Source organism: Nycticebus coucang, chromosome 11, assembly GCF_027406575.1.
Source record: "Nycticebus coucang isolate mNycCou1 chromosome 11, mNycCou1.pri, whole genome shotgun sequence".
In the NCBI taxonomy this organism is placed as follows: Eukaryota; Metazoa; Chordata; class Mammalia; order Primates; family Lorisidae; genus Nycticebus; species Nycticebus coucang.
The window spans coordinates 918180-990268 of NC_069790.1; the positions used below are offsets into that span (position 1 = coordinate 918180).

The following is a 72089-nucleotide window of genomic DNA, read 5'->3' on the forward strand; positions in this document are numbered from 1 at the left end:
TAGACCACCAGGCCAGAGGGAAGGGTGGACTGGGCTTTCAAAGTGGCAGGGAAAATATTTTTTCGACCTTCATGCCAGACAAGAGAATGCCCAGGCTCACAGCACGGACTCTCTGGAGAAGGAGTCACAGCTTCCAGCAACTTGCTCCCATTGGGTGAGAGAAGAGGACCTCAGTTCACTGCTTACTAGTAGAGATCTCACAGCAAGCAACTCGTTTGGGAGAGGAGATAGACACTGTCCTCTTTGGGGTGGGTTATGTGCCTAAAGTGTGTTTCCTTGGAGTCACATCTTGCCTCAGCAGAAAAGACATGCAATTATCAATCTCTTCTCTCAGGTCGGCTCCCACCCTTCAGCTTTGTTGGGTTCTTTCTGGCCATTATCTCTCCTCTGGATGGGAGCTTCTGTTGAAAGCTGGCTTCTGTTGGCTATCATCCCCCACTCCCCTTTGCTCTTGTTGAATGTAAAAATTGGAGTTAGGGAAAGTAGCCAACCTGAGGTTTTAGCAAAACACAAGGCACATCGAAACAAAGCAAACAAACAAAAAAATCAGACACACAAACACACAATCAAAACCAAAAATAAAAACAAAAACAGAAAAAAACTCAAATAGCCTGATGTAAGCAATCTCAGCAACCATAAGAGAAAACAGAGGGCTTGGCGATTGTAGCCCAGTGGCCAGGAAACCAGCACGAATCAACTCAACCCAACTCAACACACACCAGAGCTGGCAGGCACCAACCTGGCCCAGGGCCTGCCAAACAACAATGACAACCACAACCACAACCACAGCTGGGTACTGTAACCACAGCTGGGTACTGTGGTGGGCACCAGCAGCCCCAGCCACCTGGGAGGCTGAGGCAAGAGAACCACTCAGCCCAGGAGAGTTAGAGGTTGCCGTGAGCTGCAATGCCACAGCATTCCACCAAGGTCAACATAGTGAGAGTCTGTCTAAAAAAAAATTAACAGTAACTCCTACAAGAAAGAAAAAAGGAAAAAAGCAAAAAGAATGGACAAAGAGAGAAAAAGAGACAACAAATAATAAACATATGACTATATATATATATATATATATATAGGCCAAAGAGACTGACTTCAGTAGGAATATATTTATGTTGCAATATACTTTCTGGACACCAGGTGGCGCCACGAGTGGCACCAGGTCTTAGACTTGTCTTCTTGCTTAAATTGTTCTTGCTGTTGCCTGATTACCTGTTTGGCATCTAGACCCTGCCGAACTGCTGATTCTACCAATCTCAAAAAATGTTCACAGGCAGGTTTCTCAAATTCTTCCTGCAACAGTTCCCATGAAGTACGGGATATCCTGGGTCAGTTCCGAGTGCAGGATAACTGCCTGTGGCTGAGACTCAAGTTGCTGGGCCTGGTCTGTGTGGAAAGGTGCCTGCAGAAACTGCCAGAAACTGCATCTCCCAAGTTCCAAAATAATGGCCTCTTCCTATCTGGGATCAGTCTGAGTGTCTCTCCTGCCCCCTAACCGTGGTGGTGCCTCATCAGACAGCACCCCACTCTGGCCACCTAATTCCGTAGGGAGTCCACACTTCAACAATCTTTCCACACCGTACCCAGTTTCCACACAAACTGGGAACTGCAATCCTCCGTGGTGGGGCTGGTTGCCACCACTGCTGCCCATAGCTGCTGCAGCTGCAGGGCAGAACCTTTCCTGGTGGTCTCCGCAGCCCCGGATTACACTCCAAGTCCCGCAATCCACCACCTCTCTGCACACCCCAGACTGTCACTCCACACCAATATTCCACACCGGGAATGACCCTGACCATTCATTCTCACCTGCTGTCCCAGGAGAGCTGAGCTAAGCGTCCTTTCTGTCCACCATCATGCTCCACCTTAGAAAATGCTTTTTCTATATCTTTTATTGTATTACAATTTCTAGCCCTAAAAACGTCCTGCTGTACTTTTTAGCCGATGATTATATTACCTCCAAATTGTAATGATTATAATCTTCTTTCCAGCTTTTATTTCTTATTTCTGTTTTTGGTACTAGTTAGATGATCAGATCGATATTAAATATTAAACAACAATAGCAGGGATTCTACTTAGGTTTCTCAGATTAATAAAAGTGTTTATAGTCATTAAATGCTAACAGTGTGGTTTGTTGCTAGTTTAAGGTAGATTTCTATTTGCATTACTGAGGAAGTATTTTTCAAATTCAAGGTTACAAAGAGCTTTTTCTGGTTGTTTTTAAAAAATTTCCAACATCATCAGATACCACTTGACATCTATAGTCACTATTTTATAGCTCTTTTACAGTCTTATAATATTTCACCTTACCTTAAATTAATACACATTGTAATAATACATATTATCTTAAATTAACACTTGTACTCAGTGACTAGGCCTTCCCCACACATTCATGGGCCAGAGAACTTGTGACCAGAGGACTGTCACCCATGACCAGTGTTTTCAACTCTTTTTTATCTAAGGGCATACTTGAACCGATAGTTAAACTTCCAAGGCACACTTAAATTATGTTGATTTTTAAAAAAAAAAAAAAAAGTAAAAAAAAGAATATACTTACTGTGCTTTGGCATTGTTTTGAAAATAATTTAATTAATGATCTTTAAAAATCCATTCACGGCACACCAGTGTGAGACCCTAGCACCCACAAGAAGCCGGCCTGATAAAGCAATTGGCAGAGCCTAGTGGAGGCTCAGCTGTACCCTAATTGGCATCAACACTCATCTCAAAAATAGGATTTGAATCAACATCTGATACGGGGGATGGTTTTTCCAAAGCTTGAACACAGGAACCAAGGATCAAGTCAGAGCAGCTCCTCATAATCTCACATGTAATTTCTCACTCACAGAATTCCTACCTTCTGCCATCTTCAGTCTCTGTAGCTTTGGTTTCCCAGGAAGGTGAGAAAACTTGTTCCACTGATGTGGAGGCTGAGATTGCTGCCTGCCGTTTTGAGCTTCCGTGTCTCTGAATCCAGTGTAGATTATCAGGACGTGAACTTATATTCTGGTGTGACTTCTAGTGTTGCACATTTTCTTATAAGTCTTAAAAATTTCTTTGCTTGCTTCTACTTCTATTAAGGATCTATTAATATTACCCAGAGTTTTGCCTATTTTATTATTACTTGTTCAAACAACTTTCTCTTTCTTTTCTTTTTTGAGACAAGGTCTCTCACTCTGTCGTCCAGGCTAGAGGGTGGTGACATGATCAAAACTCACTGCAGCCTTGAACTCCTGGCCTCAAGCAATCCGTCCGCCTTGATTTCCTACAGCACTGGGATTACAGGCAGAAGCCACTGCACCCGGCCTGTACAACTTTCCCTTATATTCACTCTTTAAAGATTTTCCATTATGTAGTTCATTATTTTTATCCTATCTTCATTACTTCTTCTTATTCTGTCATTTATTTAAATGGTAATTTCTCCTTCTCATAGAAAATATAATGCATACAATTTCTTTCTTGTTTGATAATAAAATATTTAAAACCCCCCATTTTTCTCATATTCGGATTTGCATGTACGAAGCATCCATCTTTGTTTTAGTTCATTCAGGCCACCAAAATAAGAATACCATAGACTGGGTGACTTGCACACAAACATTTGTGTCATACAGTTGTGGAGGCTGGGTCAGACCAAATTAAGGTGGGGGCAGATTTGGTGACAGCCACCTCCTGGTTCATAAACATTGTCTTCTTGCTGTGTCTGCAGGTGGTGAAAAGAGAACCAGGAGCTGTTTGGGGTGCCTTTTATAAGGGTGCTAATGCCGTTCTTGGGGCTGTACCTTCCTGACATAATCACTTCCCAAACGCCCCACCTCCAGATAACATCACATCAGGGTTAGGATTTCAGTATTTGAATCCTTGGAGGTGGGGACACAGACATTGCACCCATGACAGTCTAGCTGTAATTGCCTTCTTTTATTTTTAGTGAGAGTGAATATTGTCATGTGTGTTGGAGAGTTATATTTCTTCTTTTAAAAAATTATGATTATTTGGGGAATTTTTAAGTAACCAAGATTTTTTTCTCTGCTTATTGAATTAAGGTTTTCATTTTACATTTAAAATGTAAGGATACTAATTTTGGAGTATCATGCATGTGGAAGTATTTTTTTCCCTTGGTTTATCTTTAGATTTTGAAACTTTACCTACTTAAAATTTAAATTTTATATTGTTATTTACTCTGTTCTTATTTAGGTTTTATTTAATTTCCCCCCCCAAAATGTCCTTCAACTATTTCAATATAGTTTACAGAACAATTCTTTCCTCCCCCAGTGATGGGAGCCCCAGCACTGCCAGGTCTCTGCTACCGGATATATGCACCAAATGTGCAAATTTGTATCTATACAATGTGATTGTTGAGAATTCGCTGTTAAATATTTCAAGTCACACTTACATGTCCTCTAAACATCTTAGAAGAAGGCCATTTTCTGGTTTCAAAGTCATTCCGAAATCAGGTTTAAACTTTTCCTCCATGGACAACTAACTCCTGGTGACACAGTCTGGGGGACTGAGGAGATATCGTGGCAGGAATGGGGAGGGTGGGACGGTGACCTTTTTGTGCAAATTACTGTCCCTCAAAATCATCTTAGATGCTTTCCTGCTTCTACTTGAGGATGGCTGTTGCAGTGCACTGGACTTTCTAGGTCACAGAGAGGCCCAGGCTATTGTGTGACCACCTGGCGTCCTGGCTTTATTTCGTCTCCCCTCCACTGTGGTGTCACACATCTTAAAAGTGGGTGAGTTACTTTCCACAGAAGGCAGGCCTTTCCTACACATATCTAGTGATCTCAAAGTGTTTTTTTTCTCCTGAAAGATTTCTAACAGGCCTCAGAGAAACCCCTGAAATTAACAAGGGGTTGACCTCGGTTGGGTTGGTTGGCAGAGCTGCTTCCTGCAGGGCCTGGCTGGAGAAAGGCCTTCTTTCCTCTGGTGCAGGAAACCCTGACAAATCCAGGGTGCTCAGGGCCTGACCCAGACCAGCACAGCTGATGGAGACCAGTGTGGTTTCCAGAATCCAAACAGACCCATGAAACAAGAGCCTCTACTTCGGAGTATGGCTCATTCCTTCCCTATAAAAGGGATTCTCTAGTAGGTTTCAGATACTGATGTAATTTTGCTCATTCTAAATTTTTTAAAAAATAAAATATGTGCTTCTGTATTTCCTTATTCCTTTCCTTATTCCTTTAATTGGCATTATGGCTTTAAGATTTATCCATACTATTGTGGATGGCCCTAGTTTATTTATTTTCTTTGCTATCCTATCTTAGCTTTTGTGAATATACCATTTGTTTATTTGCTCCACTATTAATGATCAGTTATGTTCTTTCTAATCACCGATTATCAAAATGCTCTTAAGAACGTTTTTGTATGGAAGATAGCTGTGTGACAATGCTCACCGTTTTAGTCCTCATTTCTGATCATAAGGGGACACTATCCAACGTGTCATAATAAAGAACAATGTTTGCTACAAATTTTTTTAAAATAGCCTTTACTGGGGTAAAGAAAGATATTCCTAGTTTTCTAATTCCTTCTTCCCCCAGTTTACTAATCATGAATGAGTACTGAATTTTATCAGATGTCTTTCTTTCACCTAATGAGATCTGCATATGTATTCTCTTTTAATCTTCTGTGTTCTTTTGCAGGACTGCTGTGCCTCACCTGCCTCAAAACTGAGTACATCCAGGCACATTTCCAGCTGCCACCATCTGCAGCTGTCTCCGGCAGGCTGTCTGGGAAGCTGAGAAAGCTGTTCATGCCAGTGCAGGGCAGGCTTGAAGCACTGGGGAATCAGCCCTTAGCCTTCCCTCTTCCCCTCCAGGGTCAACAAGCCTCCACCAATGACCAAAAGGAGCTGGTTTTAAATATTCAGCTTCTCCTTTGGCGGAGGAGAGCTCTGAAGCACGCGTTTCACACTATTTACAGAGCTCCCACCCAGGAGGAACCACACAGTTCCTTACAGTGGTAGCTAGTCTGGTAACATTCTGTCTTATTTTCTTGTGTGTGTCTTACTTTCTCTTTTCTACTGTGGCTCTTGAACTTCCCAAATAAATTAATTAGACTCATATTCTTGTTGTTTCTCTATTTCCAGGGAAATCCGGTCTAAACTGCTGTGAATTTCATTGTTGGTTTTTCCAACTTTGCCTTCCTGGAATAAACCATATTTATCCCATATGACATGTTATATGTCACTGGGCTTGCTTTGCTGTGATTCTTCAGATGATTTGCACTTATACATGAGTTAAATTAACCTGTATTTGCCCTTTCTTTCACACTGTCATTGTCAGACTTTTTAGCAAGGTAAATTCTTGCCTCATAAAATGAATTGGAGAGTGTGCCATATTTTTCTACTCGCTGTAATAGTTTATATAAAACTGAAATTATTAATACCTTGAATGTTTAAAGAAATATTTGAAGTTATAGGTGGCCTCACATGTTTTAAAGAGTTCATCTTCCGTCCCGTGGAGTACACACACATACCCACCTCATTCAGGACCCCGAGGTGCTGTTTCCTCCTTGTCTCCAGATCTTACCAATAGGACATCCTAGGGGCTGGTGAGACCGACTAAATTTTGGCTCAGACGTGAAGAAATGAAACTTGGAGGTGAGTTGATCAAAGAATATTTTCATCCCTTTAAGGTGGAAAAATCCCTAAAACACCTTTTTAAAATTCTAATTGCAATCAAGTAGAAAAATCACCATATTATTAACTACAGGACAGGTGCTGGAATCTCTGCTAATTTGCTCCAGTAAGTAACTCACATCTGGACCAGCAGCCACCTAATTATGGTTATGATTATCCAAACTGAAGACTCAGCTGCCTCTGTGCTGTCTAAGGAAGAGCTGAATGGCGCTCGGTGGCTCTGAGTGCCTCACTATCGCTGCCTTTCCTCCAGGGACAAACCCTTACTTCTTACTATTTTGCTATAGAAGAGAAACTCCAAGACTTTGTATTACAGCTGCTGCCTTACAGGACAGAGAACCAATGTGGAGTTTCTTCTATCTCTAAACATATACCTTTCAACTATGTTTCTTGGAGCTGGAGAAATAATTATAGATGGGCATAGTGGTCTCACTGGGTCTTTGGACTCTGATGAGTCACCTACCCACTAAGTCTGACCAGGGCACCCAGGGACCCCAGGATAAAATATTAGGTCTGAGCCAGTCTGACAACACATCTGTGACTATTTCTCTTTCTCTGGCCCTCTCCCAAGGTCCTCCCTTTTAATATTCTGGGAGTAATATTCCCAGAATACAGATGAAATATGATTGTTGGGACCAGTGAAGTTGGGACAATCTTCATTTTCAGTGAAGATGTTCTAGATCCAAGAACCAACTCTGGTAGTGGGTTTGGCTGGGGAGTGTGCCTTTGTTGTGATGGCTCAAAACTCTACTTTCAGAAAATGGAGGAATTCTTTTAGATGGTTATACAACTCTAGTTGTGTCTTCAAGAAGGTTGTTTCTCTATTTCCTTTCTAGAGTCAGCCATTCAACCTGGGCCAGATCAGTGATTCAACACCACTGTTTCAGGATCTTCCTCTGTTTCTCTGGGTCCTGGGGATATGTGGAACCAGACACACGGCTGGCCTGCCAGGGCTCCAAGGAACTCGTCAGAGATTTCAGGAGGGATGCATCTGCCGGGGGACCTCATCATCTGTCACTAGGGGCCGGGGAGACCTCAAAACAGGAAGGGAGTTCAGGTGGTAATAAGCCAGACAAGAAATACACAAACCTAAAACAAAACAAGACTACACACATAAAAGACAGCCCCAGTTCCTACAGGAGTTGCAGCCACTTTTAGGAGAGAACAAATTTTGCAGTTCTTTTTTTTTTTTCTCCAGATCATCTCTGACTTCATGGTTTTTAATAACATAAAAGTTTAGCAGTCAAGTTACTGCTTTATATTATATAGTCTCATTTAATTATGTTTGCCATTTGTTTTGTGGTTTGGAGTAAATATGCTTATGGTTTTTATTTCAAAATTGTGGGTTGCAGAATCAACTTAATGTTTTGTGACAAGCAAGAACAAAAAGAAAGAAATAGAACAAAATAGAAAATGTTAGAATGCATTACATGCACAAAATAAAGGCAGTATTGTTTTGTATACTTTTGTTTCTTTTCATATACAGTGAAATACAACGAAATACTCAGCTGTTCTTTAGATTTAACTGAGTCTTGTAGACCGTTTGTATTATGCCTATTTATTTTTAACCTCACCTTTGATTCCTCAATTGGGGCATCTAGACAAGCACGGTTTTCAAGAAGAGTGCAAACGCTATTTTTCTCTGAGCCTTATCTACCTCAAAATGATTTTTTTAAAATAATGAAAACATAACTATATATAAAATGATCTTATCGCAGTATTTTCCCCCTGAAAACACTGTACTCTTTTTTTTTTTTTCCTTTTTTTTGAGACAGAGGCTATGTTGCCCTAGGTAGAGTGCTGTGGTGTCACAGCTCACAGCAACCTCCAACTCTTGGGCTTAAGTGATTCTCTTGCCTCAGCCTCCCAAGTAGCTCAGACTTCAGGCACCTTGGCTATTTTTGTTGTTGTTGTTGTAGTTGTCATTGGTGTTTAACAGGCTGGCTGGGTTCGAACCCACCAGTCCCGGTGTATGTGGCCAGCGCCCTAACCACTGAGCTGCAGGGCCCAAGCCCACACCATACTCTTTAATCCTTTGTCTTCTGATATATTTGTATAGTGGAGAACTCTAAGATCATTGTGATTTTTATGGTAACTGCGTGTGCTTGCATGAGTGTGTGTGTGTGCTCCCCCCACCCTGTCACTTTCTATACATTTTTTAACTACAGTGCTTTGCCAACAAGTATCTAGGAGTGAGTCTCTTTACTTTCCATCTTCCTGGTCTTTCAATTTATATATTCTTGCTTTTAATTTAAATTGCATTTGTAATTACTGTAACATGTTCGGTGCCTTGCTCAGAGCAGTCCTAATTATCTTCCCATCTTTCCTTTTGCTCGTCAGTGTCATTAATTGTAAATTAGCATGAACACGCCGAGTTAAAGTTGTTCATGGCTCCTGTCTCCATGTCAGTACAAAGGTATCAGGTAACTACTGGGAAGACTGACTGTTGCTCCCAAATGAATCTTACTAACAAGTTAGTTAAGCTGCACCATGAGAGATTGGGTTCTGGAAAGAGCCTGGGTCCTAATCTTGGAGTAAGAATTTTTTACAGTGTTAATTTTTATGTTATGTTTAGGAAATTTTTATTTATCCCTAAAGTCCCGAAGATAGTCTCTTACATTTTCTTCTTACCTTTACCGTTTAGGTTGATGTTCCATTTTCATTTATTTTTTATGTGTGGTGAGATACAGAGATCTGGTTCATTTTTCCCCATACAGAGGTCCAGTGGATACAGCACCACTTATTTCAAAGAATATACTTTCTTCCAATGAATTGCCGAGGTGCCTTTTATGTATTTATGCCTTTTTGGAAATTTGGTGATTTTTGTGCGAGCGTTTGTTCCTTAACTCTGTTCCACTGGCCTATTTTTCTATTCTTGAATCATTATGTTAATCACTGTATCTTTTTAATAAAGTTTGGTATTTTTTGTTCTTCTTTAGCTTTTTTTTTTTTGACTTTTCAAGGATCTCTACATTTCCATATAGATTTTAGAATAGTTTGTCAATTTCCTTAAGTGCATCCACTGGAATATTATTTGGGGTTGCATCAGATCTATGGATGAATTTGGAAAGAACTGAAATTTTAATAATACTAAGTTATATCATTTTAAAAAAAGAGGAGTTCACAGTAGGATTTTCACACCCTCTCTGCTCTGTTCTCTCTCCTTGGCAGAGGCTCACCAGAGGTTCACCTCTCTCTCTGCTCTCCCTTCCCCGTGTGCCTGCGTACTCTTTCTCATCTGTGAACAGGTCTTGATGGACCAGACTTCGGGAGCTTTGCACAAACTGTCCCCTTAGAAGGCTTCTCTCAGGAAGGCTCTGCTCTCAGATCCTTTCATCGTGGGCTTCTAGTCATTAAGATTTGCTTCAATGTCACTTTCTCAGAGCAGCCTCCTCTGACCTCCTTATCATACTCCTTTATATTGGATTTTCCTCTAGAACTCATCAGTGTCTTATATTTTCTTGCTGTTGAAAGTTTACTGTCTCTCCCTAGATACAGGGAAGGGCCTTATCTACTACATTGCTGAAACCCTGAACTCATAACACTTCCTGAATGAGTCTCTGAATTAATGAACAGGTCAAAAAATAATGTTATTTTGGCTTAATATTTAAAATTATGTGCACATATACATTTTTTAGCTTCACAGTCTTTATTTCAAGATATAATCCTCCAGAGTTTATGTATTATCATGGACAGAATACATTTCTTCCTGCAATTATTTTTAAATATTAGTATTTTGTTTTTTATGTTGGATCAATACCAGGACCACTTATATGAATGGTATCTATGTATACCCATTGAAAAATTATATCAGTAACTATTCTGAAAAAGTCATTGAATATCATCCCGTATCTATTATCCCATGATGTTTATTAAAAATTCCAAAAAAATTATGAACTTAAAAATGGATTTTCTTTGCCAAATGTACATCATATACTTATATATATGCATGTGTGTGTTAGTGTAGTTTTCTAAACTTGTGTTGAACTTTAAGGCAAACCAATTCATAATTATAATAATCAGGTCCTCTTAGTTGCTCAAAATTATCTGAGCATTCTTCTTTTAGGCCAGCAAATCTTCATATTGAATCTCTTTCAGAATCAATGAATATAAATAACCATACACATATGCAAAAAATACACGTGATTTCAGTGAGTTAATGGACTCCACCACGCTTATTCTCTAACCATTCATAGTTTCTGTTTTAGATAATTTTTGTTATCTTATTTTATATTCAAGTGTTTCATTTGTAATCTGTAAGTCTTTAAGAAAGAACAAAAGTATTGTATTTGAATTCAAATAAGGAATTTCACCTTTTCACGATTCTCTCTTGTGATAGACATTATATAACCTTGTTAGTAAGGAACATTGAGAATGTCAGATAACATGTTTTCCAATATTTATTCATTTTCATAATCGGTATTACTTACAAAGTTATCATCCTGGGGAGACACAATGTAAGGGGGAAACCACTAAAAGGTTTCCTTAATGTGTCACAGTTTTTGTTCCAATATTGAAGGTTCCATATTCACTTTTTGAGTTTGGAGCAAATAATGTGCCATTTTCTTTCTCAAAGCAGCCAGCAAGTTGGAATTTTGGTGGCACAGTGACAAATAAATCTTCATTATTTGGGACACTGACTAGTGAGAGTTCTTCCAAGACCAGTGTAAAGGACTTTATTATGAGCATGATAGACATCCTTGATATAGGTCCAAGTCTGCCCTGCTTTACGACTGACCAATCTAATGACCTGAACTTTGGCTAAAAGCACATTACATGGTAGATTTTCTCAGCTTCACAGAATGTGAAATAGTATACTCAATTATGCTTTAATGTATGTCATCTTTAAGGCTCAGATAGACTTAATAGATGGCATTTATCTAGCATTGTTTTATGCATTTTTAAGTACTAAATGCTGAAAGAAAATAAATTTCTAGGTTAATAAAATAGTGCAATCAAAACCTTTATTTATTTTTCTCATTAGATTGAAATAATAAACCAAATGAACAAGAAAAGGCAATAAAATATTTAGCATGAAACATTACTTTTCATAAGATAACGCCAAGAATACCATGAAAATATGCACGTTGCTTATAACTGAATTGCAGAAAATCACTGTGTTTACCTTTGAAAAGCAGAGGTACTCAGAGCCTTCGAGCTTCACTTTAGAACCTGAGGCTGGGAGCTGTTGGTCCCACACAGATCATCTTCTGGATTTGTAATAAAAGAAAATGGAAGACTCTCTCTGGAAGGAAAACTCAGGTCACTTCTTGCTCAGCCGTATCTAGTCCAAGCGTACATGCAACCCATCAATAGTTGTGCCTGACTTTCTTGGCCAGAGTAGAAAACAGGTTCTAAATAAAATAATCTGCATTATCATAAAGCTAAAGACAAGAATGGAAACTAGTGAAAACCGAACCCGTTAATCTTCTTTAGTCAGGGATCTGCAGTCATCGTTTGCATATTGTATTTAGCCGACAACCAGAATTTAGTTATTAATTAGGCTATATTAAAATATAATTAGCAGCAAATAACAAAATGACAAAGCTATGAAAATTCATAAAGGTCAAAGGAAGCAGCATTTTTAGCCACAGTAAGAAGCGTTCTTCCATAAATTGAGGGAGTCACGGTGACTGCCACACCTTCCCGACATTCACCTCCAAGGCAAATTTTCAAGACTCAATGTTCCTTTTTATCGATAGTAATAATAGCAATAACGCAGAGACAGCTGTGAAGACCAGGGAGTGTGCACTCTTCAGAATCAGAAGACCCTCCAACCTCAGCAAACACCATGTATAAAAGAACCTCACAATTCCAACATGGCATAGACACAGCAAAATTAATCCATTTATCAAAGACGGATACAATTTTGAATATGCATTTTCCAGAAGGAAGCAGAGGACAGCAGAGACCATTTGCAGCTGACAAACTGTGGAACTGAAACAACGCATGGCGAAATTTACACGATATTTGTTATAAACGAAAAACAAATGCTTCATCAAAAAAAGTTAGGTTGGTGACCCAACAGATAGATATCCATAAGTATATATTTATATATATAATGATAAAAATCAGCTTGCATGAGGGTCATAGTACATCTACTTTGAAGTTATAGCACACATACTATAAGCAATTTACAGAATTTGTCATGATTGCATATACAGGAATCGCGAAATGAATTAAAATACACTGAAATATAGAACACGCAGAACATTGTCTACAAACTTCCCAGGATTGATAGGGATTGGCCATGATCAGCACTTGCCACCAGCAAACAAGAACTGTAATCAAGAGAAAAGAAGAAAAATCCAAGAATAAAGGAGAAAATAAAAAAATTCTTTCTTTCATTATTCCTTATTTAAAATAACGTCTTCCCCGTTGACCTGCAGTGTTGATGATTTTGTTCTTGCTACCAAAAGGGGGTTTTGTTTGATGACAGTTTATGTTCTGGAGCTTTTTGATCTTGGTTTGCTGCCTGCAGATAACGGGTCCTTTGTAGGAAATCAGTGGTATCCACAGCAAGTATTTATTATACCGATGACATCCAGGCCAACCCCTGAGCAGTCAATGAGATGATGGTTTTAGTCTCCAATGAAAGAAAAGGAAAAAAAAAAAATAGATCTTGTTGTTAGAAAATGTCCTATCACTGCACACTAATTCTCTTGAAATAAAAGATCAGTGATTTGCCAAAGAAAATATTATCAACAAAGCATGTGATAGCCTCTTCTCTTATGCGTCCGGAAGCAGGCGCTCCTGTGTAGGTAATTAGAGTACAGTGGGTGCAGGGTGGTGCTTGGAGTTTAGGGTCAACTTTGCTGTCCGCTCCGTAGATTTTACAGGCCATTTGCTCTTTGCTTTAAGAAGAGAAAGTGATATTGGAAAAAAGTCAGCACTTTAGATTAAAGCAAAGCACCCTTCACAAAGCCACAAACAAGAAGCAGGACAGAAAGTCCATGGCTTGTAGCTATCCTCGCACCTGCGGAAGAAGTTATAAGATATTCGCTCATCTTGAAGATTTCCAATGCTCCTTATTAGGCTGTTTTAAACACATACATATATATATTTAATTAGCTCGCCAGCTTTGCTCTGATGCTCATGAATGTCTTGGCATGCACTGCAAATAACAACACATACAAAGGATTTCAGTCCCAGGAAGGTGGTTGTGTTTGTTTTGTCTGTTTTCAAACAATGCCATCCCATGGCTGGGAACACTGAGAGAGCAAATCCAAATACTTTGCCTCAAGTGATTCCTTGAGGATCATTGCCTATCTCATCTGGTGTTCCCATATTGGTACCTAAAAACACACCCCGTTTTACTGTTGCATAAGCATAAAATCACAGGAGCTTAAACAAGCAAACAAAAACCCAACCCCCCCAAAAACAAAACAACAACAACAACAAAAAAACCCAAAAACTGAGAGCAGCCGGCTTCTCAAAAATGGGGAAAACGTGCTATAGGTGAATGCATTTGGACATTTACTTTTAAAGTGAGCTCTTTCTTAAAGTACTATCTTGGGTAGATTTAAAAAAAAATAAAGTAAGATCTTTCTTATTGTTTTATCCTTGAATCTAGGAAAAGTTAGTGCTATCAAGAATGGAAATTCTTGAAAGAGCACCAACATGATCTCAAGGAAGAAATTAAATCATATGTTTGCATTTTTCTCTTCATATGTTTTATGCAGTAAGCTTTTGGCTACAAATTACATATTAAACACTTTTAAATTAGTAAAAAATATAAAAATGTGATGAGGCTTAAAGCACCTTCTTTTTTGTTAATGGGAGGAAGGGTAAAAGAGTTTAGATGGGCTGAGTGCGGACATGCCATGTTTCGAATATTTCAGCTAAGTCACGTTCAGGTCCACATTGGCAAAGATAAAAATCGTGTCTGAATCCCTTGTTCTCAAAAAGCCAGTGTACATATAGCATAAATACTCAGGGCTTCTATCAGAAGACACACATTCTTGTTTTTCTGTTAGGTCACTTTAGTGTTGTCACCCATTTGCCTTCTTGGTAGGTAGACAGTGTATGTAATATAATATCTCCTCACAGAACCCTAATCACTGTGCACCAGAGGTTAGTGATGGATCTCTGGAGAGTGTTCCTTTATTCAAGCCGGGTGACAACTTTTAAAAAATGCAAAAGTGATAGTTCAGTCCATGTGTAGTTCTAAGTACAGAGAAGTGAGGAGAATACATACCATCTATTTAGAACAACTAGCATCAGGGCTTTCCAAAATTAAACATGTATTCTTGTTATCTTTTCATGAGAGAATCTTTGATAGGGATTCATTCAATGGGCGGGGGGGGGGAGAAGAAAGAAAAAGAAATTATTAAATTGATCCCTAAATAGCCAGTGATGCCTGATTTGACACAAAATATGTCTGGTATTGAACAAACTTTTAGTAATGGTCAAAGCAATAAAACTTGGTAAAATGATTTGCTCTCTAAAATGTATTTTGTGAAATAATGGTTTACTTTTCAGCCCAGGCATTGTAGATGAGCTCAAATTTGCTGAAACTGTGCTGTGTCTTAAGTGTCCCTCTTCCCAGTTAGTCAGTCTTTCATGGGAAACACCTGACCCGTCTTCATCCCTTTAAGACGTTAATGGAGCAGCCACTGCTTTTTGACCCAACGTTTCCTATCATAATATTCCAGCATGTGCAAGTTAAAGCATAATTTACGTGGATAATATAACTGAAAAGATACCCAATAATAGTGTAAAGGACACTTTGAAGCTACTCAAATTTTGAACTGCCTTCAGATATGCAATATGTTGTTGCAACACAGTACAATTTCCCTTCAGATTATAATCATCCATTCACTCTATGTGTGTGCATTCACAAGCATATTTTTAATTAAATGGAAGTTATTTCTATTAGGACAATTATAATTTGTATCCTATATATTAGGTTCTGAAGCACATCTGTGTTGCCGTCAGGTCACTGATTGTGTTTCTCTGTTTTTTATTGATGTCACGAATGAAGAAAGATTCAGTCGTTCATCTCCGAAGCTCCATAGACTTTTAGACAGTGAAATCAGAGAATCTAAAATGGTGTAATTTGCCCTCTGTAATTTTAATGAATAATCATCATAGCCATTTCCATTCTGATGTATACTACTTTCATAGTATCACTATTGTTTATCAGACCTGCTATGATTTATTCTACTGACAAATTAAGAAAAAAATCTTTCCTGTGACAAACTTTGGCCCCTCATCAGACTCTGTGTTGGTTTTTACACATAGAAACAATTTACTTTTGGGCCATACATAGGGTCAGGATTGCTGTCAGGATTCCCTGAGTTCTAATTTCCTTGTCTGCCTTTCACTTCTGAGATTTTAGAAAAGATACTTATTTCTTTTCTCTTTTCTAAAACGAGCATCATAACTGTTCATATAAGTGAATTACCGTTTTATCCATATTAGCATTCCAGGAATGGGGTTGCAATAGGATCACCTGCCTTGTTTTATCTGCTTTCTTTTGCTCTGTGTTGAGACCAAGCAGGACAAACTGTCATCCCCTAACAGAACGCTGTCCTGCCCCTGCTGTCTGTCCATCTGCTCCGGCTGGCTGGAGGTCAGCTCCCTTGCTCTCAACTTAGCAGCACTTTGTTTTTGCTTCTCCACGGCCTTTCCTGGCCTGCCTTGCCCTACATTCGCTATATTCACACCCCATCTCGCCGATTTCCCTCTTCACTCATTGAGAGCAAGGACTGACATTTTTAACTGATGTTTTGAACTGCCATCAGCTATGCAATATGATGTTGCAACAGTTTTTTTTTTTTAGTACTTTCAGTGTCAAAAACAAGGCCTTGAGAATTTTAAAACTTTGCCTCCAATATAAAATGCCCCGTGAGGAAGAAAGGGAGAGGCTATTGTCTACATGATGTTAAGAAAATGTACAGGCCGTGCGTCTAATAGGCCCTGGGTGCAGTTTGGAGACGTCGGCCACATGCACTCTGATGAAGCCTTTCATGGATTTTATGCTTAAAGCTTTTCCCAAGGCTCTGTCTGGTGTAGTTCCCCAAGTCTTCGTGGCTGAGGAGGCATCTTCTCCATTTTGTAAATGGCGGAGTCTAAGAAGTCTTCTCTGAAGTCTACGCAGCTCGCGAGAACGGACCTTCCACGCCTCGACTCCCTGTCCCCGCAATGGCCAGTGTCGCTGGTGGCACACGGACAATCCAGCGTTTCTCAAGAGAGTGACAAACGAAAGTCTGACCAAAGAGAAGATATTATCTTCACTATCGTTATGATTTCAGAGTAGAACAGAAATTCCTTTAATTTTTTTTTTTTTAAAGCAAGATTAAAATCAATCAAAGTGCTGTCTCCCAGAGACTGTCCTCGGCAGTCTCAGCCATCAGGTGAGAAGCTCGGGGCTTGAGGCAGCATCTGCGCCAGCGTCTGCGCTGCTGTTCCTTCCTGTGTGACGTGGCCGTGCGTCCCTGGCTACGTGACAGCCGCCCCGCCCACCTAGTCCCCATGCAGCTGCGCAGTGTGGGGCCAGGCAGCGTGCGCAGGAGGCCAGGGCGCCAGTCTTAATGACTCCGCCCAACCCTGGTCTTAGTGACTCCGCCCAACCCTGAGTAGCAAACGTGCAGATCAGGAAGACGTAACACGCACGCGAAGCGACTCCTAGATTACACCGGCAACGCAGGAAAGTGGGGCTACGGAAACCAAGAAGCAGGAGTACAGTCACCACGGAGCCCAGATCTGCAGCTCTCTGAAATCCCGCATCTGTTAAATCAGTCTGTGAGGCCATTACTGGAATGTCTGCTCATCTTTACAGAGAAAATGCACCAGATATAAACATATTTCAGGGAAAAAGGAAAAACTAGTTTGATATAAAACTTGACTTTTTCTCAACTCTGCATCCATAAATATTGGATATAAAAACATTATAGGTCTCTTGGTTTTACTAAACATTAATAAATTTTCTGTGCTCATGAATGAGACAGTTGTCTTATGATACAACATTTTGAACTTTTCATGTAAACTTTTATGGTTTAAAGATTCCTCTGAACTCTAGACGTGACTCCACCTTTCTGTAGACATATCTCTCTTTTTGTCAATACTACCCTTTCCAAGCTTTTTGATTCAGATTGGAGAGTGTGGGACCCAGAAGGCTTAAGCTGATTGGTCCAAGTCCCGTCTTTATTTATATATACATATATATTATTAAATCATGGCTGTGTACATTAATGCAATCATGGGGCACCATATACTGGTTTTATACACCATTTGACACATTTTCATCACACTAGTTAACATAGCCTTCCTGGCATTTTCTTAGTGATTGTGTTAAGACATTTATATTCTACATTTACTAAGTTTCACGTGTACCCTTGTAAGATGCACCACAGTGTAATCCTACCAATCATTCTCCCTCTGCCCACCTCCCCCTCCCTCTCCTCCCTTTCCCCCTCCCCCCTATTCTTAGGTTATAACTTTCACATGAAAGCTATAAATTAGTTTCATAGTAGGGCTGAGTACATTGGATACTTTTTCTTCCTTTCTTGAGATACTTTACTGAAAAGAATATGTTCCAGCTCCATCCATGTAAACATGAAAGAGGTAAAGTCTCCATCTGCCATCTGCCATTCAATCCTATAATTCCTGTACTAGGCCCAGAAGACCAAAAATCACATCATAACAAAGATATTTGTACCAGAATGTTTATTGCAGCCCAATTCATAATTGCTAAGTGGTAAAAAAAGCCCAAGTGCCCATTGATCCACAAATGGATTACTAAATTGTGGTATTTGTACACCATGGAATATTATGCAGCCTGAAAGAAAGATGGAGACTTTACCAAGCCCCATCTTTCCTTGGTAACAGGGAGGGAGTGAAATCAGAGCTCTTGGCTATGAGGAAAGGTGACCCAAAGAGGGGGCGCAGCTATTTACTTCAATGTACTAAGTGGAAAGTTGAGACAACTACCTAATTTCTCCGACATAAATTTTACTAGTTCTTCAAATAGTCCCCTTCTCCAGGTTTTGAGTAATTTCTTGTGGATTAGCTTCCTATGTGAATTCAACTTTTAGTGGGTTGAAATGCAGGCACAAGCAGCACTCAGGCCTCATAGAGCGAGGCTTGACTCTTCATGGGCCTTTCTCTTTGTCTTCTTTTTTGAGTAGTTCTAGTGGAATCAAGAGGAGCAAGAAAAAAAGAAAGAAAACAATTTCTCTCCCACTGTGGCTCTCTGATAAAAGATTTCAGAATTTTTACCTGAAAGTAAAAGTGAATGGTAGGAAAGCTCAGTGCAAGACAAAACTAAAACTGGACATTCTCCAACTGTAAAAGTTGCAAGAGTCAGGTGACTCTTTCCGTGTGAAGAAGTCCAGTTTATTAAGAATTGAGTGTTCATTACAGCTCTTCAAACAGACATCCACATAACTTTCTTTTATTACAGATGCCTGCTTTCAGAGCTGAAAACAGCTGTGTGGGAAAATCTCAGCTAGCTTTTAATGCATTTTTATTCAAGTTTGCACATACCAAATCACTATTTAAAGGGCAAAGTCAGATAATAGAATGATTTTATCCTATAATTTTTTGAGACGAATATCTTTTCATTAGCATTCTTATAGGTCCAGTGCCAATTTCTTCCAGAAATATATTTTTTAAAAGAAATGTCTCATTTTGACCTAATACATAAATCGCCTATTTCATGCACCCTAGCATGTTTAAATTGCTTTTCTTGCTTTCCTTTAGTCAGCAAATTTACAGCTCTATTCTAGTCATGAGGCCTCTCACTATAGCTGGGGGAAAAGTGCACTTGCTATGAATGAGGTCTACCTGACAAGGCACTGGTGTGTTGCCCCATTCACCAATGTTCCAGGCTCTCCTCCTGCTTATAACTGGTCCCTGCAGCCTTCAGGAATTTCTATCTTGTGCAGCTACTGAAGAATGGACACCAGATAATGCTGCCTCCCTCCTGATAAGGCCACGGTGCATCTTAAAACATCACTTTTCATTGTAACTTGTCTATCCTGGTAAGAACTGGTCTTGTATACATGTAGTGATGATTATGGCTGAAGCACGTTTTCTAACACATTATTTCTTTACCCCTGACCACAATCCCATGGGTTACATAACCCTATTATCGATAGAGAACTAAAGGGGAAAGCGGTTTTGTAACTTGTTCAAGTTGAGGTAACCAGTCAGTGTGCAGTTCCGTTTGACTCTAGAACTAAGATGTTACAAATGAATTTGCATCATAATTTCATCTGGCCATTCTTCATACCTGAAAAGTCCCAAGGCCGCCTATTAAAAATATATGGAATTAAGAGAGGTTTTGAGAACAATGAAACCTGGTAGGAAAACAAATAGAATGTTTTCAAAAAATGAAATTTAATATCACCTACATTTAGTAACCACTTCAATGCATACATGGGAATGATAGATAATTAGTGCTCCATTTACTGGTTATATATATGTATATATAAGTGATGCTAAAGTGTTTGAAAGTATTTACTCACAGAGTTTAATGAGCTTCCTGCTTGGATGCTTTCATTATTAATTAGCAAACTCTGTTTTCATAAGTAGGTATCCATCAATCCAGACTTTATTTGAATGATCACAAATTCCATATTAGGAATTCCACACAAGATTCTGTTGCATGGATAATGTAATGATGAACTTCACTAAAGGCGTCTGGAAGTGCTTTCAAGTTGAGAAATGCAAAGTGGAAATTTGGAGGACAGCTGGCATAGATGTGGGATGGCTTCCTTTTAGGGACACACCTCCGGCTCTTGGCTGAGAGCATCCAGAACAGATTGCTCTGAATTGTGAAACTGATACAAAGTGCATCCCACCTGGCCTTATTCACTGCTAAGTGAAGAGCCCTGAGAAATGTATCTTAATTACTCCTGAGTTGAGAAAGTAGGAGACTGCTTGACTGAGTATTTGAGCAACTGCTTACCAACTGGTCAAACAGAATATCTCGTCTCACCCACTCATCACATGTCCACAAGGGCAATGCCATCAGAGAAAAGTTTCTCATCAAAGAAGGAAACAGTCTTATACTTTTAAAGAAATGGCAAGTGAGGGAAAAAAATAGAAGGAAGAGAAAGGGACCAAGGGAAACACAGCTGCAAATATGTGATTTCAGTTTCTAGATATTTTCTCAATATAAATTAAAGATATCATCATGATGCATAAGTACAGTAATTTGCCTAGATTAAAAAATATTTTTTATTATTCAGCCACGTTTGATTTTGAAAAGGAAATTATTTCAGGACCTAATGCCAATAGAAGGTACAAAGGCGTCAATTATATGGCCTCAGAAAACATACTTGTTTTAACATAAAAAAAACTTAAGATTTTTACCCATATATTTCCAACTTTGAGCCAATGGTGTTACTTTTTTCTTAATCTAACTATTTAAAATTTTTCTCAATTAGGATGGTATATAAATTATCTTCATAATAGAAATTCCTTCTTAGCTATTGGAATTAAATTATTGGAAATGTTTGAAGAAAGATTTTTTAAATTCATATTTTATTTATTAAGACATAAGAATAAAAGTATAGGAGTAAGCCTTGGCCAGGGGACTGTTCACTAAACTTCCTGCCCACAATTTATCATTAAGTATCATTTTAAAGAAATTAATATCATTGTTGGTCATGAACATGCAGTGAAGGATGGTACTGTGGGGAAAAGAGCTATACTTTTGTCAGGCTCCTGCGGATTTCCTGAAAGCAGGTCAGATACCAAATTGCATGATTACAGCTACCCCCTTCCCACACTCCTGTAAATCCTCACGACCCTGACAAGGGAATAGCCATCCTGGGCTAGGGACAGCTAGCATGGTCACAGCAACCCCCTCCCGCCTTTTTGAAATGCTTTAGGGCCAGTGTTCTCGGGAAGCATCAGGATCTCCTATCCTGGTCCTGGCTGACTCTAGAAGTAAGGCCTTGCTCCAAGATTAACACTTTTGCAGAAGGTAGTAATTCTAATATCAGTCTCTGACACAGCATCATTCACTCTGCAGGAAAGATGACTTACCTCACCTCTCGTGACCCCTTCCCACATTCCAACTACACTAATAAAAGTTCCTTGAGACTGTATGAGTGGGGCCGACTTTTGGTCAGACTCTATTCTGCTCCTTTAAAATAAAGCCTCTCCTTCATCCCTGGACGGGCCTCCTCTCCTTCTTGTGGACTCTGGCCGGACTCTGTCCCTAAACCTCTCAGGTACAAGTGATATTTTCTAATCTTCTCTGATTTAGGTGGTCTGAGGTTGTATTGACCAAATGACATAAAAACTTATTTATAGGATGGGGCCTTGGTGTGTGTCACACTTTATGGGGGCAAGACATGATTGCAAGAGGGACTTTACCTAACAATTGTAATCAGTGTAACCTGGCTTATTGTACCCTCAATGAATCCCCCCCCCAAAAAAAACCCAAAAACTTATTTATAGTCTTAGTAGTGACATTAGCCTTATAAATGTTTTGCACTACACATAAACCAAAACATAATTTTCTATCCCTGATAATTTAGTTAACTCTAATTACATGCACAGTGCTAGGGGTTGCTATAACACTAAAAATATCAAGACAAAATTCATATCTTCAAAACCCTCATCATATTTTCAGACAGTCTGAAATAGTGACTTTCTAAATTTTAAAGATTTTTTTTTTTTTTGTATTTGGTTCATATGATTCTCCTGCTTGATTCCTAAACATAGTATTTTTTCAAATTAACTATTTATGATGCTAGAAGTGAGGGGGATGCCTTCATAGCATGCACATTCATTTAATGAGACAAATTAAAAATAAAATATTTTATAAATGGCTAAAGAAGATGTTGCTCAGGATATAGCCACAACTGAAGACCTCCATTATAGAGCAAATAAAAAAAAAAAAAATTAACCTCATAACACACCCCCTCACTTCACAGTGGTTTATATTTCAAAATTTGAAATATTTGACTGTATTATTTAATCTTCACTAAAATGTTGGTGTCTGTGAAGATAACATAATTTAATTTAATTTCATCCTTTTAATTTTTTATAGTTTTTAGCTTCATAGAATGAGAAATCCTGACTTCTAGCTTTTGGTATGTTACTAATTTCACAAAGAGTGTCAACTACACTGGGGCTGTTTCATACCTATAGTATTCTGTATTCATGTGAAAATGCTCTCTTTGAGTCTGTTTTGAAGCAGTCACATAAAGTAAAATGTAGTTCTTATCTATAAATCTTCCTGTGTGTTGATGTCTCTAGATACTCCCCAAAACAAGGTGTTACTCATCACTTGATCTCCTAGGAATTGGGGCTGTGTGAGTCAGATCACAGAGAGGAAAATGATTGCATAGTATTTCATTTGTGGACTTTATAGGTATTTGATTTATTTAATCAGTATACTTTCATGAAGATCACATCTATTTGCTTAGAAAAACAAAAAGAATAATGGATGGTCAGATTTTCCACCCAGCCCCAGGAAATAAGATACCATGTTCTTAATTTTAATGCTACTATCAATTATGGCTTTCTTAACAGTATACACATATACATGTGTGTATATTTTTAAAATTTTGTCATAAGCTCCACAATTACACAGTATTATTTTGTTTTTCAATCATTTTTTATATTTGCTAATTTATTTTCTCTCTCATGCCTTTATCATTTTTTAATCCAGAAAATTTAACATTTTCGTTTTTTCCTTGTAACAAAGTAATACGTTGTCATTGTACAAATTTTATAAATCTAATCAAAATAAATAAAAAAGTAGGCCAGCCATGGTGTGGCTCATGCCTGTTAGCCCAGTACTTGGGAGGCCCAGGCCGGGGAATTGCTTGAGCTCAGGAGTTTGAGACCAGCCTGAGCAAGAGAGAGACACTGTCTCTAAAAGTAGCTGAGTATTGTGGTGGGCACCTGTAGTTCCCGCTAAAAGTAGCTGAGTATTGTGGTGGGCACCTGTAGTTCCCGCTAAAAGTAGCTGAGTATTGTGGTGGGCACTTGTAGTTCCCGCTACTCAGGAGGCTGAGGTAAGAGGATCACTTGACCCCAGGAGTTCGAGGTTACTGTGAGCTATGATGACACCATGGCACTCTATCCAGGGGCCACAAAGTGAGATTGTCTCATAAAAAATAAAAATAAAATAATAAATAAATAAGTAAATAATCAAATATCATGCCTTATCCTGTCTTCTGCTGTACATTTTCATACATTTTTCTTGTTATTTTTCTATGCACATAGCTCAGACTGATTTAAAGTTTTGTATGTTATGTATTTTCACTAAAGATTACACATCAAGCCCTTTCTAATGTCACTGAAAATTCTTTCAAGAAGCTGCTTAATAGTCACTGTAAGTGTTAACACATTCATTGGGGGACTTCCCTCTTCTGGATCCTTTGAGTATTTCCAGTGATAAGAAACATTCTGTGATAAACATTCCTGTTCATGCCTCACTACTGATCTCCTTAGAATTTTCTCCCAGAAATATAATTTCAGAGCCATGCCTGTAGTACCATCTTAAGCCCTATGACTAATCTTTTCTGGAGGCAACTACCAATTCTCCGTGTGAGCGACAACGCAGCAGAATTACTGATTCACTGTAACCTTGGTAATACTTGTTGATTTAAAAAAAACTTTCACAACATTATATCTAACAAGTTTTTTAAACTGACAAGTGATTTTGATTGAGACTGCATCAAATTTATAAATACTTCCAAAAACCTTGACATATTTATAGTTCTGACTCTGGCCATCCAAAAATGTAGCATGTTTATACATTTATTCAAACATACAGGCTCTCAATAAAGTGTTCTAGTAGTTAGTAGTCTTTATATTCTTGGTACTTATTTGTTATTTTTTAAGACTATATATTTTAGATCTTTTTCTTGTTGCTACTATTGATGATTCTATTTTATGCCTCCAATATATTTTATTTTTATATTGCAGTTATGTAAAAGATTGATTTAAGTTAATACCTGTATCTTGCTTTTATTCATACTACACAATCACTTTTGATACCTCTAAGTGATCTGTAGCAGGTTACGCAATCATAGCATTTGTTAATACTGACTTTTTATTTTCCTAAATATGAGACACAAATATATCCTTGTCTGTTGCTTCACTATTTAGTTACATTCGTTCAAATTAAACAAATGCTTATAACTATTTACAGTAAAATGTTATCTTTTTTCTTTTACATTTTAGCATTTTTTAAAAATTAAATCTTTTACATTTTAGTATTTTTTCAAAATTAAATCATAGCATTTATGGGGTACAATGTATTGGTTTTAAATACAGTTTGAAATACTTGCAACAAACTGGTTAATATAGCCTTTCATTTATAAATTATTTTGTAACTTTATTTATTGATTGATTGATTGATTGAGTTTTGAGACAGAGTCTCAAGCTGTCACCCTGGGTAGAGTGCCGTGGCATCACAGCTCATAGCAACCTCAAACTCTTAGGCTTAAGTGATTCTCTTGCCTCAGCCTCCCACATACCTGGGACTACAGGTACCTGCCACAGTGCCCTGCTATTTTTTTGTTGCAGTTGTCATTGTTGCTTTAGCTAGCCTGGGCCGGGTTTGAATCCGCCAGTCTTGGTGTATGTGGCTGGCACCCTACCTACCCACTGAACTACGGATGCCACCTGTAACTTTAAACCTTTGAAGACTCACGCCTCTGATTTTATGCTAATCTTCCCATATTTAACTTTCCTTTCTGTTTAGCTCTTTAATCAGAGTTCATTTGTATACATATTGTCAATTGTGGTACTATGTTTCCTTTGGCAAAGAAATTCTTGGTTAATATTCTTTTTTTAATTCATCAGACAAGATACTATTTTATATAATTTTAGAACTTCCCAGGATTATTTTATTTTCTTTAATTTTTATTCATATTTATGTTTCTTTATTATCCTCTTAAATCATGGTTACTTAACAACATATTTTTACATCTGGTAGGTAAAAAGGAAGAAAATTAGCCATTGCTGAGCTTACTCATGCTGAGTTTACGGGATGTTTAAAATCCATTATCTCACTGAATGCTGAAAATGGTTAAGCGTTACCATACGAGTGTTATCAATAAGGACTTTGAGGTTCAGAGAGATTTTGTGAGCCCCTCATTCAAATAACAAGCTACATGGTGAGTCTGGGAATCAAATCTGTGTTTATCCAGCACCACACACTAGGACATTTTCATCATTAGTTTCCATTCCCATTTTATTTCTCTCTCTTTTTAAGACTTTAAAAAAATATTCTCACTTGTTTATGTTTTCAGATGTATTGTTAATTACTTCATGATTTTAAAAATTCAGAAAATAATTTTTAAAAGCTTGAATTTAATTAAGATAACAGCCACATTATAGAATTGTGGCTTGTCAATATTCTTTATTCAGGTCACAGTTTAAATTCTTGAAAATCCTTTGGAATTGTATTGTGTTTTACAATAGAGATCTAATAACAACCTGGGGCGTGACAGCTGGTAGCTAATATGTTATGGTTATGTAGATAGCAACTTATCATCAATTAATGACATTGTGACAAAAGAGGAAAGCTCTGGAATTATAAATCATAAGACTAAGCCAGGAATGAAGACCCTGTTTTCCTTCTTTAATTCATCACTTCCACACACCCAACAAGGAAAATACTTGCCCAGGAGAACCAGGTGCTATAGACCAGAGGTTTCCAAACATTTTGGCACAGGGACCAGACCACAGATGAGGGGTGGGGAATGGTAGAGCAATTAGATTCCAGTAAAGAGTGCAACCTAGACCCCTCCCATGCTCAGTTTATAGCAGGTTCATGCTCCTATGAGAACCTAATGCTTCTGCTGATGTGGCAGGAGACCAGGCCCAGGTGGTGATGCCAGCTATGGAGATTGGCTATAAATAGAGATGAAGCCTTTCTTGTGTTTGCTTGGTCTTACCTCCTGCTTTGTGGCTGCATTTCAAACAGCTCTGGGCTTGGGGACCACATGTATGGTCCATTTGCTCTCATCATTTCATTGCTGATGATAATAATCATATATAAGCCCAAGCCATCATAGTTTTTTTTATTACAATAACTAATTACCATGTATTGAGGTCTTATGAAGACCTAAAAGTATATGTATATTATTTTCCTAAAAGTATATGTATATTATTTTATTTAATCCTCAAAACCTTGTGAAGATTTTACTGTGCTTTCTGTTTCAGGAATGAGAACAGCTGCACACAGCCACCAGCAACAGAGCTGAAATGTGTACCTGTTGTCCCCCACCAGTGCCAAGCACTGTTGCCTCTGCTGGGGACTACGCAGAGCCAGAGGCAGGTCTGTTCACGCCCTCCACAACCCAGATGAATGTTCCTGTGTCAGGCTGTCAGTGCTGGAGGTGGTCCTTGGAAGAAGGAGACTTGGTCCTTCCTTTCTCTTTTAGGATGTGTGTTACTTTGACCAACAGAGGGAGGTCCAGCATCTCCCAACCCTGTGGCCATCTGTCCAAGAAGCTGCTCCTATGGCAACTTCCTGAAATCACAAGGACCAAGGAATCCTAGAGACAAAAGCTTAGAACACTGGCAAATTCTGCTTCTGGTCTCCTCAATTACAGAGGACCTGGTAGTCCCAAGTGGACCGTCACATGGCCAGTGGTGACTTAAGAAGCTACCTAGCCCACAATTGGGCCTTGGTTTTATAGGCCCAAATTGTTACTGAGTTTTCATGAGTAAAGTTAAATGTGGTTTACAGGAGAATTTAATCATCATAGACTCTTAATCTACATAATTCTGGTTTAAACATTGCTGCAGTAGATTCCTTGGCCTGATTATCCAAATCATTGCCTCAAATCTATTTTTCATCTTATTCACACTTGATGTACATAGTAGCCATTTAACTGATAGAATTACAATGATCAAATTAATTTAACCTGTGTAAGCAGCCAACTTGGATCATTTAAACCAAAATCAACATTAAGGTCTGAATTATATGACTGACTAGCTCAAACAATTTCCTTGTATATTAAATCAAGCAAACAAGCTTCTACACCCTCAGCTCCTCATCTCCCTCCTCCTAACAGCTATGAAATTCTGTTTCAAGATCACTCCTGCCGGCCGAGGCCACTGTTGCAGAGCTGCCACAGCCATCATAGCAGAGTGACTTCCGTGGCTGTGGCTTCCGACGGCCATGGCCTATAAATGCTCAGGTTCACCTGAGGGCGAAAATGCAACCATCACACTTGGGAGTCCAGAGAGTCAGCATTCCTGCTGAGTGGCTGTGGACTCCACACGTGGAAACACCTTTCACCACACCCAGTTTTCTTATAAATACCAGCTGCTGAGCTCAGGGGTGAAGTGAACAGCTTCAAAAAAAGTCCATCTTCACCCTAGAAAATCTGACAGCAGAAGAACAGAGTCTCTAACGAAGTGTTTACTCGCATGACCCACACAGACACACATCTCCCAGGAAATGATACAAATTTATTTTTCTCACCCAGAAGTAAAGTTTTTAAAGCTAATGATTCTTACAATTTCTGGAACATAAAAATACTTATTTCTGGTTCTAGGGACATGCTGACTCAGTGGGTGCGGGGTAGAGTCCTGGTATCTGAACCTTTAGGAAGCCTCTGGTGAGTCTGATGTAGATTGGCTGCACTAGTCAGTTTCAGAAACACCCTTTGAAAGTCTTGATCAGCTCTGATATAGTAGCAAAATTATCTATTAATGAAAACATAATCATACAAACAAGAAAATGAAAACATGAGCTCTCTTTGTTCGAGAAGATACTTAGAAGAATGCAAGTTATAGTATTTGTAGCCACAAAGCCCTAGGTGGGTGTCAGCCAATCTGACTTGCTTGAGACTGAGAGGGTGCAGTCCCAGGATGTGGTACTTTGAGTAGCTCGAGGAGGAAATGAGGAAGGGACAAGGTCCAGTAAGGGCTCCAAAGTAGGTGTGAGCAAATGGCTGAGGAGAACAGATGAGAAAACAGCCAGTTCTGAGGAAGAGATTAGGAAAGAGCATTAAAGAACTTGTGTTTGAGTAGGAATTTAGCAAACTGGGAAAGACCCAGACAAAGAAAATATCATTTACAAAGTCACAGAGGTAAGAAAGTATCTGAAAACATTCAGGATCCCAAGAAAGAAGACTGTGTGTGAGAATTAGTAACCCTGGGGACACAAGGCAGGAGATGAACCTGCAAAAATCGGTGGTGGTGCTCCAGAAATCATAATCACTTAATGATTCACAATCTATTGTGATATGTTCCTTGTATTAGAATTGAAACAGAGGAATTATTAGAAACTGTTGGAATAGATGAGACAAGTGATGAGAGTTTATGTTGAGAATGAAACTAGGATTGGTGGAGCAGAAAAATGCAGTTTTCCTGGGTGTTTTAGGGAGACGATTATTAGGACGATTCTATGTAACACCGGACAGAGAAGGAGGTATGAACATTTCAAGTTTTCCTTAAGACCTGTGATTGTGATGCTGTTATTAAAAGAATTCGGGAATACAGGAGCAGAAACATTTCTTTTTGGTCAGAAAGCTAAGATAATAACTTTGGTTTTGAATCGTCGAGCATTAGGTGCCTGATAGGGGTATCTTTTGTTGTGGACCAAATCTCTCTGCAACCCAGTGTCTTAAAACTACAGTGGATTATTATCTCTCACCCAGCTGTTCTCTGAATGCAGCTGGGCACTGCTGGCTCAGCCTCCTTCAAGCTGTGATGAGATGGCAGCTGGAGCTTGGTGTAATGGAGGCAGGGTCCTGTAGGTCCTTGATCACATGTCTAGGGCCTTGGCTGGGGCTTTACTCATAAGGTGATCTGAAGGTCTATGTATAGCTTACAGAGTAGCTGGCTTTTAAGAGCTCAGAGCAGAGGCTTCCAATCCCTTTAAAGGCTGTGTCTGGAGTTGACAAAGCATCACTTCTTCATACTTTTTGGTGAAAGTGCTCACAGGCCCGCTTGAGCTCAAGGGGAAGGGACACAGGCCCTGCATATCAGTGAGTGGAATGTGGACCAGGGTCCAGTCATCTTAATCCTCCATAGTGCTTGTGGGACCTCTGTGTGGTTTGGGGGAAAAGAGTGAGAAATAAGAAACAGAAAGGTGAATGGACAGTTTTTCAAGGGTGAGGGTTCAAGACCATAGGAATGGAAAAGGGAAGGTCAGGGAGTGGAGAAAGGGAGAAGAACTACATTTAAGAGAGAATTTGGGTGGGGAAGCCAACAAACAAGAGGAGCGGGTGCTCAGAGCCAGTGAACGGGAAGCAGCCAGTGAAGGCAGGAAGGGTGAGGCCGGGCATCAAGAAGGCCTGGTGGGAGGACAGAGGCTGCCCAGGAGCTGGGGTGGAGGAGATGGGGACTGTGGAGACAGAAAGAAGAGACACCAGGGGCTATAAGACAGCATTTGGAATGCAACAGGCCAAGAGGGTGGAGAGAGAGACTTGGGCTTGGGGAGGAGAAGCCCAGCACACAGGGCCCCCAGGGTGGCAGGAGCCAGTGGGCACGCCACCTTCTGAGAGGTCACCCAGCAGCGTGCTGTTCAGAGTTCTGCTCGCCTGTTTGTAAAGGTGGCGAGGAGGGATCAGTAGACAAGAAGAAAGGCTGAGAGAACAAAGGAAGGACAGCTGACATTGACTAGGAAGGAGGTGCCTGGCTTCTGAAAGGACTGGAGACCCTTGTTTCTAGGGAGAAACAAGCAGAGAGTGGCTTAGCACGTTAGGGTGTGTATCAGGGAGCTGAAGGAAATCTCTGCTCTCTGTGCAAAAGAGCCAAAGGGCTTCATTTTGGGGAGACCCTGTGGCTTCTCTCTCCCAGTCCCTGTTGGGCACAACTCTTCAGATCAGATCCCACCGTCCCTCCCCCAAGGGTGCCCTCCCTGCCACCACCAGCTAGGAGGAAGAATTCTCCCTTTGCAGATCACCCATTGGACATGCCTTCAACTTTTAATTCCAGGTATTGGTTTCCTCAGACATTGTGTTTAAAGGCATTTTCTTTCTGAGCTTCTTGTAGTTGGAGACACAAGGGGTGAGTGTGACCTGAGCAACTCTGGACATGGCAACAAAACTGGAGAGGGTTCGAAGGAGCTGGAGATGAGACCCTCTGAAGGGATTGCAAAGCCAACTTTAGTCTGTTTGGTTAAAGCATTTTTCTTCATTATTTTACTTTTACCTGTTGATTAAAAAGTGGAGGTAGAATTAACATAATTTTAAAATTTAAAAAATTTTAATTTATAATTATGAAAATATTTATACACATGAAAAAACATTTTCAGGCAGGAAGGGACAATCGTATGTTCACTAACTTTTAGCAAAATATCTGGGAAAGATATGGGACTAGCTATACTAACCATTAGATTCTATGTTATTCTTGTGACATGTAGATGGCAAGAGATAATCTTGTCTGTTTTCTTTTTTCATGTAAATGTCTACTTTAGGAAAACTGGTTAATTGTACAACAGTTTTAAGATTAATATAAGTTATATTCAGATAATATTTTCCTTTTATAGAGACAGAAATTCTTTGACAGAAAAATAGTGCAAATTAAGAGTTAAGTGTTTCAGACTAAATAATTTAGTCGGCTAAGTCAAAGATTATTATGAAAATAAAAGTGCAGACGAACCAGCCGTTGGTACAGGGGTTAATATTATGGTGTCATATATACAAAGGGTAAAGTTTCTTTGCATCAAATGGTAAAAGACAAAAGGCTGGTACAAGATAGCTCTTGGCCTATAAAAGGAAGATCTTAATTTTGGTGCCTTGACCATGTCTTGCTTTAAAGAATGACAATAAAAAAAAGATACATGATAAATGGGATTTACAAATATTTTGTTTTCTCACAAACTAAAAGGAGAAGGGAGGAAGCGTTCCTCCCATTTTTCTGTCCCTGTGCCTGCATATGAGTTTTTTGAAGGGATATGGAAGGTGGATGAATGAATGAAGCATGGGTATTGAAATAAACTTTATTTGAATATAATCTGAAAATGATCAGCAAAATTATAAATCAGAATGTGGGTATTACAGTGAATATAATATATAAATATCCATATCAGATATTATATTACATACAATACTTGTGCAAGTTTTGGAACTTACACATAAATGGAATGGGTAGCTAGCCACCCCAGCCTTGGAAATAGAAGTTAGAAAATGTCGATGAAAGTGTATCATGTATTTTCCAAAATTCACTGGGAAAAAGATAGAAATTAAATATTTCAAGATATTTTAGATTGTTTGCTATAAGCAGATTATTATTATTATTTTTTTTTGCAGTTTTTGGCCAGAGCTGGGTTTGAACTCACCACCTCCGGCATATGGGGCTGGCGCCTTACCCCTTTGAGCCACAGGCACCGCCTTCTAAGCAGATTATTTTATTGAAAAGCACATTCAGTAAATACTGGCTGTCATGAGTCAGCATTTCTTCTCTCCTTTCACCGTTAACTATAGAAAAAGCAATTTTGTATTTAAGAGCAAGGCTGGTGATGAGATGGAAAATGAGTAGTCATGTTTTAAAATTGCTATAAAAGATATCTAGAGTTTACCACTTAATCTCCAATCATAGGGCTAAGAAAAAGATACTAAAATGAAGATACATTTTAGAGTGCGTTATTTAACCCTAAAGTAATTAAAATATTCTAGAAATAGATAAAATACTTTATGCTTAGGATCTTTCATTTAGAATAGGTAATCTGTTTGATTTTATTCCACAGAATGGATTTATGATATTGAATTTGGAATAGTCTAGGTAGGCTAATAAATTTGGAGTTCTCATTAATTAGGTTGTAAATTGTCTGCTGAGGCTACTCTGTAATTTTACATGGAGTGTCTGGATTCTTCTTTCGATAGTGTGAAGGAAGAGGGGGCAGTGTCTCCAAAGAGATTAAATCTTTGTTAAATAATGGGTACAAAATTGTGACTAAGGTGTATATATGTGGATGGACACACATACACGTACTTTAGCTAACTTGGTTTTATCTTTTAATGTGGGAAATGAAAGAGATGATAAAAGAAGGCTAAGCCATCTATATACATCAGACTGACATAAACGTCCATAACCCAGGCACGCTGGGGTAGTTGCACATCGGCATTCAAAGGCAGTGCAAAGTCACAGAGACCCTGAGCCAAGGACCCTACAAATCTACAAACCACATACTTGAGGATGTAAAGCATTAGGGGAAACCTGTGTTTGCATATATTATTGCAAAAGCATAAGCCAGGACCTAAAGATATGTATGTATGTGTGTATATATACGCACACACATACATATATTGATACACATATCATTTTTAATATACGAGGGCTGTCCAGAAAGTCTTCCACCATATATGAAAAATAGAGACACACATGGTGGGACATTTTCCAGACAGCTCTTGTATGTATTAAATATATATCTTTTTTTTTTTTATTTTGCAGTTTTTGGCCAGGGGTGGGTTTAAACCCACCCCCTCGGGTATATAGGGCCAGCGCCTTACTCCTTTGAGTCTAATATATATCTTTGATCAGAATATCAGAGGAGCTCTCAGAAATCATCCTGATAAAGGGATCATATTTTTTTATTTAATGGCTAAAGAGACCTTTTATATTAACAGTATAATTTTCTATGACTCATAGAAAATCACCCTCTATGACCCATAGAAAATTATCAATCAATAATTCTTCAATGATAAAATGTAAAGGGAAAAACTTAAAGAAGGATAAATTGGATATTTTTGTGCTCCCTTCGTCTTATAGCATCATGTCAGGTTCCAGGCAGCTGCGGGGGTGTGTGTAGGGTACTGTTCATTCCAAGAAGCCTCTATCCCCAGTCAAGGTTAGAACTTCCACGAGCTTAATGATTGCATAAATAATGCTGTTCAAAATAGCTTTAGGACATTTATAACACACTCTTAGTAGTTTTGAAGGGTACCTTTGCATTGTGCACGTTAGGTAAGATCCCACCAAAAATCCTCCTTCCACTCACCCTCCTCTCCACAAAAAATGAGTGAGGTGACGGTTTTGTTAGTTTGATTTAAGCATTTGATAACATTGTATATCAAATCATCACATTGTACCCCATAAATGTACTCAGTTATGATTTAATAAAAATTAAGTGAAAAAAAAATAACAGCTTTAACTTGCACAGCTGCCTTACCAAGCACGCACCTAAGCGTCTGGCCTGGAGGCTGCTGCAGCTGGGGTTCCTCCTAAGGACCACAGCCCTCAGCCAACAGCCCTGCTTCCTTCCAGCTATGGGCCACTGACTGTGTAGGGCATGGCGTGTCTCTTTCATTTCCATTTTGATTAGGTGAAAGGCTCTTAATTTGGGTCATTATCGATACATAAATCTGCACAGGAAATGAACATCCATTGGTAATGTAACCGACAGTACATGATTTATTGTTCTTAGAATGTGTAAATACAGAAAGAAAAAAAAAAAAAGTCCAGCTCCTAGACCTCCTGGACAGGGAGCCTGGCCGGTGTCCAGCCGGCCGGACCCACGTCCTTGGAGCTGGCCAGCTCAACGTTCGGGGCCACACGTCTCGCGACTGTTTCCAGAGAACTGCTCTCCAGGGGTAAAACCCAGTATGTATAAATCTGCCTACACTACTTGACCTTTCTGTGGAGGGTTTGTGAGTGGTAAAATGAAAGGCTCAAAACGGGTTTCATACCTGATTGCGGACTTTGTTTGGGGATTTTGGCTACGGCGTGCGGGCTGGAGGTGGCGTGCGCGCGGCGGGTGGCGGGGCTGTGGATGCTGCCGGGGATCGCGGACACGTTCCTGCGGGGTTTCGCATCCTGCAGCCACATGGGCGAGGCCTCGAAGGCCTGCATCCTGCGGGCGTGGCTGTGGGCATTGACCTTCAGGTAGGCCTGGGCCTTGTGCTCCTGAAGCTCCCCGTAATTGGCATCTGTCACCCTGCATTCGTATAGGCCTTCATCCTTTTTCCTCACTTTGGAAATCTGAAGCTTGTGGGAGATGTCATTGCCTTGGACTTTCACTGTCTGAAAAAGTGTGGGTGAAAAAACAAAGGGCTGCATCAAATGGTTTTGCTACCATTCTTTACCCTGAGCCCACTAGTGCTGGGGAATGAAAAGGACTGAATGGCCACATAGCCACAGCCGAGGAGCTTTGGTTTCCTTGATGTTGAATTTGAAGGCCTGACTTCTCTTGTTCCCCTATGACTGGACTCACAGACCCAGGGGACTTCCATGCGGCCCTGCCTCCCAGTCTAGTAGCAGGTCCCATCTCTCCTCATGGGATGGCCTCTGTCTGGTTAACCCTGCTGAACACAGCACCAGCCACGGGGGCCACCTCCAGGGCCTTACAGCATCGCATCTTCTCTCTGGCTATACACACATTCCCCCAACGTTCTGGGAAATCACCAAGACATTTTGCTGATCCAAACAGCTTGAGTGGAGATGGCCTTTTATCCCCATGGTGGACGGCTACTGAAGACACTGTTAAAATAGCTGTATATTAAATATTTTTCTTCTCAATTTTTTGAGGCAGTCTCCCCACAGGTGTAGGGTGGCCCAGCTCAGGGTGTAGGTTAGTCCCTGAAGTCTCATGCCCAGACAGGAGAGGGATTGCATGCTACAGGAACTTGAGATGCCATCACCAAAACTCAGGTTTGATTTTCAAAACTGACGTTAGTTTTCTTATTTTTGTTTAATGAATGTTTATGCCAGGTTACTAGCATACGGACAGAATGAATGTTTGCATAAGACATTCAGGATGTAAAGATTTGGCTGATTTTGAAAGAGAAAGAAAAACTAAAGAGGCGGAAATTTACTTATTCTGCTCTGCTAGTGGCCATTGCACTTTCAAATGGCCATAACTAATTAAGAAAACCTGAGAAGTATCAATCTGTGTTTTATATATACAAAGATTCCCAACATTTGAGCAATTAGAGGATGTTTTTATCTGTATGTAAAATTATGAATAAATATATTAATACTGCAAAATAATGGAAATCAATAGTTTCACATATATTCTAGGTTAAATCTCCTAATAAAGTTTGAGGTAGTCAGAACATTTGCTATTATTATTATTTATAATTATCTCATTTCATAGTTGAGTAAACTGAAGTTTGGGGAGTTTGGGTCAGTAATTCTCAACATTGTACATTAGAATCGTCTGGGGAGTTAGTAAAAATTACACTCTCACTCTGATTAACGCAGAAACATTAAGTCTGCATCCAGTAGGTGGAGCTTATGTCAGTATTTTATAAAAGCTATTCTGAAGGGCCAGGCCTGTGGCTCAGTGAGTAGGGCGTCAGCCCCCTATACTAAAGGTGGTGGGTTCAAACCCGGCCCCAGCCAAATTGCAACAAAAAAATAGCGGGGTGTTGTGGCAGGTGCCTGTGGTCCCAGCTACTTGAGAGGCTGAGGCAAGAAAATTGCCTAAGCCCAAGAGTTGGAGGTTGCTGTGAGCTGTGACACCACGGGGCATTCTTCTGAGGGCAACAAAGTGAGACTTGGTTTCTCAATAAAAGAAGCTGTTCTGGAAAATCGAAGTTAATAGTTACTGGTTTAGGATGTATGTTCAAGGCAACACTGTGACTAAACTGGGGACAAACTTCCTTCTGCCTCCGTAGGTATCTAAAACTCTTTTCAACTCACTAGATTTTATGACTGTAGGTATAGGGAATAGACGGTGCTGTTAACAGTTCTGAATTTCTGGGTCAGGATGTGCAGGGCTGTTTCTGCTGGTCTTTAGATAATATGAGGCTGGGAAAGAGTGACAGACGGAGAGTCAACCAGCAGGTGTATGTGGAAATTAAATACTGCAGGAAAGCTCTGTTCATCAATTGATTTTTATCAATAGGCTTTTCTAACATTATCTGGAAACAAGTGTCTGTGATACAAGAATAATTGAAATTAAATATTCATAAAAAGTCAGTGATTTTTATAAGTTATAAATTGGAGTCTCATGTTTATATATTTTCTTCATTTGCCATTTCTTCCATGTTGAGATTATGCATTTAGGTCACAGATTTGATTCTGTATTCAATGTACTGGTACTTTTAATTATGATGTAACCTCAACTTTGTACCATTTGATGGTGTTGTGCAAGCCCTCCAATTAATTTCCTTTTAAAATGTCATTGGGTTTTTATTTTCCCAGAAACAAATAATAATAATACCTTTATGCTAAAACAATTTCCTCCTTTTTAATCATATAACTATTTCATTTTAGTAATGAAAAACTTGTTTTTCATTTATCAAATCAAGCAATATTATTAATACTTGGTGATTCTACATAGCTTGTGGCTTCATTTAAGATAGAGCAAAAAAGGTTTTCATTTTTTTATTTTATAGACAATTATTCAAAGTAATAACCAATAGAGGAGAACTACAAATTTGCATTTTCAATAGGTCAACCTCCTCCAATAATGGTTTTATATTTTATATAAGCTTTTGGTTTTATATTTATATGATTTTCGAACACCAGCATTGGAAATATTGGACATTGTGAACATTATAAATGACATGCAAAATTGAGTTTTTATGTCTTTACAATTTCAACATCCTGTTGGATGTCAAATATTTTTCCTACATTAGCGTTTTACTTCCCAGTAATGGATATCTATTTCCATAATAGATATTAGCACCTCAGAGCTTTATGTGACTGCTAATAGTGCATGAATAAAAAGTGTCACACAAACGCTTTTTAGAACAAAATGATCCTCTAGTTAATTGTTGAGACGTTGACGTGGTTAAAATGCATAATTTTATGTATGGACTCTAAATTTGCTTCCATTTTTATGTACCGAGTGAGGTAAGAGTCAACTGGCGCTCATCCTGCCTTGGCAAAGTCGACTGTTCCCGGGACAGGGAATTGCGGGGCTCTGCTGGGCCCGCGCGGGGACACTCACGCTGATCTTGGTGCCGTCGCTGTCCGGGTCCCGGTCGCGGTCGGGTAAGAGCTCCACCTGCGGGGCGAGGACGCACCGGCTAAGCCTCGCGCTCCGCGTGCCGCGCCCTCCGCGCGCCGCCCAGCCCCGGGAAGGGGGCGCGCGGCCTGCCCCTGTCCCGCCGCTGCCCCGCAGCCCCTCCCCTCTCGCTGCCCCGGTTCCGCAGCCCCTCCCCCTCGCCGCGCGCGGGCTGCACCCCCGAGACCCGAGTCCCCGGGAGAGCAGGGACAGAAGCGAGGGTGGGCGCCGACGCGAACGTGGGGACAGTTTTCCCGGCCAGTCTCTGCGTGGCCTCGGGGTCGAGTCTGCAGACTCTCCTCTGCTCTAAGACTCGCTCGCCGCCTCTTGGCTCAGCTCTCCGGCTTCTCCGCTACTCTGCTTCCATCTTCCCTCCTTTCTCCCCCCTACCCATCCCCTGCTCAGTCCTCTTGAGTCCTCAGCCGAGTGCCTGCTGCCTGCTCTCGCCTCTTCCTTTCCCTTCCTCCCTTCTCCCCTTCCTTCCGCTCTTCATCTTCCTTCCCTCCTCTCTTCCGTCCCTCATCCCTCTGCCCCTCCCCACTTCTGTTAAAGGCTCGATCCGAACTGGGACAGGGGGCGGTGGCGGGTCGGAGCTGGAGACCTCCCCACAGGGTCCCAGGTGGTTCCTCCTCTGCCCTCCACGACCCGGGAAAGGGGACAGCGACTGTCCTGGGATATGTCAACACTGTAGTGCCACCAAGGACATCTTAATAAAAAGCAATACTCAGAGGAGGAGGTTATTCTCAGTTTTAACCGGAAAAGACGCAACATCGTGATTTCCTCTTTGGGTTTCACTTAGCGTCACCTGGACAAATTCCAGTATCCCTGGGGGTTGCTCACCCCAGAGGAGGTGCGCAGACCCCCGGGGAGCTCAGGCGCCATCCCCAGCCCTAGGCCCTGGCTGGACACGCAGAGGACTAGGCGAGAGAAGGGCAGAGGGGACCTGGCGGGCTGCGCGGCTCAGCTACCTGCGCGCCGGCCACCTCGGTACCCGGCTCAACGTCCTCTGGTCCCCGCAGGAACCACCACTGGATTTCCAGATACACGGAGGCGGAGCCACTCTGGAAAGCGCAGGACATCTCCACATTCTGCCCTTCGGTCGCCGTCACGTTCCGTGGAAACTCCGTAAATTTTGCTGCAAAACAGAAACGCAATCTTTTGGAATACATACTCCATGGCTCCTTCCATCATCTGTTTCCTTGAGAGCTTACTAAATTTTTCTTGGACTTAAAAAAAAAAACCCAACACCCAAACCCCTCCATCAGTGACATTCCTGACTTCGGCTCGCTCCCCAAGCGCGCCCTCCCCCCCCCCTTTTTGGCCTCTCTCCTTTGTTTTTTGGTATCTTGCCTAAATCACGCTGTAGTTGATCAAGTCCGGATCATGGAAAGGTTAACAAGCCTGCCAATGACTCTCCCTGTTAGCCAAGCTGCCGACAGTTGGAGCTAAATACCTTTTGTCAGACTGCAGTATTCCACAAAACTTACTGAGAAATTCAGGGAGGTACAATTTAGACAATCTGTCAAGTTGATACGAGGACAGCCTCTTGCCTCTAAGTTTCTGACCAATCTGTGACTAACTGGATGTTTCATGTAACCAAGTGGATCACGATGACCTGCCACAATGCAGATCCTGATAGATCACAACAGTCATTGCCAACAGCAGGGACACGAGCCTACAGCAGCGAAACAAGTTGCACACTTTGTAAGCTGTGTATATTTCTTTCTTTCCAAATTAACCTTTATTTGTTCTCAAGTCATTATTGTTAATTGCCCTACAGCTTGAGATGTAAGGATCCAGGCTTGTTCGGACTGAAAATTATTTTGAAGTCTCCATGGAGATTCCCTCCACCCAGAATTTTCATGACCAACCTTCACACTGATAGTTTGCAAGATGCATGGGGCCATGGGAAAACTCAGAAAACTAAAATGTTTCTTTCCTTCGCATGGCGTTTCTTGAGTGTGGAGTGCTCTAATCTTGTCAACAACATGGTTGTCCTGATCTTGTCTAATGGGCACTTTGCAAACAGCTGATAGCCTCCTGAAAGTAGCCCTGGAAAAATCTGTGGCTGATGGGAGTGCCCAGTCACAGTGCATACTCAAGGAAAGGGAGATGGTGGGGACTGCAGGACTGATTGAGGGTGGGTGCACTACCCCCCCTCTTTTTAAACAGGGGGCTCCTCAATGTTTCTTTTCAAAATTTTATGAAATCCCAAAATGATCTCTCATGAAATGAATCGGCATGAATACTTAAAGTGAGGCTATGCGGAAAGCATTGGGGTCTGAGAAGGAATTTTCTGTTCGTGCTGGAGGGAAGAGGATGGCATTTCAGCTTTCAGAAGTGATGCATTCTTTTGGCAGCAGAGATGTGATCTGTTCATGGTGCTGAAACGACCACTGCAGCCTGAGAGTCCTGAACAATTGGATTCAGCAGGCTGCTGCTGCTTGTAATGCAAGTCGTGCATTTTTATGGGTCCTGAGAGGAGTCCGTCCTTTGATAAACACACGTACAAATGAAGTCACACGGACCCAGAAAAGAGAAACTCTACACCCAGTCTGCCTACAGGAGGAAAGAGGACTGGCCAGGGAAAGGCCCCCACGTCCAGCTCTGTTTGTTTGTGATGATTATGTATGCATGAGTGGTCACCCTGTGCGTGCACGCGGAAAGCAAGCACACACACACACACACACACACACACACCCCTGTGTCTGTGCTCACCGAGGAGCCCACCTCATTGTCAGGCACCAAGTAGATTTTCTCTCAAACCTAGCTTGCTGACAGTTTAATAAACTTTAAAGAAAAATGCCAAACAGAGCACCATTCAACCATCTAAACCCGCTCGTACTTGCTGGGAACCTTATTACATCTGCCTGTCCATTCTTTAAATGTAGGGATTGCACACACGCACACACACGCAGCCCCCGCGAGCAAATGCATGCTTGCCATGGTACACAGACTTACCTTGAGAAGAAAGCCCTTGTTGTACATACAACGCGGAAAAGAAAACAAATCCAACATACGCCAAAAAGATCCCCATCATTCCAAAAAAAGGGCGGGGGTCACATCAATATATCCAACAGCCAAAAATCCCTAAAAGAGAAGAACGCAAACGAATCAGAAGGCTCTGTCTCAGAGGCCTGGGCAGGACACCCACACCGCACGCATCCTGCTGCTGGCGGGGCGAGGACTGGCCGTAGGGAGAGCGGTGGCGATTCGCCGAGGTTAGACCAGCTGGCTCAGGTTCAGCGCGGCTTCCAGTCCAGACCCAGGCTCGCGTCTCCGCCGGGCCGCCTGCTCGCAGCTACCTGGCAGCTGGTCCAGCGTCAGCCCGCCGCTCCGGCTTGCGTGATCACTGCCCTCCCCGAACGCCGAGCCGCTGGGGAAGTGGGGAGTGGGCAAGGGGCGGGCGCCGGGACTTCGCCGCTGCCGCGCCGCAACTTTTCCCTCTAATGGCTGCGATGATGCCTTTAACCCTGTGCGCGCCGGGCGGCTGCGCACCTGCCGCGAGCTGGGGCAGCGCGGCGCGCTGTGGGCACCGGGTTCCGCGGCTCCGTCTAGCTTTGCTTTCTGGAGAGCAGCGACAGCTATGCTTTCCCAGTTTGCTTTTCTCCCCCATGGGTTGGGTCTTTCTGGTCTCGGCGGATCAGATCGGGGGCTGCTTAGAAGGAAGGTGCAGCCGGGAGACTGCGGCGCTTGCGGGGGGCCGGGAGGGAGGACGCAGGGGGGACCCCAGCATAGCGCACGGCCAGGAGAGGACCGGACGGGCCGAGAGACGCCTGGCGGCGCGCTGGAAGGCGTCTCAGGGAAAGGCTGCCTAACCAGCTATTAACTGTTCTAACCAGAACGATCACACGCTATTATTTCACGAGAATTTATCGCTGCGCGGCCGCCAGAGGAAGACGAGAGGCTGGCTCACCATCTCCCTCCAGCTGGCAACCCGGGAAGACGGAAAGTACAGAAAGTCGCCTACCGAGAGAATATTCTGGAAATAAAAGCCCACCATACTATGTTTACTTTTATGATTATTTTAAAATTATGTATCTCCTGCCTTCTTTTCATCTGACGTGTATTTTGGAGTGGAGGAGGGGCTTTCAATATCATTCCAGTCTTCATGACATGATATGTTTTTGTTGAGTAGATTTGCTTTTCCTTAGAACAACACAATAATTATGTAATGTTTCTTGGGATTTGTATGAGTAAGGAATATTATTGTAGGCACAAAAAATTCACAGTAAGTTTTAGAATGTGGAACACATCTACTCGGTGAAGGTTTGAAATGTACGTTCCACTTTTTATTCAGAACTGAATAGCAAGATACATCACGTTAAAAACTATTTGCTTTTGTGAAATCTAACTATTATTCAGTGTATTTAAGTCTTTTTTACAAAATCAAAATCGTTTGCCATCTAAATATACAATTTTGTTTTATTCCATTATTTCTCTGCAACTGTTCAGTATTCATTGGAAATGTGAGTTGGGCTAAACAATGCTATCAGGAAACCCATGCAGTGTATATATATATATATATATATATATATATATATATATATATATATATATATATGATCTTTTTACAGACAAATATTTTATAATTGGCAAATAGTTTTACTGTCCAGAAAAAATTAACCTTAACATAGCTGTTGGATTTCTAAACCACTTATCATCTACTGCTGAATGCAGCAATAACTTAAAAGATCAGAAAACTAGGATACAATAGTTTGTTATTGTTATGATAACATCACAACAATATTATGTATTTTCCGAAGAGATGTTTATTTTTCACTTTGAGTAGGGGCAGAACATGAAACTTGGAGACAGTCACTAGAAATATTTTGTATCTGTTCATGTTTAGGCCAACTAGACTCTGCATCCTGCCTGTATCCAGCAAAAGATTTTGAAGTGTGTCATTCTAAGAAAAAGAAATCTCTTTATGCTCAAACATGCTTTGGTGGAGAATGTATTCAGAGCAATGAAACACAATCCAAGCTAACACACCTATCCCATTCTAAACATGACGTAGGAAATAAACAGTAAAACATTGCATATGTTTTAACTGTTCTTTCTAACAGGATATGTACCATGGGATAATAAGATTTTAGCTTTATTTCAACATGAAGTATAAGCATAAGTTGAATATGTCATCGAATGACCTGTCTTCAAGGTTATCAGCTGCTAAAATAGATTTCAATGTAAGGAAAAGGCATCCATTTTAAGCAAGAGAAGTACTGAATGAATTCAGCAAAGCACTTCCACTGCTTTTAAGGGAAACGATCACTGTAACTGTAAAAGTACAATAAAAATAAGTTAAGAAATGTGAAAAATAAAGTGTGAGAAGAGCTTTTATGGGAGAAATAACCATCAGATTACTTTAAACAGAAAGGTATGAACATTTAAGCTATGAAAGAAAGGGAGGAAGAAAGAAGGATAAAATCAGAAAAGCATTTTCTTCTTATGAAAAGTGCTTGACAAATATTTTTACTTTTGCCACTGTAGACCAACATTTTTTCTTAAATATCTGTTATATCATATCAGGGACTATAAATAGTGTTAGTAAACATATAGGTCTTATGTTTTATAGGCTATTTGCCTCATTAAAGAAAAACTGTCTCCATATTAACATCTTGAAATAAGAAAATTTCATTAAAAAGTAAACATAGTCAGTATATCATATGAAACAGGCCTGAGGTTAAGTACAAATATTTTTATAAGTCCTTGAAAAACAATGTATTCTCTCGCAAGGTTGGAGGTACAGTATCAGGAAAGACAACTTGTCTGCATCTAGATATAAGCAAAATATTTCATGCCCATTTCTCCTTCCCCCAAATGATTGCTGATACCTACCCTATAAAAATAACTGCAAAACTCTTTTTAAAAATAGACCTATTTATAAACTAGTGTTCTGAAAATAAAACTCTACCACCTCACTTTGCAATCATTGTCTTGCCTTCTGAATTAGGTTTTAGTCTCTACTTTGCTTTGTTAGAAACTTAAAACTTTCTCCCTAAAATTTGTAATAGGAATATTTATCTGAATTTGCTCCTTCCTCGGGCATAATTCTAACTGTCTGATTTAATTCTGTTGGGTTGCGAGGCAGCTGCCTATATCCTAAAATGTCAGGGTTTCAGGTAGCTTCCAGGGTCCTCAATTCTTGGAGCGCTCTTGGTCAAAAAATGACCAGACACCCGCAAGTAAGGCAAGCTTGAAAAAGTTTATTGAGGAAGAAAAAGGTAGGTTTACAGAATAAAAAAGTTTACAAAGCAGGATACATTTGTCACAGACAGCGAACCAGCCTCCATTGCCAGGGCAATTAGGCAAAGAGGGGAAGGGGCCTTGAGCACGGCCAGTGGTTCCCTTTTATACCACTGCGGTCAGCCTACCTCCTGATTCAGAGGTCACCTCGGAAGCCGAGTCTTACTGGGCAGGTAGACTTCCCACAGGCCTCTCTGGGAATCAGGGGCAGCAGACTACATGATAATTAATGTCAGGACTGTTCTGGATCACCTTCCAGACTCTCTCGCACCTGTTGTTAGTCTAGTCTCCTCTGCATCCTTTTGCAATTGGCACTAAATTCTGACTGATAGATTGGCAGGCTGGTCCCTCCTCCCCAGATGTGAGCAATCACTCGAGACAGGAGTCAGGCAGGCAGCACCCAGATGGCAGCCTGGGGCCTCTGCTCTTGTCCTCTTTCCCCAGGAGAGTTGCTCCTAACTAAAGGCCTAACAATTCTATTGTGTTCCTTTGGTGTCTTATTTAGATTGCATTTATTCTTTTTTTTGCATATTTAAACTTACTTAACTTTTTCTTTCAGATGCTGTTTCTTTGTGGTGTCCGCAGGCTTTTATAGAAGCTTTCAGGGCTATTGACCCATCCAAGAACTAAACTAGAGTGGGGAGGTCTTCAAGCTTTGTAGCTAAGGACTATATCATCCCTTCCTCCTAAGAGGACTTTGGGGGCAGTTTTTCATCTTGAACTTGAGGGTAATCAATATATTTCACTTCTATAAGCTCAAGATAAAATAGTTTTTCTATATTACACTTTCAAAATTTATCCTAAATTGAGGCTTATGTGCCAAATATAAATTTTAAACATTTTTTTTTCTGAATAACTAGAAGGAACAAAATTACATGCTTACTTTACAAATAGCCTTTCACATATTTAAAACAGCCATCTAAAGACTTGGAGGGGTGGTGCCTGTGGCTCAAGGAGTAGGGCACCGGTCCCATATGCCGGAGGTGGCAGGTTCGAACTCAGCCCCTGCCAAAAAGCACAAAAATAAATAAATAAATAAATAAATAAATAAAGACTTGGAGGATGATCCTTGTGATCCAGTAAAATAAACTTCATTTCTTTGCCTTTCTTGCAAGCATTTCACTGGGGGAGGTGAGCTGTGTGCACTTTTCCACCCATGCCCCCAGAGGGGGTTCTTTTTCTTGAACATTTTCTTTGGTGATGATCAAAACTGCCTAAGAGAGAATATTTCAGGGTATTGAGAAAAATTTTCACTCATGATCTCATGCCTGGATTAAATTTTTTCTCACTTGGGAAAATAAAAGGAAATATTATGGAGTCTTTAAATGTTGAAGCAATATTTAAAAAATCCACAGAGAAATTCTATTTTAGTTGAAGAAAATAAGAGTCTAGGAGAAAGCCACTGACTCCTATTAACCAAAGAGGAGCTTTTCATATTTGTTTTCCACTGATGATACAAGTCAATGTCTTGGTCAGCTGGACTTCCCAGCCTCTGCATGCTGCAGTTTCAAAGAGGCAAGAAAGTCCTGGACAAATAATAGTGGTAGAAGGAAGAACATGAATAGTATTCCTTTCCATACATGTACACAGCGTTTTCAAACACGAGGGAATTTCAGAGCTGGAATGGAGTTCGTTCAATAATTAATCCAAACTGCTCATTCTGCATGTGAGGAACCTGAGTCACAAAAACAAATCAATACTTTATTTTGTCAAGATCCTAGGGCTTAAAATGCATAAAAGGAAGAGCAATGGATTAAGTATTCTTAGGCAAGCAAACAAACGTGGTTGTTCCTGCCCTTGGTTCTACAAATGATACTTGAGACCATGACTACACACAAAAAAATGAATTGCACCAAATTCTTTCCAAGACACTGGTGAGCAAGTCATTTGAAATTCCAGACCCTAAAATAGCCCTCAGATCAACTCAACTCAACTCTTATTGTCTCACATCTTGTGTTTTTTAAAGAAATTAATCTGTAGAGAGAGTGTAGCTGCTGGTCATCGGAAGAGATTGAACATTTATTTTATTTTTTTTGAGACAGAGTCTCACTTTGTTGCTTTCAGCAGAGTGCCATGGCATCACAGCTCACAGCAGTCTCCAGCTCTTGGGCTTAGGTGATTCTCCTCTCTCAGCCTCCCAAGTAGCTGGTCTTACAGGTGCCCACCACAACACCTGGCTATTTTTTTTGTTGTTGTAGTTTGGCAAGGGCCGGGTTTGAACCTGCCACCCTCGATATATGGGGCTAGCACCCTACTCACTGAGCCCCAGGTGCCACCTGAGATTGAACATTTTAAATAGACAAGTGGCTTATATGGATACCAAGTGGCCATTACATGCCTACTATTTATTTAATCTTCCAAAAGGCATTTATCCTCTTATCTTTTTTTAAATCCAAGACTAAAATGTAAACTACTTAGATCTGGCTTTTATGCTGTGGAACTCTATGTAACTTTGTAATTGAAGTTCATGAAGTTAGACCTCAAATTGTCTGTGAGGTCATGTTATGTCATTTTAAAATCATAATGTCTGGTCTAAAGGAAACCTCTGGAAAAGGCGAAGGGAAGCTTCACATTTCACGTGAAAGTTAATGTCACAATATGCTTCGATGCCCTCTACAAAACTCATAGACCCTTGTATTCATTTTGCTTTCCCCTAGGAGAAACTAAAACAAGCTCATGATCAAATATAAGTTGTGTTTCTTAATTCCTTAATTAGCAAAAAAGTTAAGATAAATATTATGTGTCCACCTCCTAGTAAAACTGAAAATCTTCAGCTAGATGCCACCAAATAAGCAAAGCTGAGGATGTTGTAGCTGAATCTACCTGATATCTTACAAACACTTCTTTCTGCTTTAAAATTATGCTTCAGTTAAAGCTTGGGATTTGTAATATTTATTAATTTCAATATATGCTTTTCTCATTAAAAATCTTGTGGTTTTGACTACCTTCTACATCTGTTTTTGTGTAACAGGTAATTATATAGGAAAAAATGAAAAGAAAAGAAGAGCAGTAATTTTTGATAGAGTCTATAATTTCTAAGCTAGCCCATGGTTCTATGATGATATTTACAGTTTGAATGAAAGCAAATGTTAACTTACAATAATGCTTTAGAAACTCTTTCAAAAGATAAAGCAACTTGTAAACATTTCACTCGCCTTACACTTTTAAGTGTATGTTTCCTAATTAAATGTGATTTCTGAGTATGAGTGACCTGGGTTCAAGCTTCCTCTCTGTATTTGTTATCTATATGTTTAAGGCAAATTACTCTGCTAGAGTTCCCTGTTGTCCCTGTACAATTCCTGTTTCATACTTTGGGCAGACACAGTGAGATAAACAATGCAAATGCTTCATCACAGGGTCATGTACACAATAAGTGCTCAACAGAAGGTAACTTATCTTTATTTTCATCCACCCTATCTTTGACTCACCAAACTGAGGTTTTGTAAAATCAGCACGAAAAGGGAAGTCTCATGAAACCTTACGGTGACCTTTTTAGGAGGGAAGTATGGGAATATTCTGAGCTTCTCCTGAGGCAAACTGTGGTAATTATTCTCTGTTGGTTTTGGAAGTAAGAACTAATATTTGAGGGGGGAAAAAAACTGAAATTAGTTCAAAACAGGTAGACTAAACAAAAATTACTCTTGAGACAGTATTTATGAGATGTGCCTGTGAAGAGGGCCAAGGCAACCGTCTGGAGTGACTTCTGTATTTGATTTAGCCTTATTCTAGCAGAGTTACTTTGGGAAAACTCTTTGGCATAGTTCCAGTATATATGGAGTGGGATTTCCACGCATCCCGAAGTATGTCATAAAATGGCTACTAAGTGATTCTGTATGCTAATAAACCTAGTTGGAGTTAGTCAGGCCATAGTAGGAAAGGCTCAGACTTAGATAAAGGGTCTTAGTCTTCTAGTCTTCACAGACCTTCCCTGAACTCGCTGAACTCTTGGAATCCTGAGACTGAAGGGAGTATCTTGGAAATCCTAGGTTCGTTAAAAATTGGTGACCCCATTGAAATGATCCTAGGTCATGTCAATGGTCCCACCACGATTATTAGGAACATATACTTTTGGTTTCAAAAGCAGCCCTCTAAGGATGTTAAATGATAAACCACCCTAGTTAAAGGGGACTGTGAGGCCCTTAGATCCAACGTCATTTTAACTTAACCATCATGCCTGGGTAACTGGGAATGTACAAGACGAGAAGTCCCTTAACACTGCCATAAATGGTCAGAATTGAGTTGGAGGTTATTCGAAGTTGGGTAAAAGAAAATTTTCACCCCAAGAAAGAGTCTTCTAAATTCAGACTTGTCAGAGCCAGCTCACAATCTCTTTGGAGAGACCTAAAGCCTTGTGGGAGCAGCCCTGATGGCTGAACTGAATCACCAGTTAGTCTTGGTAATTGCTAAGGGGGAGCAAAGATGCTTTAGATTTAAGGAAACATGAGTACAGGGAACTATATATTGGAAAACTGCATTGCAATTTAAGAAGGAGAAAAGAAAAAAATAAAAAAGATCTTCAGAATTTCCTGAGATTTGTTCTATATTTGGAGGGCTTGATTATGAATTGTGAAAGCTATGTTTGCTACTCCATGTGAGAGTAGAGGGTGTGTGGGTGTGTCTCTTTACGGTGAGATAGCGAGAGAAATATTGAAATGAGAGGGTTTCCAGATGACACCACATCTGGAACACCACATCCAGAACTGGACAGTTCTGGATGACACCAAGAACTGTCTTCACCAGTGAAGATCACTGCTGTCTCACCCTTAAAATAACTGAAGATCAGAACTTCCCAACCTGATTTCTCTACCTTGAACTTCATCATGTTCATTTGAAACTCATGCCACTCAAGTTAGAACATCTCTCTCTTCTTATGTATTTACAGACTCTCCTTAATTTGCTGAGGATTTGTTATTTTATCTCTTAATCCCCAACCTGACCTCATCCTTTAGTTACCTCAACCACCAGTTGCCTGATGCTGTAAAATTTTAACATTTCACACATATGATTTTATATAAATATTCATTCTGCTTCAGCCACACACTTCCATTGTCTCATCACAAACCTTTCCTAAATAGTAAATTTAGACACTCTTACCCAACTATCTTACCCGAGTATCTGAAACTTTCCCTTCTTTTACTATGTAATCAACTAATTTACCACATTAGTTGATCAACTGTTTGACAAAATCCATCCATGTTTTTCTTCTGACATTTCCACATGTATGTAATTTTACTCCTTTCTTAATTTCTTTCCTCCTCAACTTAAATTCTGCATGCTATCACGTCAACCACTCTTGGCCTCATTCCTTATGTCAAAGAACCAACATAAGGAAGCCACACGTTTATGAGGATCTGTTTGATAACCTTCATATAGAAGCAAGGAAAGTAACCATAGGGATGGTCCACAGGCCAAGACTCTACTTATGACCTAATACCCACAAATCTCCTATCTGGTGAATTATGGTGGTATTTCAGATCCCCAGGGATTGAGGGGTGGATTATCATCTGTTGGTATAGGAGGAATGAAGAGTTCAAATTTGGGAGATAAACTGGAATTAGTTCAAAACAATATGATTGAATGATAAATATACTAGCGCCTTGAGACTATATCCATGACAATAGTCCAGGGTTCTATATTTGACTTAGCCACTTTCTACCTCAGTTACGGTAGGGAAAGAGCTTTGGTATGACTCTGGCAAGTATGGAAGTCCTATATGTGACCTGGAAACGTGGTGAGAGGAATTTTTTTTTATTTTGTAACAGCCAAAATCATTTTTCTGTTGATCAGATATAATGCTTCTTAATGTCTCAGAAAATGGGGTATCAAACTGAGTATATCTTGGGACAAATATATACAATATTCTTATCTTCCTGAATCTTTGGACATCCTCCTTCACATCACACTGTGGAATTTCATCATTGTGACTTCCTTGAATGTGGGCCATCTTTAAGCCCAAGTTTCAGTCACCGAGCCAAGTAAACTCTTAGAGTCATTTTTAACTTCTAAATCTAGCATATTAAATCATGAATCTCATTTTGTGAACCACTTTGGGAAATTAATAAAAATGTAACAAAATTAAATATCCATTTATAGTTATTATAGAAAATTTCTTAGTGTACAGGGCTATAAGAGAACTTCCTTAATATTATAAAAGACATCAATTAAATACCAAATTCAAAAGTCACATTTAACAGCAAAATGTTGATGTTATGAGGGCTGTCCAGAAAGTATCTAGCCATGTACTATGAAAAATAGAGACATACATGGCTGGTTACTTTTTGTATGACTCTGAGTTTGAGGCTTAGACAAAGATACTTACAACTTTTCCTACCATTCAACATGATAATGGAGATACTAGCTAATGCATTATAATACATAAAAATAAAAAAGGTTAAAAGAAAATTTTCAATATGTATAGTTGATATAATTATCTATGTAGAAAAGTCAAAATTTAATGCTAAATTATCAGAATTTATAAATAAATTTAGAAAAATTATTGGACATGAGGTCAATATATCAAATCAATTGTATCATATCCTAGCAACAAAGGTTGACTATTAAAATAGTTTAAAAATACAATTTACAAGAGAATAAAATTATGAAATATCCATGAATAAATTTAAAGAAAGAGATATAGGATCTCTCTATATAAAACTATTAACATGTTGGAGAAAATAAAAGAATATCTAAACAAAATGAAGGTATTCCCATCTTCACTGACTGTAAGACAGATGAGTATATGTATTTATGCAATCCAGTCAAAATCTCAGGAGGTTGTTTGTGGTGATTGGCAAGCAATTCTAAATTTATTTTATAAATTTTTGAGAATAAAGAATAACAAAATTCTTTTAAGAGGAATGAGATATTGTCTTGGTTTGTTTGAGCTGTTACAACAGAGCACCGCAGTCTTCTGGCTCATACACAACAGACATTTATTTCCCATAGTTATGGAGGCTGGATTATAGAGTTGGCAGATCGGTGTCTGCTGAGGGTGCATGTTCTGGCTCAAGGACAGCCATCTCCTCACTGTCTTCACATGGAGGAAAGGGTGAGGGAGCTCCCCCAGATCTGTTTTATGTGGACACTAATCACATTCATGGGGTGTTCATCTTCACAATGTAATCATCCTCCAAAGACCCCACCTACAAATACTCCCATGTTGGGGATTAGACTCCAGAATATAAATTTGGGGGGAGGGAGGGGTGGGCACAAACATTCAGACTGTAGCAGCTATGAAGACTTGGTCTACTACATATAAAGATAATATAAAGAATTGTTAAGACATTGTCATATTAACATGAGGTTAGATAAATGGACAGTTTTAAAGAGAGAATCTAGAAATCCCTCTGTGTACTCATGGAGTTTTACATGTGACAAAAGGGGGATTTGAGGTAAACGGACAAAGGAAGGTCTTTTCTATAAATGATAGTTGGCCAGTTGGATGTCTGCATTGAAACAAAGGAAAATATAATTCCTCACTTACTCCATTCAGAAATTAAAATCCAGGTTGACTATAATCTAAATGAGGACATCAAAACATTATTAAAGTTCCTACAGGATAATACAGAATAAACTTCTCTTTTGGTATAAAGAGAAAGTTCTTAAATAGTGTACAAAAACACTACCTATAAAGCAAAAGACTGATAATTGGATGCCATTAAAACTAAGGATTTCATCAAAAGACACCATTATTTGAGAGAAAATGAAAGACATGGAGTGGAAGAGAGAATTGGGACTCATAACCACAAAAAGTTCCTATAGAGAATATTTTTTAAAAGTCTGTACATCAGTAAGAAAAGGCATATGATTTTTTAAAATTAGCAAAAGATTTTACATTCACTTCATAAAACATAATATCTAAAAGATGAATAAATACACAAAAAGATGTTTAATTGCTTTACTAGCAGTTTAAACGTAAATGTAAAGCACAGGAGTTATCAGTGCACTCCCATTAAGAGATTATTATTTTCAAATTTTGGCCTGGAAATGAAGCAATATAGGAAAGTTCAGGCAATCTGTGAGAATACTACCTAATTAGTTCTAGCACTTTGGAACACAGCTTAGCATATCTATTAGGTGTAAGATGCACTATACACTCTAATTCCATTTCTAGATATGTATGCAGTAGGAATTTATGTATATGTATATTAAGAAACTAGTGGAAGACTGTTGCAATATTATCTTTAATAATTTACAATAATAGACTCAAGGTGAAGGGATGGTCCATCTATACTCCAGGCAAATGGAAAGCAGAAAAAAGCAGGCATTGCAATCCTATTCGCAGACACAATAGGCTTTAAACCAACTGAAATAAGGAAGGATAAGATGGACACTTCATATTTGTTAAAGGTAATACTCAATATGATGAGATTTCAATTATTAATATTTATGCACCCAACCAGAATGCACCTAAATTTATAAGAGAAACTCTAACAGACATGAGCAACTTGATTTCCTCAAGTTACATAGTAGTTGGGGATTTTAACACCACTTTAGCAGTGCTGGATAGATCCTCCAAAAAGAAGCTAAGCAAATACATTTTAGATTTAACCTTAACCATTCAACATCTGGACTTAACAGACATCCACAGAACATTTTATCCCAACAAAACTGAATACACATTCTTCTCATCAGCCCATGAAACATACTCCAAAATTGACCACATCCTAGGCCACAAATCTAACCTCAGCAAATTTAAAAAAAAAAAACAGAAATTATTCCTTGCATCTTCTCAGACCATCATGGAATAAAAGTTGAACTCAATAACAACAGGAACTCTGTATACCCATACAAAAACATGGAAGCTAAACAACCTTATGCTGAAGGATAGATGGGTTGTAGATGAGATTAAGAAGGAAATCGCCAAATTTTTGGAACAAAACAACAATCGAGACATGAATTACCAGAACCACTGGGATACTGCAAAGGCAGTCCTAAGAGGGAAATTTATAGCATTGCAAGCCTTCCTCAAGAAAATGGAAAGAGAGGAAGTTAATAACTTAATGGGACATCTCAAGCAACTGGATAAGGAAGAACACTCCCACCCCAAACCCAGCAGAAGAAAAGAAATAATCAAAATCAGAGCACAATTAAATGAAATTGAAAACAAAAGAATTATACAACAGATCAATAAATCCAAAAGTTGGTTTTTTGAAAAGATCAATAAAATAGATAAACCTTTGGCCAACCTAACCAGGAAAAAAAGAGTAAAATCTCTAATTTCATCAATCAGAAATGGTAAAGATGAAATAACAACAGACTCCCTTGGAAATTTAAAAAATCCTTAATGAATACTACGAGAAACTCTACTTTCAGAAATATGAAAATCTGAAAGAAATCGACCAATACCTGGAAGTACGCCACCTACCAAGACTTAGCCAGAATGAAGTGGAAATGTTGAACAGGCCTATATCAAGTTCTGAAATAGCATCAACTATACAAAATCTCCCTAAAAAGAAAAGCTTGGGACCAGATGGCTTTACGTCAGAAATCTACCAAACCTTTAAAGAAGAACTAGTACCTATATTACTAAACCTCTTCCAAAATATAGAAAAAGAAGGAATATTACCCAACACATTCTACAAAGCTAACATCACCTTGATCCCCAAACCAGGGAAAGACCCAAAAGAAAAGAAAATTATACACCAATATCACTAATGAATATTGATGCAGAAATACTCAATAAGATCCTAACAAACAGAATCCAACAACACATTAAAAAAATTATACACCACGACCAAGTGGGATTTATCCCAGGGTGTCAAGTCTGGTTCAATATACGTAAATCTATAAATGTAATTCAGCACATAAACAAACTAAAAAATAAGGACCATATGATTCTTTCAATTGATACAGAAAAAGCTTTTGATAATATCCAGCATCCTTTATGATCAGAACACTTAAGAAAATTGGTATAGAAAGGACATTTCTTAAACTAATAGAGTCCATCTACAGCAAACCCACAGCCAATATCGTATTGAATGGAGTTAAATTGAAATCATTTCCACTTAGATCAGGAACCAGGCAAGGTTGCCCATTGTCTCCATCACTCTTTAACATTGTAATGGAAGTTTTAGCCATTGCAATTAGGGAAGAAAAGGTGATCAAGGGTATCCACATAGGGTCAGAAGAGATCAAACTTTCACTCTTCGCAGATGATATGATTGTATATCTGGAAAACACTAGGGATTCTACTACAAAATTTTAGAAGTGATCTAGGAATACAGCAATGTCTCAGGCTACAAAATCAACACCCATAAATCTGTAGCCTTTATATATACCAACAATAACCAAGCTGAAAAAACAGTCAAGGACTCTATTCCTTTCACAGTAGTGCCAAAGAAGATGAAATATTTGGGAGTATACCTAACAAAGGACATGAAAGATCTCTACAAAGAGAACTATGAAAGTTTAAGAAAAGAAATAGCTGAAGATGTTAACAAATGGAAAAACATACCATGCTCATGGCTGGGAAGAATCAACATTTTTAAAATGTCTATACTACCCAAAGCAATATATAATTTTAATGCAATTCCTGTTAAAGCTCCATTGTCATATTTTAAAGATCTCGAAAGAATAATACTTTGTTTTACATGGAATCAGAAAAAACCTCGAATAGCTAAAACATTACTCAGCAATAAAAACACAGCAGGGGGAATCAGGCTACCAGACGTGAGACTGTACTATAAATGGATAGTGATCGAAACAGCATGGTATTGGCACAAAAACAGAGAAGTAGATGTCTGCAACAGAACAGAGAACCAAGATATGAATCCAGCTACTTATTGTTATTTAATCTTTGACAAAACAATTAAAAACATTCAGTGGGGAAAAGATTCCGTATTTAACAAATGGTGCTGGGTGAACTGGCTGGCAACCTGTAGAAGATTGAAACTGGACCCACACCTTTCACCATTAACTAAGATAGACTTTCACTGGATAAAAGATTTAAACTTCAGACATGAAACTATAAAAATACTTGAAGAAATTGCAGGGAAAACTCTTGAAGGAATTGGCCTGGGTGAATATTTTATGAGGAGGACTCCCAGGCAATTGAAGCAGTATCAAAAATACACTACTGGGACCTGATCAAACTCAAAAGCTTCTGCACAGCCAAGAACATAGTAAGTAAAGCAAGCAGACAGCCCTCAGAATGGGAGAAAATATTTGCAGGTTATACCTCTGATAAAGGTCTAATAACCGGAATCCACAGAGAACTCAAACCTATTAGCAAGAAAAGAACACGTGATCCCATGTCAGGGTGGGCAAGCGACTTGAAGAGAAACTTCTCTAATGAAGACAGATGCACAATCTACAAACACATGAAAAAAAGCTCATCATCCTTATTCATCAGAGAAATGCAAATCAAAACTACTTTGAGATATCACCTAACCCCAGTAAGAGTAGCCCACATAACAAAATCCCAAAACCAGAGATGTTGGCGTGGATGTGGAGAAAAGGGCACACTTCTACACTGCTGGTGGGAATGCACACTAATACATTCCTTCTGGAAGGATGTTTGGAGAATACTTAGAGACCTAAAGATAGACCTGCCATTCGATCCTGTAATTCCTTTGCTAGGTTTATACCCAGAAGACCAAAAGTCACAATATAGCAAAGACATCTGTACCAGAATGTTCATTGCAGCCCAATTCATAATTGCTAAGTCCTGGAAGAAGCCCAAGTACCCATCGACCCATGAATGGACTAGCAAATTGTGGTACATGTATACCATGGAATATTATGCAGCCTTAAAGAAAGATGGAGACTTTACCTCTTTCATGTTTACATGGATGGAGCTGTAACACATTCTTCTTAGCAAAGGATCTCAGGAATGGAAGAAAAAGTATCCACTGTACTCAGCCCTACTATGAAGCTAAATTATAGCTTTCACATGAAGGCTATAACCCAACTCTAGCACAAGACTATGGGGAAAGGACTAAGGAAGGGGAAGGGCGGGGGGTGGTTTTGGTGGAGGGAGGGTAATGGGTGGGGCCACATCTATGGTGCATCCTAGAATGGGTACAGGTGGAACTTACTAAAGGCAGAATACAAATGTCTTCATATAATAACTAAGAAAATGCCATGAAGGCTACATTGAACAGCTTGATGAGAATATTTCAGATTGTATATGAAACCAGTACATTGTATCTCTTGATTGCACTAATGTACACAGCTATGAGTTAACAATAAAAAAAAAATTTACAATAATTCCCTTTAATAGCTCATAACTGGAAATAAAACCTGATGTCTACCTATAATAGATTAAGTAAAGAAATTGTGGTATATTCATACAAAGGAATATCAAACATTAAAGAAAATTTAAAAAATATAGCTATAGACAACAAACTTCATAAACATATTGCATATCAGGCAGACAGGCAAACCCATGCTTCCGTAAAATGTTAAGAGCAGGCAGAACTGACTTGTGTGTGGTGCTAGGCATCAATGTTGCAATTGGGGGAGAGATAGGCTCAAGGGCGCTAGTCCTATTCTGTTCCTTGACCTGGAATCTACAAATGGGCCCTCCATGGCGCTTGTGACTATTATTTTCATAGTAATAATTATATATCTATTATTTTCTTACTCAGTCTCTGAGTTACTTAATTCAAACCTTTGCCAGCTTCCTCAAAACTTCATCCTTACAAGCTCAATTTCATAATATACAATACTCTCTATTGCCATCCTAAATAACAAATAGAAGCTTTTAAGGAAAAGCACATCCAACTTTTTGTCACCAAATAGTCAGACTTACTAGCAGGCTTGAAGCTAATTATTTGGATAAGACAGGTTTACTAGCAGAGTGCTAATGCCTCCAAGCAATAATATTTTAAGCAAAATTGAACTTTATCTGTCACATAAACAATATTTGGTGCTCAGTGATTCAGGGCTCACCTGTCATTCTACTCTTTGAGGCCTCCGGGAGGCAGAGAGGGCCCTTGTCCTGATGGTTCAATATAGCCACATCCACATTCCAGACCACAGATCAGGAGAAAGCAAAGGACACAGGACAAGTGTGATGGTGAGTGAGGCCTCGTGGTGGCAATGCACATCTTTGGGGCTACTTTCAGCTTCTCTGATCTCTGGTTGGCTCTGTGGGTATGACATTGTTCTTCCAGACCTTCTTCAAGGCAAAGTTAGACTGAGATGTTCTCTCTCACTTGTGATGCATCTTATCCATGACAATGCATCTTAGCCATTTCAGTACAATCTCTTTTTTTCACATGTAGAAATCACTAATAATATATTCATTTTCTTCTCGGCACCAGTAGCACAGTGGTGAAGGTGCCAGCCACATACACTGAAGGTGGAGGGTTCAAACCCAGCCTGGGCCAGCTAAACCGCAATGACAAATGCAACAAAAAATAGCTGGGCATTGTGGCGGGTGCCTGTAGTCCCAGTTACTTGGGAGGCTGAGGAAAGAGAATCACTTGAGCCCAAGAGTTTGAGGTTGCTGTGAGCTGTGACGCCATGGTGCTCTACCAAGGGCGACATAGTGAGACTCTGTCTCAACAACAACAACAAAATCCATTTTCACTCACTATTTTATCCAGTATAATCTGTATTGAGAAAAAAATGTACTAAAACCAGTCTCACCAAAATGACTAAGAAATTCCTTGCAAATTAAAACCAATGGACTTTTTTCATGCCCAACTAATTTGACCTGTCAAGATAATTTAACTTTGATGATCACCTCACATTCTTGAATTGCCTTTTCCCTTGATTTCTGGACACTGCATTCTCCTGATTGTTGAGCTCCTATTTCTTCGGTTGTCCTTGGTGCCATTTTTTCAATGCCCTCTTCTCCTGCCTCTATTCAGTGCTGGTATTAGGAACTCTGTCCCATGCTACTTCCTTTCCATTCTTCACCCAAGTCTTAACAGTCTCAGTCATTTCAATTTCAGTTACAACATTAATAATTCCCAGGTCTATATCCTTATCCTAAAACTTGTTCCCTGAGATGTAGGACCATCTGACTACTGAAAATATTGACTTTAATATCTGACAGGCACACCAAACTCGAAATACCCAGGACTTATCTTGGAAACTTCTGCTCAAATCTGTACTTATTTTGCTGTCTGCTAACTCAGAAAAGGCATTACATTGTAAATAATTCTGCAATTAAGACTGTTTAAGGCATCTTCCTTTTTTCTTTAAAAAATAATTCTTTCCCTGTTTGCAGTTAGTCAACAAGACCTATGGGTTTATCCTGTTATTGCTATTTGAATTCCAACTCTTATCATCAACACCAGGTTATAATAATCTCTTACCCGGTTACCACATAACTTTTGAACATGATTCTCTACCTTTGCTTTTGCTCTGTTCCTCATCTTTTCCACTCTGCAGTAATTAAGGATCTTCCCGAACTACAAATCAGATATCACCACTCTTTCAGTGTCATTCATGATAAAGTTTCCACCTACCTTGTTAGCTTCATCTCATGCCACTGACACATTTAATTCTATGTTCCCTTTTCATATCTGGTAAAAAACTGTGCTTTGTGAGCACAGAGGATGTTTTCTCTTCCTGAATAACATTTTTACCCCTACCTCTTCCATTTCTCGTGTTCATCTGGATTACTCTGGATCAATACAGTAGATAGTATGTATGTACTTGGCTATCCTTTTAGGAAACCCTCCCTGATTACTTGACTGGAGTACATCTGCTCTGTGGTTCTACTTGCCTATATATATATATTTTTGCAGTTTTAGCCAGGGCCAGGATTTTTTTTTTCTTCTTTTTTTTATTTTTATTAAATCATAGCTGTGTACATTAATATGATCATGGGGCACCATACACTTGGTTCGTAGATCGTTTGACACATCTTCATCACACTAGTTAGCATAGCTTTCATAGCATTTTCTTAGTTATTTTGCTAAGACCTTTACATTCCACATTTACTAGGAGTGACCTATACCCTCGTAAGATGCACCGCAGGTGTAATCCCATTAATCCCCCTCTCTCCACCTACCTCCCCACGCCCTCCCCTCCCTTACCCCCTTCTCCCTATTCTTAGGTTGTAACTGAGATATAGCTTTCATGTGAAGGTCCTACATTAGTTTCATAAAAGGGTGAGTACATTGGGTACTTTTTCTTCCATTCTTGAGACACTTTACTAAGAATATGTTCCAGCTCCATCCATGTAAACATGAAAGAGGTAAAGTCTCCGTCTTTTTTTAAGGCTGCATAATATTCCATGGTGTACGTATACCATAACTTATTAATTCATTCGTGGATCGATGGGCACTTGGGCTTTTTCCATGACTTAGCAATTATGAATTGGGTTGCAATAAACATTCTGGTACAAATATCTTTGTTATGGTGTGATTTTTGGTCTTCTGGGTATATGCCCAGTAGAGGGATTACAGGATTGAATGGCAGATCTATTTTTAGATCTCTAAGTGTTCTCTATATCTCTTTACAAAAGGAATGTATTAATTTGCATTCCCACCAGCAGTGCAAAAGTGTTCCCTTTTCTCCACATCCATGCCAACATCTCTGATCTTGGGATTCTGTGATATAGGCTAGTCTCACTGCAGTTAGATGATATCTCAAAGTAGTTTTGATTTGCATTTCTCTGATGATTAAAGATGATGAGCATTTTTTCATATGTCTGAAGGCCGTGCACCTGTCTTCTTCAGAGAAGTTTCTCTTCAAGTCCCTTGCCAAGCCTGCGATGGGATCTCTTGTTCTTTTCTTGCCAATGCGTTTGAGTTCTCTGTGGATTCTGGTTATTAAACCTTTGTCGGAGACATAACCTGCAAATATCTTCTCCCATTCTGAGGGCTGTTTGCTTCCTTTACTTACTGTGTTCTTGGCTGTGCAGAAGCTTTTTAGTTTGATCAAGTCCCAATAGTGTATTTTTGAAGAAGCTTCAATTGCCCAGGGGTCCTTCTCATAAAAAACTCCCCCAACTCAATTTCTTCAAGGGTTTTCCCTGCACTCTCTTCTATCTATTTTTATAGTTTCATGTCTTAGGTTTAAATCTTTAATCCAGTGAGAGTCTATCTTAGTTAATGGTGAGAGGTGTGGGTCCACTTTCAGTCTTCTACAGGTTGCCAGCCAGTTCACCCAGCACCATTTGTTAAATAGGGAATCTTTTCCCCACAAATGTTTTTAATTGGCTTGTCAAAGATTAAATAATGGTAATTAGCTGGATTCATCTCTTGGTTCTCTATTCTGTTCCAGACATCTACTTCTCTGTTTTTGTGCCAGTACCATGCTGTTTTGATCACTATTGATTTGTAGTATAGTTTGAGGTCTGGTAGTGTGATTCCTCCTGCTTTGTTTTTATTTTTGAGTAATGTCTTGGCTATTTGAGTTTTTTTCTGATTCCATATAAAACGAAGTATTGTTTTTTCAAGATCTTTAAAGTATGACAGTGGAGCTTTAATGGGGATTGCATTGAAATTATATATTGCTTTGGGTAGTATGGACATTTTAACAATGTTGATTCTTCCCAACCATGAGCATGGTATATTTTTCCACTTGTTAACATTCTCAGCTATCTCTTTTCTTAGAGTTTCATAGTTCTCTTTATATAGATCTTTCACGTCTTTTGTTAGATAAACTCCAAAATATTTCACCTTCTTTGGCACTACTGTGAATGGCATCGAGTTTTTAACTGATTTTTCAACTTGACTTTTGTTGGTATATATAAAGGCTACCAGTTTATGAATGTTGATTTTGTAACCTGAGACGCTGCTGTATTCCTTGATCACTTCTAAGAGTTTTGTAGTAGAGTCCCTAGTGTTTTCCACATATACTATCATATCATCTGCAAAGAGTGAAAGTTTGATCTCTTCTGACCCTATATGGATCCCCTTGATCGCCTTTTCTTCCCTAATTGAACTAGCCTTGAGACCCTGGGATAAAACCAACTTGGTCATGGTGTATAATTTGTTTGATGTGTTGCTGGATTCTGTTTGTTAGGATCTTGTTGAATATTTTTGCATCTATATTCATTAATGATATTGGTCTATAATTTTCTTTTCTTGTTGGGTCTTTTCCTGGTTTGGGGATCAGGGTGATGTTTGCTTCATAGAACGTGTTGGGTAGTCTTCCTTTTTTTTCTACCTTTTGGAACAGGTTGAGTAATATAGGTACTAATTCCTCTTTAAAGGTTTGGTAGAATTCTGATGTAAAACCATATGGTCCCGGGCTTTTCTTTTTGGGGAGATTTTGTATGGTTGATGTTATTTCCGAACTTGATATGGGCCTGTTCAACATTTCCACTTGATTTTGGTTAAGTCTTGGAAGGTGACGGTCCAAGTAACGGTCAAGTAATGGTCCAATTTCCAAGTGACGGTCAATTTCCTTCAGATTTTCGTATTTCTGAGAGTAAAGTTTCTTGTAATATTCATTAAGGATTTTTTTGATTTCTAAGGAGTCTGTTGTTATTTCATCTTTGTTATTTCTGATTGATGAGATTAGAGATTTTACTCTTTTTTTCCTGATTAGGTTGGCCAAAGGTTTATCTATTTTGTTGACCTTTTCAAAAAACCAGCATTTTGATTTATTGATCTGTTGTACTATTCTTTTTTTTCAATTTCACTTAGTTCTGCTCTGATTTTGGTTATTTCTTTTCTTCTACTGGATTTGGGGTTGGAGTGTTCTTCCATTTCCAGTCTCTTGAGATGTCCCATTAAGTTGCTTACTTCCTCTCTTTCCATTCTCCTGAGGAAGGCTTGCAGTACTATAAATTTCCCTCTTAGAACTGCCTTTGCGGTGTCCCAGAGGTTCTGATAGTTCATGTCTTCATTGTCGTTTTGTTCCAGAAATTTGGCAATTTCCTTCTTGATCTCATCTCTGACCCAGCTATCATTCAACATAAGGTTATTTAACTTCCATGTTTTTGTATGTGTATGCAGATTCCTGTTGTTACTCATCTCAAGTTTTATTCCATGATGGTCCAAGAAGATGCATGGAATAATTTCTATTCCTTTAAATTTACTGAGGTTCGACTTGTGACCTAAGATGTGATCGATTCTGGAGTGAGTTCCATGGGCTGATGAGAAGTATGTGTATTCAGTTATGTCGGGATGAAATGTTCTGTAGATGTCTGCTAAATCTAAATGCTGGATGGTTAGATTTAAATCTAGAATTTCTTTACTCAGCTTTTTGTTGGAGGATCGATCCATCACTGCCAAAGGAGTGTTAAAATCTCCGACTATTATAGAGTTGGAGGAAATCAAGTTGCTCATGTCTGTTAGAATTTCTCTTATGAATTGAGGTGCATTCTGGTTGGGTGCATAGATATTAATAATTGAAATCTCATCATATTGTGTCTTACCCTTAACAAATATGAAGTGACCATTTTTGTCCTTCCTTACTTTTGTTGGTTTAAAGCCTATTGTATCCGCAAATAAAATTGCAACCCCTGCTTTTTTCTGGTTACCATTTGCCTGAAATATGGATGACCATCCTTTCACCCTGAGTCTGTATTTGTCTTTTAAGTTAAGATGTGACTCTTGTATGCAACAAATGTCTGGCCTGAGTTTTTGTATCCAGTCATCTAACCTATGTCTCTTTAGAGGGCAGTTTAAGCCATTCACATTAATGGAGAGTATTGATAAGTTTGGTGAAATTTGGGGTATTGAGTTTTTCGGAAGTCCAGTGGGCATTTTTAATCCTTTTGCCATTGTGGAAGTTGGAGTTTGATCAGAAGTTTCTGAGTGAGTTTACTTTTGTAGTAGAGGATTGGGTTGGTTATTATGGAGGATAGGTCTGAGAATATCCTGAAGAGCTGGTTTGGTTATGGCAAATTTCTTTAGCATATGTATGTCATTAAAGTATTTAATTTCTCCATCATAAATGAAACTCAGTTTAGCTGGGTACAAGATCCAGGGTTGAAAGTTATTTTGCTTGAGGAGATTAAACGTTGATAACCACCCTCTTCTGGCTGAAAAGTTTCAGCAGAGAGATCAGCAGTGATTCTAATGTTATTCCCTTTGAAGGTAATAGATTTCTTTCACCTGGCCACTTTGAGAATTTTCTCCTTCATATTAACTTTAGTGAAGTTAATTATGATATGCCTGGGGGATGTCTTATTGGGGTTGAGTCGTGCTGGGTTCTGAAGCTATCTGCTATCTGAATTTCAGGTTCTCTAGGCATGTCTGGAAAATTCTCTTTCATAATTTCATGCAGAAGGGCCTCTGCGCCCAGTGAGGCCACTTCATCTGTTTCAGGAATTCCTATGAGTCGGATATTTGCATTCTTTGAGTTATCCCAGAGCTCTCTGAGTGAGTGATCCATTTTTGCTCTCCATTTCTCTTCCTCTTTGAGAGTTTGGGAGCATTCAAAGGCTTTATCTTCGATGTCGGAGATCCTTTCTTCTGCTTGGTCCACTCTGTTGCTAAGGGATTCTACTGTATTTTTCATATCTTTGAGGGCTGCAAATTCTTGTTTCAGTGTGTCTAAGTCTTTGGTGGTTTTGTCTTTAAATTCGTTAAATTCTTGAGACAGCTTTTGAATTTCTCCACGAATTCCTATTTCCATTTTGTTAATCTTGTTTGCCATCCAAATTCTGAATTCGATTTCTGACATCTCAACCAGTTGTTTGTGAATGGGATCTTCAATTACATCTGCCGTATCTTTCCTTGGGGGTGTTGATCTATTCTGGTTATTCATGTTACCAGAGTTTTTCTGCTGATTCTGCCCCATGATTGTTTTACTCCCTTTGATTTTCCTCTGGTGTTTTGTTGAGGACCTGTACAGTGCTGTGGCCTGAGAAACTGGGGCCCTGTTTGGTGTAGAGGGACTAAGTGGTCTGTCTTGTTTTCAGCTTGTTTCTATTTGACCCTAGTGAAACAGTTACTCTGGGTTGAAGTCTCAGCTGTGGAGAAATACCAGTAATTAAGTCACCCCACCCACCACAGGCAACAAATGGAAAAGGAAAATCAAACCTTCCTACAACCACACACCCAGGGTACCACCTGGATAGTCCCCAGGTGAGTGACTCAGTTCAAAAGGTCCAAGTCAATTGTCTCAGTCAGCAGCTGCGTCAGGTGGGAGAGTTCAAGAGGTCCCTGGGAACTAGAACACAGGGGTCTGGTGACTGCTCTAAAATGGTTTGCTCCAGTGCTGCGTGGAGTCAGGAAGAGCCACCAGTAAATAGATCAGTCTGGGAAGATTGATGCCTCCTTCCCCACCTTGCAGCTCTGTCACACCCAGACGCTGCTAGCCCCACAGGGCTGTGACCCAGTCAGTTGTCTGCAGTAAGCAGATACTCCAGGGGTTTGCACCTGCCTAAGTCACAGGGTAGTCTGTGTCTGCTCGACTAGGCCGCTATTCTCTGTCTTTATCCAGCAGGGGGTGGTGTGGCCTGTCAACCTCGGGCACTTGATGGACGCTGGAGGTGTTCACTCCGTTGCAGCCCCACCCTTAGTTTATGTTACTGGGTGAAGGGAACAACCCTGTGGGAGTTTGTTTCTGACCTTGCCAGATTCCTCTGCAGAGGAGAGGCTGATTTGAGTTCCCAGAACCTGTGCCTCAGGCCCTGTCTTTAGTCCTGCGGGTTTGTATTTGCAGCACAATCAGTTGTTGGCTGTAGCCTCTTGGCCTCCTTTGTCAATATTCTGGTGATCCCCTAAGGGCCAGGTGCATCTTAGGCTCAGTAGAACATTCCTCTGGATCAGCCCCACCCTGCAAATTTCCCGGCTCTGCAGGTGTGTTTTCTAGTCCCCGTGTTCCACCCAGGTCAGTACTGTCTTAGGAAAACCCTTTACTCACGGGGCCTGTGTTTCAGTCCCAGGTCTTTTCCACGGTGGTTGCCATCTGATAAGATGCTCGGCCTCATCTGGTTGCCCAGGAAGACAGGAGGAGAGGCTATGGATATCTGGGGGTGGGCCTTGTTATTGCTGAAGACGGCTGTTGCTCTGCACCTCGGGGCACCACCACTCCAGTGTAATTCCCTCTCAGCTGACCGTTGTCTTCTCACTCCTTTGCTACAGAGTCAGCACTGGCCAGGTGCAGTCCAGGTCCTGTCTACACCTCTCGAGAGTTCACCCAAGAATCTGGACTCTTGCGGGGGCAGGTCTCCAGATCACAGAGTGAAAGTGGAGGGGAGTGTTAGGAGCTCAGAGTTGCAGGTCATAACACCAAGCTCGTTGAGACCAAATGAACAAATAAACAGATACAAAGGTTACCAGGCACATGGACCCATAGATACAGAAACAGACGGAGACACATAGACATACAGGCAACAGCCATGACAACAGCAATATCAGAACAACTGCAATAAAAATAGTGATAATCATAAAATAATTGAAAGAAAGGAAAAAAAGAGATAAAAAAGTGGTGTTAGAAGGAATGTTAAATGAGAAGAAAGAAGAAATTAAAATTAGAAGACATAGAAATAAAAGATATATCTATATAAAAAGTAATAACAAAAAATTACTGAAATCTCCTCTAAGAAAATGGTGAGGAAAAAACAGACAAAAACAAAACAAAACAAAACAAAAAAACCCCACCAAAACCAAAACCAAACCAAACCAAACAAAAAAAGGCACCAACTACAAAAATATTCTTGTGTGTAGAAATATACCTATAAATATCTATATGTCTGCTGTAGGGATCAACTTTCATAGGAATATATTCATACTGCGATATACTTTCTGGACACCAGGTGGCGCTGTGAGTGGTTCTGAGACATACCTGATTTACAGTTTATACCGTTACCATGGTAACCACCTTCCATGGCCGATTGCCATTTTGGAGTTTCCGTAAAAGATTGTCGCCTAAGAACTGTGCAACCTCAGCTGTTTTTTTCCAGACAGCCCTTGAGACCGACTTTCCCACTCAGTGCAGGTGTCTATGCTTCCTAAGTCCCTCCACTCTGTTCCCAGGTTCCCCTGCAAACTGGCAAATGCAATTAGCCATAAGGGGAGCGGTACTGTGTTAGCGCAGTCTTGGTGGGCTCCCGGCTCTATCTCCTGTAGCTGGTTCCCGAGGTTTCAGCAGCCAAAGCCGGTCTGCGGCTTCAGTAGCTTCGCAGCTCCAGAAGCCAAAGCCGGATCCTAGGCTTCAAGCTGGTTCCCATGGTTGGAGCACTCGGGAGACTTATTCTGAGTTTTATGGATCAGAGTTTCCCTTTTGGATGGGCTCCTGCCAGTTCGCCGTGCAGCCTGAACCTCCAGCCCCCTCCAATGCCTGGGGGAAAGGTGCCTGCCCTTTTGGGTAGTTCAAAATGTCTGTTTCCCAGGCGGGATCCCTTCCCTTCAATTGTCCAACAGTTTGCCCAGCTCCCCGTGGTTTTGAGTGGCTCTCCTTTTGGAAGTCTCCCTCAGTTCAGGATTAATTATTTGTCAATTGGATTTTGTCAGCATTTACAAGCTGCTGACCTCTGTAGGGGAGGGGCCTGCTGGCTGGCACAGCTGAGCAGGGAAGAATCTCTACAACAGAGTCTGTGATTTTAAATTACCCCTCATATATAGCAAACCGCCAGTTCGCTGGGCGTCTCCAGCTGTCTGTCCACTCCAAAAATCCACACACAGGGAAGGTCCAGACCACCTTTCCTCTCACCTGGTGGCTTAGGAGAGGTGGGCTACATGTCTGTCCTGTCCGCCATCATGCTCTGCCTCCGCAGGGCCAGGTTTGAAACCACCACCTCTCGTATATGAGGCTGGCGCCCTACTCCTTTGAGTCATAGGCGCTGCCCTCTACTTGCCTGTACTTTTCTTATATGACTTGTATTGTTTGGCAATCGCTTATTAGTCTTTTGTCTTTCATTAAAGACAATGAGTTATGTGCAGAATTTGAGTTATTTTTCTCAATATTTTTCCTTCTGTTTCTTAGTGCCTGCCCGTAAAAAATAAATAAATAAATAAATAAATAAATAAATAAATAAATAAATAAGTAGTGTTCCTGAGACAAGATAGTGAATATAACACAATAAAAAATTGAACGTCTAGAAGCTGGTTGTAGTTTTGCTCTTTTTGCCTGGACCATTGCTGAGAAAAATAATTGCTTCTTTAATAATGAAACTGGTCTAAATCTATTATTCTTGCATCAAGAGATTTTAGAATAGTTCCACATCTGTGATTAAAAATACATGGAGAGACATGGGCATAAAGACAATTCAAGGGAGAAAGGATAACATTTTCAACAAATAATGCTTTAACCATCAGACCTCCATATGTTAAATAATGCACCTAGACAGATACGTCACACTATTCATAAGAATCATCTCAAAAAAATGATAGACAAAAACATAAAATTCAAAACTATAAAAATTCTAGAAGAAAACATAATCGAAAATCAAGGGGACCTTGTGTTTTAAAATAATTTTCAGATACAATGCCAAAAATACAATCCATAGAAGAAAATAAAAATAGTTGTGAGACTTATTAAAATAGAAAACATTTGCCCTGTGAAAAACATTGTTAAGAGAATGGATAGGCAAACTGCACACTGGGAGAGAATATTTGAAAAACATATGGTTAATAAAAGACTTGTATTCAGAATACGCAGGACATTCTTTAATCTCAATAATAAAGAAATAACTGAATTAAAATTTGGAAATGGATATAAACAGATAGCTCACACCAAAGAGGATGTACATATTGCAAGTAAGTACGTGAAATGATACTCAGCATCATTTGTCTTTTGGGAAAGGCAAACCAAAACAATAATGAGATAATACAAAATTTATTAGAATGGTTAAAATCCAAAACGTGGCAATACCAGTTTCTGTGAGGGTGCAGAGCAACAGACATCCTTGCTCATTGCTTCTAGGAATGCAGTATGGTGTGGTCTCTTTGGAAAACAGTTTGGTGACTCATAATACAGTTATGTATTGTCTTTCTATATGATCTAGCAATGGTGTTCTTAGGTATTTATGAAGTTTATTTGAAAATGCATGTACATACAAAACTCACACAGAAAAAGTGCTACCAGAAGCTTCATTCATAGTAGCTGGAAGCAACCAAGACATCCTTCAAAGTTGAATGGAGAAATAAACTGTCGCAATCATACAATGGCATATTCTTGAACAGGAAAAAAAAATGAACTATTAGCTCATACAATAAGATGGACAAATCTTAAATGTATATTGCTAAATGAAAAAGGCCAGTCTGAAAGGCTAAATGTTCTATGATTTTAGTCACATGACTTGTAAATGAGACAATCATTGCCACTGTTACAGGGGGTAGTGGGTTAAATAAGTGCACATAGCAAATGAGTGAACATGGTTTTAATGCTGGTAAAACTATTCTGTTTGACACTGAAATGGTTGATTTATAAAATAATGTATTTTTGAAAACTCACAGGCCAAACATTAGTACATGCAAATGAATCTATTAGGAATTTGGTGATCTCAGGATGGAATGCAGAATATAATACAAGAATCTAACTCCATTGCAAACATTTAAAACAATCATACCGAATAGGATGGAGAAAAGGTGCTGACCTAAGTAACTTTAGAAATGAGTAGAGTCTGTAGGATCAAAGGAAAAGTAAATTTGCATAACCTAATTTTATTCATGAGAAAATCATCAGATAAACACTTGCTGAGAGACACTTTACAATTATCTGACCAATAGTATTCAAAATTGTCAAGATCATCAAAAACAAGAAAGTCTGAGAAACTATCACAACTGAGAGGAAGCTAAGGAAATACAATGATGAAATGTATTGTGGCATATTGTGGAATAGAGAGAGGACACAGGACATTAATATAAATGTATGCAACTGTTATGTACCCATAATAATTAAAAACAAAAATTAAAAAAGAAACAGTACTGAATAAAGTGACAACTTTACTTCTTATAATAATTTATCAGCATTTTTTATTAATTGTAACAAAAGAACCACACTAGTATATAATGTTAATAAAAGATGAAGCTGTGTGTAGAATATACAGGAATTCTCTGTACTAATTTGGCAAATTGTATAGATCTAAATCTGCTCTGAGGCTCAGTGCCTGCAGCACAGTGGTTACAGTACCAGCCACATACACCGAGGGTTCAAACCTGGCCTGGGCCAGCTAAACAACAATGTCAACTGCAACACAGAAAAAAATGGCTGGACATGTGGTGGGCACCTCTGGTCCCAGATACTTGGGAGGCTGAGAAGGGAATTGCCTGAGTCTAGGAGTTTGAGGTTGCTGTGAGTTGTGACACCATAGCACTCTACTGAGGCTCTGTCTCAAAAAATATAAAATAAAATAAAATAAATCTGCTGAGAAACAAAGTTTATTTAAAAATACATGGTGAATGACACGAACAAATGGTAGAATAGAAATTTCTAGCACAAGTCCCTTTAGAGCAACATCAATTTGAAAAACCACTCATGCATGAAAATATCTTCACAAAATCAAGGGAATCCAGGTGAGAGACTACAGCACCGGGGAGAAGTGCAAAAATAAGAAAAGGCACATTCAAGAAGGTAGGAAGTATAGTTTCACATCACACCTTTTCCTCAAGACCATGAAGCACAAAGATCCCCTCTGTGTTTGAAGTAAACCTTCAACTTCACTGTGAATCCCAGCATTAGGATTGCCTCTGTGAACCCTAGAAAGAGGCTGGCAACTCTGGATCCAAGTTCCAGGTCTGGCCCTATAGACTCAGGCTCTAGGGTAGCCCCAGCACCACGACAACTCCAGAAAAACTAGGCTTTAGGCCTTATCAGCACTGGGCTAGTCCCCTAGATTCAGGCTCAGGGACTTACCTAGATCCAGGTCAGCTCTCACAGATGTAGGCTTCAGGCTGGCCCTATAGGCCTTCCCCGACTGACCCAGGTTTCAAAACTTTCCTCAAAGATTCAGGCATCATGCACACCTCAGTAGACTCTAGCACTAGATAAGCCCTCATGGACCTAGGATCCAGACCCTCATTCTTATATCCAGGATTCATATATACCTTCATGAATTTAGGAGCCAGGCCTATCTCGATCTTGACCCAGAAACCAGGGTAACCCATCTGAGGACTGACTCCTTCAGCAAGTTCATTTACAGAACCCACCAATTAGACTTCTAGGAATCTCTGGATGAAGAAAATAATACATGAGCAAAATGAAAATGTCAACAAAGAGATAGATGCTATAAAAAAAATGAGAGCTGAAGAATACAATGACCAAATTGAAAAATTCAATAGAAAGCTTCAGGAGCAAACTCAATCAAAAAGAAGAATCAGGGAACTGTGGGAAGATGGCTGACTAGAAGCAGCTTTTGCCAGAGGGTCATGCCCAAAAAGAGAGATATTGGACTGAAGTAGATGGAAATCAAATGAGAGGAGCTCTACATTGAGAGGGCTGCATGAGGGACACATCAACTAGGTGGAACCAAGTGGCAGAAACAAGAAAGTGGAAGAAAAGCAACAGGTACGAGCCCAGCTCTCAGAGGAAGGGAGACCCCTACCCCCAAATCAAGAGCTCTGTGGTGGGCAACCAGACAGCTAGCAAACTGGGTTCAAAAGTCTCCTGACCTTATCCCACAGGAGAGCAATTGCTAAGACCCAGTACTCCTTCATTATTGAGGTCCCACCACTGGCACTGGGTCCCATTCTGGCTGGCACAAAAGACAAAATATTTTTCCTGCAATCCTGAGCACCCAAGTCACCCTTCCTTCATCCTAGTTGCTGGAAGGACTGTCCCCATGGAGTCCAGAGTGTTTGAGGAGATCACTGGGAAGCTGGGGAAGTCTGCCAGCTGCTGAGCTGCAGTGTAAGAACAGGAGCACAATAGTCCAAGCTTTTGTGGGGAGAGGGTGAACTACTCATTTCCAGCTCCTCAGGAATTCTCAGGCAGCTCTGTTTTCTGCCCTTCAGTATAACTTTGGAGCTCCACTGTGTGGGCAGGGCCAGTGCTTAAATGACTTTGACTTGTGAATGAAGTTTTAACTTGCCCCCTTCACCAGGCATGGCTCTCTTAACTTGATTGGATGGACAGGCAGGTGTCTAAGTCACTTTGGGCTGAACTTTGAACTTCTGGCCTCCACCAGACAAGTCTCTGAGCTCAATTGGGTGGGCAGGGCCAAAGTTTAAGCATCTTTTAACTGAACTTTGGATTTCTGGCCTCCCCCAGGTGGGGATCTCTAAGCTGAATAGGATGGGCAAGGCCAGGTATAAGTGTCTTTGAACTGAACTTTGGACCTCTTGCCTCCACCAGGTGGGGCTCTCTGAGTCAAATCAGGTGTGCGGGGCCGAGGTTTAAGCAACTTTGGACTGAACATTGGATTTGCACTCTCCACTGGGTGGAGGCTCTCTGAGCCAAATTAGGTGTGCGGGACCGAGGTTTAAGCAACTTTGGACTGAACATTGGATTTGCACTCTCCACTGGGTGGAGGCTGTCTGAGCTCAAGTGGGTGGGCTGTGCCTGGTGTCTCAGTGATTTTTATCTGAATTTTAGACATACAATCCATGCTGGTTAGCAGCCTCCTGAGCTTGACTGGACAGGAGGTAGCCAGTGCCTGAGTAACTTTGTCTGAGCTCTGTGCCTACACTGTCTACAGAGATGCAGCCCTCAGCACTTGATTAGCTGGATGGTACCCAGCCCATAAGCATCTGTCCTGAACTCTGAGCCAGCATTGTTAGCTGGGCAGCCTCATGACCTTGATTTTGTGGGTGGAGCCAGAACTGGCAGAGTGAATTTGATTAGAACTCTGGGCCACTACTGCCTAATGATTCTTGTCCCCCTGGAGACATCGTCTGGGGCTGCAGATTAACCACTACTCTGACTTGGTTAGTGCAGTGGTGGCACTGCAACAGTTAGGAGTGGACTCATCAGGGAAAACCTATCAATTCAACTAAAAAAGTGTAATTATCATACTAAAAAAGAGAAAAAGAGGAAGAAGCTGAAAATACTACAGAGGAGGAATCAGCTGAAAAACTCTGGCAACATGAAAATCAGGCATCTTTTGACAACTCCTGAGGCTGTCAAAGAAAATACAAGACTAAATTCTATCCACAGAGAAATTGCTGAAATTTCGGAAGTAGAATTTAGAATATGGACGGCAAATAAGATAATAGGACTGGAGGAAAAGATGGAAACAGAGAACCAAAAAACAGTTCAGAATTTGTCTCAAGAAATTAATAAATTTAAAGACAAAGTCACCAAGGGTATGGACATAATGAGGGAAGATATAGCAGAGGTTAAGGAATGGAAAAAGGTATTTGAGGAGTTTCAAAATACAGTAGAGTTCCTCAGAAATAGAGTTGAGCAGTGAGAAGAAAGAATCTCAGATAAAGAAGATAAGACTTTTGAAATATCCCAAGCATTCAAAGAGGCAGATAAATGGAGAAAAAGAACAGAATATTCCCTGAGAGAGTTATGGGATCATTCCAAGAAATTAAACATCTAAATTATAGGGATACCTGAAGGAGAAGATGGTCCCAAAGGCACAAATTCTCTGCTTCAATACATTGTGGTGGAGAATTTCCC

General features: G+C 39.7%; 1 protein-coding gene across 7 annotated transcripts; it reads right to left on the minus strand.

Annotated features, from left to right (window-relative positions):
• Positions 1-13207: 13207 nt before the first annotated feature.
• On the minus strand, positions 13208-41426 carry VSTM2A (V-set and transmembrane domain containing 2A). Of its 7 annotated transcripts, none has more exons than XM_053553902.1 (6): positions 40965-41426; positions 40428-40556; positions 38435-38601; positions 37410-37466; positions 34201-34534; positions 28027-30724 (listed from the first exon to the last, which is right to left on the minus strand). In XM_053553902.1, exons 2-6 carry the CDS (start codon positions 40504-40506, stop codon positions 30534-30536), a joined length of 828 nt encoding a protein of 275 aa, XP_053409877.1. In that variant the 5' UTR covers positions 40507-40556; positions 40965-41426; the 3' UTR covers positions 28027-30533. The 7 variants fall into 7 exon arrangements, with proteins under 7 accessions (XP_053409879.1, XP_053409880.1, XP_053409882.1 ...); XM_053553903.1 differs by lacking the exon at positions 40965-41426 and adding an exon at positions 40772-40957; XM_053553904.1 differs by lacking the exons at positions 28027-30724; positions 40965-41426 and adding an exon at positions 13208-13482 and having other exon boundaries at positions 40428-40957.
• Between the last annotated feature and the right edge of the window lie 30663 nt (positions 41427-72089).

Coding starts and splice junctions, on each gene's coding strand:
- VSTM2A (XM_053553902.1), bottom strand. CDS start 40,506: ATGATGGGGATCTTTTTGGCGTATGTTGGATTTGTTTTCTTTTCCGCG. Junction 38,602..40,427: donor ACAAGGGCTTTCTTCTCAAG/GTAAGTCTGTGT, acceptor TCTGTTTTGCAG/CAAAATTTACGGAGTTTCCA. Junction 30,725..34,200: donor CAAACAAAGTCCGCAATCAG/GTATGAAACCCG, acceptor TTTAATCAACAG/GTAAAAGTAAAATAATGAAG.